Source organism: Monodelphis domestica, chromosome X (assembly GCF_027887165.1).
Source record: "Monodelphis domestica isolate mMonDom1 chromosome X, mMonDom1.pri, whole genome shotgun sequence".
Classification (NCBI taxonomy): Eukaryota; Metazoa; Chordata; class Mammalia; order Didelphimorphia; family Didelphidae; genus Monodelphis; species Monodelphis domestica.
This window is the reverse complement of record NC_077235.1, coordinates 27865694-27937782: the sequence shown is the minus strand read 5'-3', so window position 1 is coordinate 27937782 and position 72089 is coordinate 27865694. Positions and strand designations below refer to the sequence as shown.

General features: G+C 42.5%; 1 protein-coding gene across 4 annotated transcripts; it reads right to left on the bottom strand.

Moving 5' to 3' along the window:
- Positions 1-38561: 38561 nt before the first annotated feature.
- HMGN5 (high mobility group nucleosome binding domain 5) lies at positions 38562-48646 on the bottom strand. Of its 4 annotated transcripts, none has more exons than XM_056809262.1 (7): positions 48409-48646; positions 47248-47334; positions 46672-46701; positions 43995-44024; positions 43651-43704; positions 41230-41361; positions 38562-39222 (listed from the first exon to the last, which is right to left on the bottom strand). In XM_056809262.1, the coding sequence occupies exons 1-7, from the start codon at positions 48421-48423 to the stop codon at positions 39175-39177; spliced, it is 396 nt and encodes a 131-aa protein (XP_056665240.1). In that variant the 5' UTR covers positions 48424-48646; the 3' UTR covers positions 38562-39174. The 4 variants fall into 4 exon arrangements, with proteins under 4 accessions (XP_056665240.1, XP_007507560.1, XP_007507561.1 ...); XM_007507498.3 differs by having other exon boundaries at positions 41218-41361; positions 48409-48644; XM_007507499.3 differs by lacking the exon at positions 48409-48646 and adding an exon at positions 47570-47762 and having other exon boundaries at positions 41218-41361.
- Between the last annotated feature and the right edge of the window lie 23443 nt (positions 48647-72089).

Here is a 72089-nt window from a genome sequence, read left to right as displayed (position 1 = left end):
CCAAAGTGAAGACCCCCTCACAGGAAGTGGTCACCAAATTTAAAGGCAGTTTTTTTGCATCACTTCCTTTGCCTTCCTTCCACCTTTACATATACCAATGGTGACTTAAACTTGGTTTTGTACTGCCCAGGGGGTAGTCATTTGTTTCTGATTTGTCACTCACTCGCACACGTGGGTCATAAGCCTTCCCCCCTCCACACTTAATCCTTAAATGGGGTATATACATTCCTGGTGGCTAAAAATCTAAAGAATAAGTAGGGTGGAGTTAATCTCATTTTCACAATCCCGAATCATATCCCCATCAACCCATGTGATCAAGCAGTTGTTTTTCTTCTGCATTTCTGTTCCCACAGTTCTTCCTCTGGATGTGGATAACTTCTTTCTCATAAGTCCCTCCGAATTGTCCTGGATCATTGCATTGCTGCTGGTAGAGAAGTTCATTACATTCTATTGTGCCACAGTGTATCAGTCTCTGTGTACAATGTTCTCGTGGTTCTGCTCTTATCACTCTACATCAATTCCTGGAGGTTGTTCCATTCCCCATGGAATTCCTCCAGTTCATTATTCCTTTTAGCACAATAGTATTCCACCTGGGAAATGGATATTAAGTGACATTTGTTAATAAACTAAATCCAGAACAAACCAACACTGCCCATGGCTTATGCTTTAATATTTTAGGATCCTTAGTTTCATCCGTGTGAAGAATATTCCTTCAACCAACACAAATGACAGCTTCTCCAAGCCTTCCTCTTCATGATTTTCTGTGTCTAGAAACATTTTCTGCCAGTGGCCAGCTTTCTTGGGATTCCCAGAATGACGCTGGTCTTCAGATGTCAACTATATAGTACATTGCCAGATCCACTCTTGAAGCTTTTCCATTTTGGTATGCCATCTTGTTCCTTTGGCATAGTCTTTGGGATCCCATGGTGACCTCCATATTTCTAAAGAGGAAGATATTAATGCAAGACATTACCTAATAATATATCAAAACTAGGGGCAGGTAGGTGGCACAGTGCAGTGTGCCAGACCTGGAGTTGGAAGAACCTGGGTTCATATCTGTCCTTGGACACTTCCTAGCTGTATGACCCTGGGCAAGTCAGTTAACCTCCTTTGTCCAGCCTCACCCTTCTATCTTAGAGTTACTCTAAGTAAGGGTTATATATAGATACTAGAAAGCACCTGTAGTATATACAAATAGAGTGAATGGCATAGTGGAGAGAGAGCCTCAGCCCTGGCATCAGAAAAGGTCTCAATCTACATGTTTCTCTGACACTCACTAGCAAGTCAACAAACTTCCCTGGGCCTCAATTCATTGTGTACAACAGGAACCATAGTATTTGTGGCACCCTCTTGGCAGAGCTGTGGTGTGGACAATGCTTTGCAAACCGCAGGCTTATGTAGATCTGTGTCATTATTGCTCCTGGCCTCCAAGCTGAAGATTGTACTGAGGAACCTGGGAATTTCTTGAGCCTTCAATTAGAAAAGGCTGCTACTTTTCAACTGAATTCACTTTGTTTTATTTCCAGTAAATGCCTCAAACTTGCAGAGGGAGAAAGAATTCCAGTACTGCTCTTCCCTTGAGAATCTCACAGAATTCAATCACAGATCCTCCATTAGAGACCTTGTTTCCCTTTCTGTGCCTCCGGTGATGCATGGCTGTTGACTGGCCACATATGGGGGTTGGGTTGCTCTTTGATTTCATTAGCATACCTGCTGAGGATGGGATGGCCCCATTTATCTGTAACATGGTGATGAGCAGCTGTAGTGGACCTGGGTGGTGGATGGCCTTTGCTCTTACTAGTTGCTAGACCATAGGCAAGTCACTTCACCTGCCTGAGCCTCAGTTTCCCCTAATGCCAGTAGGGTTAATTATCCTCACACCATTATGGGGTAGGATGGACAAAGGGTTTTGTGAATGTTGGAAAAATGGAGAAATAGTTTTCACTGCATTACCTCTCCACTTCACAAAAGCAAACCCCCTGATCACTGCAGGGAAAACAACGGTTTAGTTTTTGCTAACAGTGACACAGCCTTTACCAAGGCTCCCCTAACTCCATATGTTCACATATGGCTCAGGTGTGCCACAGCCAAAAGCCTATGGCAACGTGGGCTGAGTTGAGAAGGGCACAGCTTCCAGGAAGGAGGATCGGCAGCCTGTACTTGGCCCTGTTCTGGACCCACAGCTTAAGAAGGACATTGGTACACTGAAGAGTATAGTAACCAGAGGAGGACAAGCAGGGTGGCGAAAACCTTGTGTCCATCTATTATTATGCCACCTAATTTATGAACTGACATTTATTTAATGTTTTAAAGCATAAAGACAGGTTGCAGGAACCAGGGATGTTTAGCCTCAAGAGGAGAAGACCTGGGAGGGGCCAGAAGAGTTTCCATCAAATATTTATAAAGCTGTCACATGGAAGATTTGCTCTGTTTGGCCCCAGAGGACACTACTTGGACCAATGGGTGGAAGGTGACAAAATGCAAAATTAAAGACAAATTTCCAAAGATTACAGCTGTGCCAAGGTGTAATGGGCTGGCAGGGAGAGGGTGGGCTCCCCATACTGAGGCTCTTGAAAAAGAGACAGGATGGGCTAATTGTCATAAATGTTTTAGATGAAAAACCAGGGGACTCGTCCATGTCTGGGTTGGACTCCATGGTTGCTGAGGTCCCTTCCAGCACCAAGATTCCAGGATTCTCTTTGGATTTCTATGTTTTATCCATTCATTCATTCATTTATTTATTTTTTAAACCCTTACCTTTCATCTTAGAAGCAATACTGTTTTTTGGTTCTAAGGCAGAAGAGTGGTAAGGGCTAGGCAATGGGGGTCAAGTGACTTGTCCAGAGTCACACAGCTGAGAAGTGTCTGAGGGCAGATTTGAACCCAGGACCTCCCATCTCTAGACCTGATTCTCAGTCACTGAGACACTGAGTTGCCTGTTGTTGTTGAAGGCTTTTTACATCTTATTTCAGAGCAAAAAGACTCTCAACTTCTTACTCTGGGTATGGAGAAGACCCAAGATTGGGCCTCACATCTATCAAGAGTTACAAAATCCGCAAAGTAGTGGCGTTATATTTATTTTATTATATATATATATATATTTTTTTTTAACACTTTATAAACCCTTCCCACTCTCCTATAAACCTTTTCCACACGGTCACTGAGTCAATCAGCACCCAGGATACAGAACACAACACTGTGGTTGGTCGCCTTTCATTCCATCAGCCAAAAGTGTAACTCCACAATACTGAATTATATATATATATATATATATATATTTAAACTCCCAGTACAGGGAAGCCATGATAAGTGAACTGTGATATAGTGAGGGATGACTGTAATTCAAAGAATCTGTCTCTGTCTATCTCTGATTCTGTCTCTGTCTCTGTCTCTTGTCTCTGACTGTGTCTCTGTCTCTCTCTCACACACACATACCCCTCTTTCCCCTTCTCTCTCTTTCTACCATCCCCTTTCTTTCTCATACACACATACATTCTCTCCCTCTCACACTCATGTCCTTTCTCCTTTTCTCTTTCACATACATACATTCTCTTTCTTTCTCTCTGTCATATACATACCTTCTCTTTTCTCTGTCCTCTCTATCTCTCTGTCTATGTCTCTATCTCTCCCTTCCTTCCTTCCCTCCCTCCTCTTCTCTTGCAATGTTTTCAAATCTGTGGGCAAGAGACCCCTAGCGCGCGTGTGGGTGCTACAGGATTTTTTCAAGGGGCCTGTACAATTCTTCTGTGCACCAAGCATGGCCATTGTGTATATTCTAGATAAAGGGATACTGGAATGACAGCTGTTATCATGTGGATGTTTGTGAATTATTTTTTCCATTAAAATATCAGGTTGAGAACCAATGATATTGGAAGAGCGCTGAACTGGGAGTCAGAAGAATTGTCTTTTCAACTTGTTCTGCTACTAATTTGCTGTGTGACTTCACCCCCCCCCCCCAACTTCAGTTTTCTCACCTGTAAGGTCATAAGATCATAAGGATGATCAGTTTAGAGGTGGAAAGACCTCAGAGGCCAATGACTCCAATGTTCCCCCATTTTTACAGATGAAGAAATCGAGGCACAGAAGTTTAGATAACTTGCCCAGGATCATACAACTGGTAAGTGCTTGAGGCAAAATTTATACTGAAGTCTTCCTGACTCCAAGCCCAGAACCCTGGACTAAATGACCTCTGATATCTCAGTTCTGAAGATCCAATGCTAAAACTTAGCCCTAATATACCCCAAGGATAGGTAGCTTTAGGATGGAGCTACAAAGTCTTGGAGGGAAGAGGATCGGAGGCTAGCAGAGAACAGAGTAGACTCTCTGTAGGAGGCCTGATTTGCAGTTTTTGAGGCCACAGAGAATAGCTCAGAGCCCAAAGAGGAAGAGGAGATGGGCATATTTCGAACGAAATCCCAGAATCTTCGAGTTCGAAGGGTCCTCAGAGGTTGGCCATCCCAGGATCCCTTGTCCTCCTTTCCTCCTTTGTACAAGCATTGATATTCTTCTGTTCTTGCACTGCCTGAATGATTCTTTTGTTCAGGGTTTGATGAGTAAGAAAGGACTGAGGAAGGTTCACCTGACATCTCCCTCTCCATCCCATGTGTCGCCTCCCTGTTCACAACCTTGCTTCCCACTGCTAAAATGGAATGAAATAAGGGAACAATAAAATAGCAGGTGTCCAGATGTTTCCCCCCATTCAGAAGTTGCAGCATGACAAGAAAGGCTGGCAAAGATGAGCCAGAGCCCTTCTCCACCTCCCCACCCCCTCTTCCAACTGCTCCACCTATGCCATAAGGCCTTCTCTGGCTGTACCCTTCTGAAGCTCCTTTAGGGGGTATTCAAGCGTTTGGCTGCCAGTGTTCCATGGTGAATGGGCATTTCCTCTGAGAACTCTAATGGCCCAGAATGCAGCTGCACATACCACGGATGAACATGCATTTAAAAAAAAATAAGGGGCTTAAAGGAGGGTTGTTAGAATCAGCATCCTTACTCGGTGAATATTAATATATTACAGATGAAAAAATAGGATGAGTGATTAAGTAAGTTGCCTAAGGTCACATATGGAATTTATTAAAATTATAAGAATTGGATCTGAGTCTGAGCTCTGTGATAAGGTTACTAGGTACCAATCTCTCATCTCTGTCGCATACTGTGACTATAAGGGAGAACATTTAGGGAATGGGGGGAAGGATACTGCTCCTATTTCCTGAGAATGGGGTGGGGGGAGCAGCTGGTCTGTTTTTCATTTCAGAAAACAAGATTATAGCATTTAGAGTTGGACAGGACCTAGAAAATCTCTAGTTCAGCCCACTCATTTTACATAGAGTACCTTCTAAAGTCCCCAGGAGCACTGTGTTCCACTGAGCTCCATTGGAGCTAGAAGCCCCATAAAAGCGAGACTTGGAATAGATAGAGATTTCATTAGGCAACATGCCATCTTCTTCCACATCACCTCCACAGCTGATGCGGAGATGGCCCTCCATTTACTTTCTCATATATTTTTAAAACATTCAAGTTTTTATTGATATCTTCTTGTGCTATTATATCAGTTTCATTTCTGAATGGATCCCCCCGGCCTCTCCTACCCAGCGAGCTGCCCTTTGTAACAAAGAATAAAGAGGAAAGAGAAAAGAAAGCAATTCAGCAAAACTAAGCAACATCTTGACTAGGCCTAGTAATATATGTATGCAGTGTTCTACACTTATACGACTCCACCTCTGTAAGGGAGGAAGAGAAGTACATTTTGTCATCTCTTCTTTGAGGTCGAGTTTGATAATTATAATTGCAATGGGGTTCAGTTTTGTCTTGTCATTCTTCCATTTTTGCATCGTCTTAATCATTGTATGTATGTCTCTCCTGGTTCTGCTTATGTTAGTCTGTGTCGTGTTGTCTTCTCATGCCACTCTGAATCCTTCCTAGTCATCCCAACTGGTGGAAAATGGATTTGTTTTCAGGTCTTTGCTACCAAAGAATGGGCAACTATTCCAATTTTAGCGTAGGTGGGAGCTCGCTTTCCCTCTTTGACCTCCTTGAGGCATTTGCTTAGAATATGGATCTCTGGGTCAAACAGGATAGATATTTTAGTGACTTTTTGAGAAACCCCATTATGAATTGGGTTTCAGAATGGGTGGACCAATTCATAGCTCTAGCAGTAGAACATCAATGTGCTTATCTTTCCAAAACTCATTGATTACCTGCCATCTTTTGTACTCTTTGCCAATTTGCCGGAGGTCAGGTAAAACCTCAGAGTCGTTTTTATGTTTCCTTATTATTAGTGATTTGGAACAATCTTTCCTATGGTCATAAATAGTTTGTAATTCTTCATTTGATTACTGTTTATGTCCTTGACCATTTATTCAATGGAGAGTGGCTCTTGGTCTCCTATGTTTGTGTTAGTTCCATATATATATATATATATGGGATATCAGACCCTTATCAGAGATGTTCGAGGCACAAACCTCCATTGAATTTTAAAGAGATCAAAGGTCAAACTAGCATTTTAAGGCATGGGAGAAATGCATTTAAAGGGTTTGAAAAATATTAGAATAGACCACCATAAAATTTTATAAATGACAGTACAAGGAAACACTATGACCACAACACTATCTAGGAAAGTGGTCTTTTTTTTTTTTAATTTAAAAATTTTAATTAATTTAGACTATTTTTCTATAGTTACATGATTCATGTTCTTTCCCTCCCCTCCACTCCCCTCCCCTGTAGCCAATGAGCATTCCACTGGGTTTTACATGTGTCATTGATCAAAACCTATTTCCACATTGTTAATATTTGCATTAGGGTGATCGCTTCGAGTCTACATTCCCAGTCTTATCCCCATCGACCTGTGTGATCAAGCAGTTGTTTTTCTTCTGTGTTTCTGCTCCCACGGTTCTTTCTCTGGATGTGGATAGTGTTTCTTCTCCTAAGTTCCTCAGAATTGCCCTGGATCATTGCATTGCTGCTAGTAGGAAAGCAGTCTTGAAAGACATAAGAACTATAATTAATGTCACAATCATGCTGTGTCTGGTGTATTATAGCAAACATGTCTTCCTTGTCTCATGATAGAGGTGAACGAGTAAATTAAAAAAACCTATTTCTATGGCAGTATTGTGCTAATCTTTGAGGATACAAATGCAAAAAGTTAAGACAGTCCTTGACTTCAGAGAGCTTAAACTTGTAATGAGTCTGGCACTGGCACATGCCCAGAGAAGCTCTAATGCCATCTTCCTCCCAACACACTCTGGGGAGTCTCCTTCCTGCTTCCAGGAAAGTTATGATGATGTTGAATGGAAGTGTCTTGGAGAAGAGCATGCATAAACATTCTGTAACTGCTCTGGTTGGTTAACCATGTGGTGAAGATTCAAAAAGCTCTGTTACTTTTAAAAAGTGTTTAAAAGGGGGCAGCTGGGTAGCTCAGTGGATTGAGAGCCAGGCCTAGAGATGGGAGGTCTTAGGTTCAGATCTGGCCTCAGACACTTCCCAGCTGTGTGACCCTGGGCAAGTCACTTGACCCCCATTGCCAAGCCCTGACCATTCTTCTGCCTTGGAACCAATACACAGTATTGATTTGAAGACAGAAGGTGAGAGTTTTAAAAATAAAAAAATAAAAATAAAGTGTTTAAAGATAGTTGCTTCAGCCTCTTTCTTTTTGCCTTAACATTCATAAGGGAATTTGCTGATTTCATTGCTTATGACTAATGGTGCGAGGAGTAGAGCCTATGATCTTGTGGGTTCAAAAGGTCTGGAGGGCACCTTAGTATACCAACATTTTAGAGTTTGGGTTTACAGTCAATATAGCACTGATGCCCTCAGGATCGTGATGTTTAAGAGAGGGACCACTTTGGGACACTGGCCCAGTAGTACCTGAGACAAAGTCTCACCCAGTAGTGACACTGCTTTTAGATGTGATTTTGTTGCGATGATGCTATGTAGGAATAGAGCTAAGCGAGCTTACTATCCCCCAGAGACCAAGGCATTAGGGGAAATGTATATACTTTGTGTTTTCTATATCTTCATAGTAAATATCCCTCTGAAAAATCCACTTGGTGTGAAGAGGTTAAATGGAACTGGGGTGCAATTGGTGGCAAATAACAGAGAAGAATGCAATTAGTGGCTGCTCAAACTGATGGCAGTGGGGAAATGAGACCCTCCAACTCTTCATGTTATCCTAGAGTCCTGAGATTCAGATGTAGTCAGCCTGGTTGAGAGAGAGAGAGAGAGAGAGAGAGAGAGAGAGAGAGAGAGAGAGAGAGAGAGAGAGAGCATACTTGATACTCAATCTTTTTTTAAAACCTTTTCTTCCATCTTAGAATCAATGCTATGTATTGGTTCCAAAGCAGAAGAGTGGTAAAGGCTAGGTAAAGGGGGTCAAATGACTTGCCCAGAGTCACACATTTGAACCCAGCACCTCCTGTATCTAAGCCTAGCTCTCAATCTACTCACCCTTGATACCCATTCTAATAAGAGGGGACAACACATGGGGAAGGGAGTTAGAGTTTGGGGAGTCACAAGACTGTGGGAATCTGGGGAGTCAGGATAGTTAGTTGATCCATAGAGAAGGTCACTGACATCCTTTCCAGATGCAGTGGGCTAAGCAGATGGTTGAATGGATGTGAAAGTGAAGGCCAATCCAAGATAGTGAGGCTGGGTAAGTTTGTATTTTCTCAGTCCCCACTCGAGTTGGCTGGGCCCATGGTGGATTCTGGGTGTGGAATGAAGCTCTCTCTTTGCTTTGCTTAGCTTATGCTTCTTTATTTTAGGGAAGAGTGTTTTTTTTTGGGGGGGGGGATATCATTTGAAAATGAGAGCAAAGTAAAAGGAAAGAAGTTTCCAGAAAAAAGTGAAGGCGAATGATGGAAAAAGAGGCTTGATGGAGACATAAGTGGGGTGCTTAGAAAGCGATGATATTTTATGCATGAAAATGAATTGATTTAAATATAAATAGTTACTGAGGAGGTAGGTTTAATTAGTTGTATTGAAGTCCAATATTAAGTTTTTAATAAATCATTTCAATTTTAAAAATCATTGAGCAGAGTAAGAGGAAATAACACCTTTTAATTAGCAAGTCCAACAAACTCTTTTAATTAGTGATGTGGATTTTTCTAATTGCCAGAGCCCTGTGGTAGGACATCAAGTGGCGAGGAGTTAATTTGGTCTGCATCACTTTCAGAAACCGATAGAGGGCGCCTCTTTCTTGGCTGAGTAGAATCCCTAAGGAGCTGTCAGTGGATGCTGCTTGGTGAAGAGGGATGGACAGTTGGATGGTACCAAGTTCATCAGCACAACTGCATCAGAAATGGTTTTGACTGGGTACAAGCAAGTCTTGGGGAAGTGAGGTGTTGGATCCGAGTGGATTTAATCAAAGGCATACTAGAGAGGTGCCAGGAGCAGCCAGGGGGCTCACCTTTCCTCCCAGCCCCGCTGCCCATCACTGACTTAGGAGGTGCTTTTGCTAATTCCCCAGGCATTTTTTGCTAACCTTGCATAGGTGGCTCCACAGAAACTGATCATCCCAGTATAAGGCTGCTGCTGAAAGAGGATGTCCATGTCCACAGAAGGGAAGAACAAATGGCAAGTTCATTAATTGTGTATTTTGTCTGACCTTCTATTCTCAGGCCTACTTCTTTAGTTTGTTCTGCCTTGCTCCTAGGGGCAGCCACAGAAAGTGATCGATGAACTTAGCTTGCAGGTGTTAGCCTGAAACATATTTGTGAAAATATGAACAGCTTTCATTTACCAAAGAACTTTAATTTTGGCAGAACCTATGCCTTAAGCAATTAGCTCTGGGACTTGAAGTGTAAATAGAAATAATTCATGAATTCGCTATTTCTCTGCTGTAATCTGGCACTAGGGGTGATATACACAGAACCGCACTGAATCACAGAAGCTGAAGTCCCTACCGAAGAGTCAATGCAGCTATTTAATAGAAACCCAAACGGATTTATTTGTTTGTGACTTATAGCACGAAGAAATAAGAAGAGCTGAAATTCATAGAGTGCTTTATGATTTACGAAGCTAATTAATACATGGTCTCATTTTATCCTCACAACTGTCCCATGGAGGCAGTATATTTTATAATAATAATAATTACTAGCCCTTGTAGAGAACATTAAGGCTTGTAAAGTGGTTTATAGATATCATCTCCTTTAATCTTCCCCATACCCCTAGGAGGTAGCTGTTATTATTGTCCCCATATTACAGTTGAGAAAATGGATGTAGACAAAGGTTAAATGACTGACCCAAGGTCACACAGCAATTATCTGAAGTCATATTTGAACTTGGGTCTTCTCGCCTCTATATTGTCTAGCTACATATTAGTATTATTATATATATATTTTATAGATGAGGAAACACTAGGGTATGGTAAGATTAAGTGACTTGCCAAGAGTCACACAGCTATTACATGGCAGACCTCGGATTCAAGCCCAGGTCTTTTGAATCCTTTTACTATACCAAAAACCATAATGGAAATGACTATGCCGATGTAACATCACCCACTCAGATAGCTCCATAGGCATATTAAATTCACAAAGGCTTTTGCCTAAAATTCACCCCACTTTTGAACTTTAACCTTTCTGTCATGGGAAACAGCATCCAGTCACTCAGGTTCACAAGTTTGGAGACATCTTTGATTCACTGTCCTTCTCCTGCTTTTCTGTCTCCCCCTGCCCCCACCCCATTCTAATCAATTGCCAAGTACTGTTGATTCTGCCCCATCACTATTATTATTATCATCACCTTCATAATGGGAGCAGATTATATAATCTATATTACATACATATATACATATATGTACACTTTTAAGACTTGATCTTCTTATTAAAAGACTATGCAGGGGCAGCTGGGTGGCTCAGTGGATTGAGAGACAGGTCTAGAGATGGGAGGTCCTGGGTTCCAATCTGGCCTAAGACACTTCCCAGCTGTGTGACCCTGGGCAAGTCACTTCACCCCCATTGCCTAGCCCTTACCATTCTTCTGCCTTGGCACCAATACACAGTATTGACTCCAAGATGGAAGGTGAGGAGTTAAAAAAAAGACTATGCCCTCCTAGGCTGAAAGTGCAGCAGCCACCCACCGGACTGATCCCAATACTGACTCACACGGAAGGTTTAATCTGCCTCATTTTTCTGACATGGACTGATTTGTCCCTCCTTACATGTTCTGGTGGGTCTCCTCCTCTCCCAGAGGCTCACCGTTTTGGTACCAGACTTAGTTCAGACATCTAATTGATTTTTGCTCTACTGCAGCTCAGAACTCCTGAGCTAAAGCCATCCATCAGCTTCAGCTTTCCCAGCAGCAAGACTACAAGAGTGTCCAACCACTCCCACCTTATGCAGTACTTGAAAGTTTGCAAATATCCCATTTTATTCCCCAACAGGCTCATGAGGTAAAGATCAGCAAAGTGAGCCTGAAAGAGGTTTGCCTGTTGACTCACATCTTTCACATCCATCCATTTGTCTCCATTTGGCCATCACTCTAGTTTGGACCCTCATCCCCTCTTGTCTGGATTATTGCAGTAGTCTAACCACTATCCCTTTCTCTATCTTCCCTGTTTCTCCCTCTCTAATCTATTCTCCTTACAGCTACCAATCTTCCTAAAGCACAACTCTAACCATACTATTCTCCCTATTATTCAGTGGCTCCCTATTGCCTCTAGGAAAATTCAGACTCTTTAGTTTGGCATTTAAAGTTCCTTTGATACATGTGTTCTCTAAGCTTGAACCTATTTTTGCCTTATATCTGTATGAATGGGATAAGAGAGTGTCTAGTCCCAATCTAGCTTTCTAAACTGATTCATATTACTCCTCATGAGCTCTATATTCTAACCAAACTGGCTGATCTGCTATTTCCCATATCAGCATTCTATCTATGATCTCCATATTTTTGCACAAGCTGTCCCCTTTCCTTAGAATGCTCTTCTTCCTCACCTTGGAATCCCTAGTTCCTTTAAAGGATCAGTTTGGGTGCCACTCTTTGTACACGACTTTTTCCAGATCCCTTCAGTTATTAGTACTATCTTCCCTCCCTCATGTATTTACTTTCTCTCTCTCTCTCTCTCTCTCTCTCTCTCTCTCTCTCTCTCTCTCTCTCTGTCTCTGTCTCTCTCTCTGTGTGTGTGTGTGTCTGTCTGTCTGTCTCTGTCTCTCTCTTTCTGTCTCTCTCTCTCTCTTTCTGTCTCTCTGTCTCTGTCTCTGTCTCTGTCTCTCTCTGTCTCTTTCTTGCTCTATGTCTCTCTTTGGGTATCCCTGTCTTTCTCTCTCTATCTCTGTCTCTCTTTTTCTGTGTCTCTGTCTCTGTCTTTCTCTGTCTCTCTCTGTGTCTCTGTCTCTCTTTCTCTCTCTCTCTCTGTGTCTGTGTCTCTGTCTCTGTGTCTGTCCACCTGTCTTTCTTTCTCCTATATTCCCTCCTCCCAGAAGAATGTAAACTTATTTGGGGCAGCACTTCCTAATATTTTAGTAATTCATGTTGTGACATTTTTATGTTCCGTGAACTACCTTCTTTTTCCTTCTTCCCCACTTCAATCCTCCTTGATGATAAGTTAGCATTATCATGGAGGGTAAGTATACTTAGGAAGGGTCTATGTGGTGCAAGTGTTCCTGGAATATCCTTAATGCCAAAGTTGGAGTCAAAGGGAGAGCTCTAGCTCAGATGCTCAATTAGGAATGAGTTATGGAGTCCTTGGCTAGAAAAGGTTTATATAGATGGTTGCTCGCAGAATGGAGACAACTTTAAATCCAATGGCTTTTTTTTAAATCACTATGGAAGGAATTCCACAGCTGGAGTTCATCTCCTTATATAAATATAAATCTTCTCAAGTTTAAAAAATGCAAAAAAGAAAATTTTGCTAATATCCATGAGAGCCTCCCTGCCTGCCAAATTTGAAATTCCGGACTCTCGTGCTTATTGAGTTAAGAGAATGCACAGACACGCACTTAAAGTGTTTTGTTCAAAAAAGATAGGGACTGTGTGATTTTTCTCATAAGCTAACAAAAGAAGAAACTATTTGTCTAAAATTTCCTGAAAAGCCATTTTAAACTTTGGGCTCATTTTGAAAGTAGGAAAAATAAAGTTGTGGGGGGCCAAATGAATGAATGTTACAGTTTCCTCAAGTTCTGGTGACTTTTATAGATTTCCTTTCCTTTCTTTTTTTAAAATGTTTTTATTGATGTCTTTTTCTTTTTTATATAACTTTCACTTCCTAATGACATTTCCATTTCCCCCAGAACTTTCCCTTGTAGCCAGTAAGTATAGTGAAGGGAAACAAGTCAACACATTGAGCATATCTAAAAATGCATGTATATATCCAGCTCTTCACATTGGCAGTCTGGATCACCAGAGATTAGCTACTATGTCCCCTCAAGGCTTTAGGGTCAGCCTTGAGTATTGAGGGAATGTTTTCTAATGCCATCTAGCTCATGAGCCCCCATTAGCATGCTTCCCATTGTGATTATCCATTGATATCAATTGACCAGATGTAAATAGTTTTATTTTTAAACCCTTACCTTCTGTCTTGGAGTCAATACTGTGTATTAGTTCCAAGGCAGAAGAGTGGTAAGGGCTAGGCAATGGGGATTAAGTGACTTGTCCAGGGTCACACAGCTGGGACGTGTCTAAGGCCAGATTTGAACCTAGGACCTCCCGTCTCTAGGCCTGACTCTCAATCCACTTAGCTCCCCAGCTGCCCCCCAGATGTAAATAGTTTTAAGAAAAGGGTGTTTAATGTAGTGTTCTAGTTAGTACAAAGCATCCCCCACAAGTCTCTGTGACATATTCCCCTACAAGTATCTACAGTCTAAGGGGAAGTTCACTGAAGCTTAGAGAGCAAATATGGCAAAGGGGTAACAGCTCCTGATTCCTGGAAGTCTTTTTATCTCCTTCACAGAGTACTCATGAAATTTCCCAGAGCCACACTGCAGCTTTCTTGGAGCTGCTTTCCTCATCTTTTCCACTCTGTCCTTGGCTTCCATTGCAGATACTGTAGTCAGTGCTATTCTCCAAAGGACAATGTTAGGAAGCTGATGGAAAGATGAGAAGCCCCGAATCTTCCTGAGCCTTTGAAGCTTGCAAGGTCCTCCTCTGACCAAGCTGGTGGGGGAGACCTAATAATCCAGGGCGGAAGTACTCCTCTCTCTCCTCAGGATCTCCTCTCTCTTTACTCTGTTGCTAGGCGCTTGAATCTGCAATGACAAATAGTTTGGTGCTTCTATACAACCCCAGAGGGTGTGACCAGGTGCCTAAGCCAATATGAACTAACTTCCTGTCACATCTGAAGAGGTGTTCGGGCCTTGTTCACACCTGATGTCCAACTGAGATTTGTTTTCGCCAGACAGATGTTTGAAGGCGTAGCTCTTATCACTTACTTTAGGTGGGGGTGTAGTGATCTGATTTATTTATTTATTCAGCCTGACCATCACCCTTACACTCTTCCCCCAGTTTAATATTTGCTATCCTCAGCAAATGTCCTGGAGTCTGTTTAGCAAAGTCCATAGTTCCATATCCTGGCTAGCTCTTTAATCGCTTGGGGAGGATCAGAACTCTCCTTTCTGAACGCCCTCCCCATGCCTTGTTCTAATGAGTCTTGAGAAAAGTCTGTGTGGTACAGTTCATAATAAAATTTGGTAATTAACATTTTCCGATACTTCCAAATACAAAGTGATATAATTGAACAAATATTATTTTACAAAGTTGGAATAGATTAATGCCTGTCTCGTTACTAGCCCAAAGCAATAAAGGAAAAGACAATCAAGCCTCCCTTCTCAGAGGGAAAACCCAACAGCACCTTAAAGCTCTCTCAGCAAGTAGGGTTCTCTCTACAGGAGCCTAGCACTCTGGGACTCTTCAGGTGAGCGACCACCACGATCTGGCTAGATGTTTGCAGAGCCACCCAGTCCCACTGACTAGCTGGTGTCCTCAACCTCTCCCGTTCCCACAGAGGGGCCCCTCTACTCATGGCTTGTTGGGCACCAAGTGTTGTAACAAAACTGGCACTGGGTCCAGGGGGACTGGGGCACTTTGCCCTCTCCCCTTCCCACTAAAGGGGCCCCTCTCCTCTGGACCCAAACACACAGACTATGTTTAATCATTGACCAACTTCAAAAAGAAGAGAAAACCAAGCTACTTCTCTGGAAGGGGAAGCTTAGTCCCTGCAAAGATCCGATAGCACACAGGACTTTTCCCAAAAAGGATTAGGGACCTGAGGTCAGTTGGAAGCTACCCCATCACTCTTCAGGTCAAAGTGCTCTGGGTGAAAACTCCTCTCCAATTCTCTCAGGGTATGGGGCCATCCAACTGGGACCTGGACAGCTTCTAGGGGTTCTACATAGGCCATGGCCCAATTTCTCTGGAGGTCCTTGAACCATAGCTGCTTCCTTCAGAAGTCCAGGCAAATTTATCCAGAGGCCATCTATGATTTTGCCCAGTGTGGTCCTGTCACTGAATTTCCAACTCCCCCCTCACCAGGATCAGTACACTGTCTTCTAGAAAAACAGGCTCAGAAAAGCCCTCAAGGAGGAGGAAGGTTCCCCCCAAAGTCTTAAACAACTAGAGGATTATTCAGAGTTTCAAGGCAAGCAAGAGAACTTTATCCTAAGGACATACAGTCCTTAAGGAGTTCACAATAAGGTGAGAGGTCTAGTTCTGTTTAAAAACCAGAAAAAGAGGAACATTTGTTTTCTGAATGCACTAGCATTTGAGGGATGAAAAATCGATACTTCTCTTCATAGCTGCAATACTCACACTGGCTATAGGAATCAAGAGCTATCAGTCCATAAACAGACAAACAAGCAGAAGTTAGGACAGCCATATGGGTCTGCCTTTCAAAGAAACACACTCGAAAATAGACTATTGGATATCTGAAGTCTAAAACAAAAGAGGGGGGAATCTTGAAAACTAGGCTACCTAGTGACAGAAGTCTTGGATGTAGCATCGCTCTAGGAGCTTCCGGAAAATGGGAAAGACTTAATATTTATCTTGACCAACCCCACAGATTGTACATATTCCACTCCAACTGAACATCATTCCCCTGATGAAATCTGATCAGGGCAGAGTACAGTGGGTTTGTTCGGTCATTTCAGTCATATCTGACTCTTCATGACCCCATTTGGTGTTTTCATGGCAAAGATATTAGAGTGGTTTGCCATTTCCTTCTGCAGATCATCTTATAGATGAGTAAACTGAGGCAAGCAGATTTAAGTGACTTTCCCAAGGGCATGCAGCTAGTAAATGTCTGAGGCTGGATTTGAATTGCTGGCCTGGCACTCTATCTACTGGGTTACCTAGCTGGTGGAATTATCATACTCTATTTCTTCTGGAAGATCTGCTCCTCAATGCAACACAAGATCAGCGTTACTTTTTTGGCTGCCACATTCCATTGCTGATTCATTTTGAGCTTGTGATCCACTGAAACCACCAGCTCTTTTTCAGAATGTGCCAAGGTCAATCCCTCTACCTGTGGATTGAATCCTGTTTACTCCCTTATCCTCTAGGAGCTTTACATACATACTCTTGATAATTCTCCATCCCACCATATCCCATCATTAATCTTTTTGTTGTTATTCAGTCCTGTTAGGTTCTTCCTGATATTATGTGGTCCGTGGGATTTTGTTGGTAAAGATAATGGAGTAGTTTGCAATTTCCTTCTTTGATGGATTAAGGCATGCAGAGGTTAAGTGACTTGCTGGAGTCAACTGACTTGCCCAGGGTCACACAGCTGGGAAGTGTCTGAGGCCATATTTGAATCTAGGACCTCCCATCTCTAGGCCTGACTCTCAATCCACTGAGCTACCCAGCTGCCCCCTGAACTCAGATCTTTCTGATTCAAGACCTGATGTACTTTTCACTAGATGCCTCTCTTTGCCCAACATCTTTAAACATGGTCAGGTCCATGTCTATCCTTAAAATCCCTTTCTTGATCCTGTCACTCCTTCATGATATCCCCTAGCTCTCTTCCATTTCCCAGCCAAACTCCCAGAAAGAGTCTTCTCCCCTTGAGGATCCCTTCTCATCCCGTTGCAGTCTAGCTTCAGACCTCAAACTGAAATTGCCAGCAATACCCAAGTAAATAATCTTTTCTCAGCCTTTGACTTCCTTGCCCTCTCTATGGTTTTTGACACCGTTGGCTAGTCTTTCTTCCTGGATGCTTTCTTCTTCTCTTTTGATTTTTCTCCCTGGCACCTTCCACTCAGTGTCCTCTATTAGACGATCATCAATCTCTTGTCCGCTTTGTGTGTCACCCAGTTCTATATCCTGAATCCCCTCCTCTCTTCCCCTCTCTTATTGCTATATAGAGTCATGTCTCTGTGTGATTACCGGAGTTGAACTCTGGCCAGGCAATGGGGATTTCCTTGAACTATTTTTAAAGTCTTGGGCTGTTGCTCAACCCTTCACGTGTTTCTGTCTTATGTCCCTCTCAGGTAGACCATAAGTGTCCCAGGGGACAGAAAGTAACTTGTCTTGCACTTCTTTGAATCTTACGCTGAACCTGAAATATCTCAAGAAACTTATTTTGGGGAAAACCTCATTAGTCCCTAAGATCCCATCAGCCCTGCTTCTCCACCTTATCACCACCTCTTCTTCCTCTGATACTCCCAAACTTCCATTTAACGAGGGAGCTCAGTTCGGAGAATCTTCTCATTTTTCACCTGACACTTCTATTTTAAGGTCTCACTGACTTCTCTACACCACTCCTGCCCCCACCATGGCTATCTTTTGCCAACTGGGCCCCACACTCTTTCAGCTTCCTTTTCTGTGTTGTCTTCCTGGTTTGATGATGAGCTGCTTGAGAGCACGGGCTGTTTTTTGTTTTTTTTTTCCCATATATATCCCCAGTGCTTAGTGCACTACCTGGCACATAGTTGGCACTCAATATTTAATTCAAATTTTTAAGGTGTTTTTTAAAAAACTGACTTTATTTTTAATGCATTTACAACCTGTTCCTCCCCCACACTGAATGACAATAACAAACCAAGAAAGATAAAATAATCATCACAAATATCCTAAGCAAGCCGCACAAATTCCCACATTGGCCATGGCTGACAGTTTGTTTCTCGGCAATTCAAGTTCTTCACTTCCCCTTCTAAACTCTCTCTAGATGACTTCATCTGCTCTGAAGGCTTCAGGTATCATCTCTGGGTAGATTATTCTCAGATCTACATATCCAACCTAAATATGTCTCCTGAATCCTCATCCTATACTGCCAACTCTTTCCTAGATGGCATCTCCTTGATGTCCCATAAACATGCCAAAGTAAACATCTCAATATGCAATTCACTGGCAGCAGTTTTGCCCAGTGAATAAAGCATTGGGCTTGGGATCATGAAGACCTGAGTTTGAATCCTACCTCTGACCTTTATGATGTGACCCTGGGCAAGTCATTTCATCTCTCACCTGCACAGTTTCTTCATCTGAAAAATGGCGATAATAATAGCACCTACCTCCCAGGGCTGTTGTGAGGATCAAATGAGAGGGTACATGAAAAACAGGGACTCTTAAGCTTGAACATTCGTCAGCGTGGTGCAACCTAATTCTGTTGTGTTTTGTTGTCTACATTTATAATTTAAAGAAATGCTCCATTTCAGTTAGAGCTTAGTGAAAATAAATATATCATTTTTCCCATCCAAACTCATGGTCCCCTGAAAAATCTAAGAAGCCCTGACATAAAACCTTTTACAAACCTTAAAGGGCTATAGAAATGTGAACCTCCAAACTTGCCCTTTGGGGTTGAGGAAAGCAGCAGCATCTCAGTCTTTCAGCTTCCTCGCCTCTGATTCTACCTCTAGAGCATCCTCTGTAACTTCTCCCCATTCCACCCCCCTTACCCTCATTCGTCGTCAGCCTCAGGTTCACAATCTCAGCATGATATTACTTTGGACTCCTCCCTTGCTCTCACTGTACACGTCTAGTCAGCTGCCAAATCTTGCTGTTGCTTCCCTTCACAATATCTGCTTCATTGAACCCCTTTTCTCCACTTTCAAAACTACCACCTTTGTTCAGGTCCTCCTTGTTGCTCCCCTAGATAATTGAATTAGTGCCTAAAGAGAACAAAGGAAGCTGGATGATATAAAACAGTCATAGCAAACTCAGAAATGGGTCCACTAAACGGCTCACATCACTGGTATTCAGTCATTTTTCAGTCATGTCCAACTCTTTGCAGCCCCATTTGGGATTTTCTTGGCAAAGGTATTAAGAGTGACTTGCCATTTCCTTATCCAGGTCATTTAACAGATGAGAAAACTGAGAACTAAATGACTTTCCCAAGGTCACACAGCTATTAAGTGTCTGAGGCCAGATTTGAACTCAGAAAGAGAAATCTTCCTGACTCTAGGCTCAGGACTCTTTCCCAGGTATCCAACTTAGCTGTCCCTAGGCCAGCAATGGCAACCCTTTTAGAGATGGAGTGCTGGGCCCTGTCCCCACCCCCAGACCGAGTGCCATGCCTATCCCTCCCAGAGACTATGAACCATGCCCCGCCACTGAGTGTGAGCACACTCCCCCCCTTACCCCACACAGGGAAGGAAGAAAGCACTCCCATTGGATTGATGGGCAGAGGGGCCAGTGAAGTGAGGAATGTCCTCAGGGAATGTAGAGAGGGGGAGGGGACTGTCAGAACTCTCTGCTCCCCTCCAATTCTGCTGCTTGTGAGCCTCCCACCTTACACCCAATACACTCCCATTGGGCTGCTGGGCAGAAGAATGGGTGATGTGATAAAATGTCCTCAGGCACAGTGGAGAGGGGGAACAGAGCAGCTCCTCCTGAGTCCCTCTGCCTTTCTAGTAATGAACTGGGAGGGCAGGGAGGATGGTATGTGTGCCTACAGAAAGCACTCTGCATGCCATCTTTGGCACCCATGCTATAGATTCACCATCACTGCCAAATTGTACAAAAGGTTCTCTAAACTTATGGTTGGTTGGAAAACCACACATTAGCATTATCTATGTTCTATTATATTTTTATTTATTTTGTAAATTTTCCTAATAATTTTGTAATCTTGTGGGTAGTGATGCTACCTGGCTGTGCCATTTGACACCTTCGGTGTAACTGTAAAGGGATATTGTCATCAAGATATGGTAGTCCTGATCTTCACAAGTTAGATGATGGTGTCATAATTCAACTCCTCATCAACTCTTACTTGGGTTCCATTGATAACCTCTAAATTGGTTTCTTTGCTTCCCCTTTCTTCCCTCTCCAAAATGATCCTTCACAGAACTGCATATATAATCTTCTTAAGGCTCAGATATAAGCATCTCACTATCTTCCTGAAAAACCCTCTGTGTTTCCCCACAGCAGACAAAGTAAAACAAACAAAAAAAACTCCTTATTTTTTTAAAAAACTTTTTGATTTAAAAAATATTTTCCCATTGTTACATGATTCATTTTCTCTCCCTCCCCTCTTCCCTCCTCATTTCCGGAGCTGACAAGTAATTGCACTGGGTTATACATGTGTTATCACTTGATACCTATTTCTATATTATTCATTTTTATAATAGAGTCATCTTTTAAAACCCAAACTCCAAATCATTTACCCACATAAACAAGTGATAAATCATAAGTTTTTCTTCTGTGTTTCTGCTCCCACAGTTCTTTCTCTGGATGTGGATACAATCTTTCTCACAAGTCCCTCAGAATTGTCTTGGATCATTGCATTGCTGCTAGTAGCAGTCAATCACATTTGATCATGCCACAATGTTTCAGTTAGTGTGTACAATGTTCTCCTGGTTCTGCTCATTTCCCTCTGCATCAGTTCATGGAGGTCATTCCAGTTCATATAGAAATCAAGCAAAAAAAAAACTCTTTAGTTTGATATTTAAGGCCCTCCACAACTCTGCTCCCAACTAACATTCCAGAGTTATATTATTCCCTTGACTGTGTTCCAACCAAATGGATGTACTACCTGTTCCCTGCACTTAATACTCTATGTCTCATCTCTGAACATTTTCATAATCTGTGCTGCCTACCTGGAATATTCCTTTCATTTCTTTTTTTCACATCCTTGTCTTCCTTCAATGTTCAACCAAAGTGCTACACTACTCTCAGTTATTCATATAATTTCTTATGGTGCAGAAATATACAATTACATGAAGGTATTCCAATTTGTTTAGTTGTTCCCCAATCAATAGATACCTACTTCATTTCTAGTACTTTGTTGCCTCAAAAGGGGCTTCCATCAATATTTTGAGGGTCTATGGAACCTTTCTTTAAATTTTTGGCCTCCATCCGGTATATGCCTAGTAGTGAGATCTCTAGGTCAAGTGGTATAAATATTTCAGTACTTTTTAAAGCAGAGTTCCAAATTATTTTCCAGATTTTTGGAACTATTCACTGGTCCATAGTGGTTCATGTTATTTAAATACTTATCCATTGGGGACTTGCTTTTAGACTTATATATTTGTGATAGTTCCCTCTGTAGCTTGAATATCTGATCCTTATCAGAAATATTCAATGTGAAGTTTTTCCCTCATTTGATAGCTTCTCTTCTCATTTTAAATGTATTCATTCACTTTTTATAGAAGCATTTTGATTTCAGGTAACCAAAATGAATAATTTTTTTTGTGATCACCTCTATTCCTTATTAGGTAAAGAGTTTTTCTCTTAGCTATGTCCATGAAGGGTACCTCATCGCTTCTAATATTTTTATGGTGTGAACATTCATATTCAGATTGAAAATCCATTTTGAGCTTATTGTGGTATATCGCTCCCATCATTTTACAGAGAAGGACACTGAGACCTAGAGAAATTCTGACTTGTCCATGGTTATACAGTAACAGAAAAGAATGCTGAGCTTCAGATCAAGCAGAATTTAGTCCACCAATGTATGACTTTCTCACTTGATCAAATAGGCAAGGTTCAGAATACTACCATGTTTGGGAGCTTGGCTAGAGTTTGTATTTACCTGCAGGTCTTGGCACCTTCTTTCCTGGGTTGGTGTGGCCAAAAAATTCATCACCTAATGGCCAACATTCTAGTGATGGAGCCTCTCTCTGTACTTGACTATGTTGTTTCTCAGCTATCAGATGTGGTGTGCTACTGGGACTGTGCTGGAAAACTTGTCCATCTACTAGATCCTGCTAGAGTTGAGATTCTTCTAGCGTGCTATTCTAGAACCTTGACAAAATTCTAGAGAAGATATAACAGAAAGAGCACTGCATTTGGAATCAGAGGCCTTGGTTTTGAATCATGGCACATTTACTACCTATGGGATTTGGGGCAAATTGACTCAGACTTAGTTTTCTTATCTATAAAATGAGAGGACTGGGAGAAACTGAGGTTATTTGATATGAACTCTTCTCTCATTCTCTTCATTTCAAAATGCCTTGATATCATCTCCTACTCTCTCCTCCTGTAAGTCCAGTCTCTGACAAAGAAGTGGCCCTTTTCCTTGTTATTTGTCCCATCTCCCAGTCCAGAAAGTTACATCCTCAGTTGTCCTCCACTCCCACAAGTCTTCTTCCTCTCCCTTGATAAACTGGTTTCCTCCCTACTGCCTTCAAACATGTCCAGACCTTTCCAATTCTTTTTTATAAACCCTTACCTTCTATCTTGGAGCTAATAGTAGTTCCAAGGCAGAAGAGTGTTAAGGGCTAGGCAACGGGGGTCAAGTGACTTGCCCAGGGTCACACAGCCAGGAAGTGTCTGAGAACACATTTGAACCTAGGACCTCCCGTCTCTAGGACTGTCTCTCAATCCATTGAGCTACCCAGCTGCCCTCCAACCCTTTCTAGTTCTTAAAAAAGAAACCTTCAATCGATCCTTCCATTTCCTCAAAATTGCTATATCTTTCCTCCCTTTCTCAGCCAAACTCCTAAGAAAATTGTCCACATTGATGCAGAGTGATAAATCGATTGACTAAAATGACATCTGCAGGCCCTTCTGGGTCTAAGTCCTTTTGACTTAACTTTTATGCCCTTCACCCTAGGGGAAAAAAGCACCACCTGAAAAAAATTTCTAGTTAAAAGAAATCTACTTTTCCTTCCCCTCTGAATGAAGAAGTATTTGAATTGCAGTTCTTGAGGTTTCCTGGCCTGATCTGTACAGTTATTTAAAAAGTTCTATTTGTGGGTTTATATATTTTAAGCACAGAGTATACCCTATAATTGTTTGTCTTAGCCCTCCATCTACAAAATGGTCTGAGGTGTAGCTATTAATACACTAAGCTATGTTCTAGTGTCATATAAATAAGTTTCCTCAAACTTTTCTTTTTCCACTCTACAGCAACTAAGCTAAAGTGATAATTAAAGTTGTGAAGATGTGGAAATAGCCAGCATGACCACTACCTGGAGGCAACATGGTCAACTATTAAGTTCCCTACTCAAGAGGGAGGGAGTACATGATTTGAGAAGTTTTAGTAGGCCTATAGGCTCAAGGGTGTCTAAGAAAGTCCAAGAAGCAGCTGAAAAACATTTAGTGGGTTTTAATAAATTGCTTCTGTTCTGTTATACAAGCTTGTCTTTATGGCTTTTGGCAAGTTACTTGCTACTTCAGTTTTTCCATCTGTAAAATGGGAGGAAAATTTCTCATTGTCTTTAAAACTGGTGAGGATCTTTGAGAGCAGTTGGTCCAGTCCTGTCATCTTACAGATGAAGAAACTGAAATCCTTACTTAAGGTTACCCAGCTAATTAGTAACAAAGCCAAGACTAGAATCCAGGCCTTTTGCTTGTTGGTCCAGGCCTTATTGCATTCTACCACCATTGCCCTTGGTTCGTGACCTTGTGTCTCTAGACTGGAATAATTTTTCACTTTTCCCAAAGAATTCATCAGCAGAAAGCTTTATTATCCTTTGTGAACTGCACAACTGCACCTCAAGGGTAACTAATTAATTTAGATTTGACCCTCATTTCCCAACTGCCTCCCAAGAATGTCTTGGTGCACTGGGGCCAGGGTAAGCGAGGTTAGAGAAATGCTTAAGAAAATGGTATAAGGCATCCGGAGGAAGAACTGTGGGAGTAGAAACACAGAAGAAAAACAACTGCTCAATCACAAGGGTCAATGGGGATATGATTGGGGATGTAGACTCCAAATGATCATCCTAGTGCAAATAGCAATAATATGGAAATAGGTCTTGATCAATGACACATGTACAACCCAGTAAAATTGTGCATTGGCTACAGGGATGGTGGGAGGAGAGGAGGGAAAGAGCATGAATCATGTGACCATGGAAAAATGTTCTAAATGAATTAATTAAATAAATAAACTTAAAAATAATTAAAAATAATAAATAAATGTCAGGGAAAACTCCCTCACAATGAAAAAATGGTGTAAGGAAGCAAAATCTGGACCTAGCAGCTGGCCAGCTGTAGCCAGGGCTGAACAAATTCTCAGCATTGCTGGGACATTCAGATGAAGGGACTACCAGCTGCATGCTTAAAAACAGATGGCCTTACTGCTCTGAGTGGGTGGGAGTCTGATGACATTACAGGTTTGCTCTTCTTTATGCAAGCCCTGGCTGACCTTGGTGATTATCCATCAGGGAGAAGGAATAAGCCGTTTTAAAATAGCCATAGATTGAAACCTACTTACTTTTGAAAACACTGAAGCAAATATTTGGCTCACCGAAGGCAGCTGTTGCTAGTTAGCATGGGTTCTCTTTTGCCCAGTGTAGCATAGCTGCTTTTCTGTTGTCCTTGTTTACAAAGATGCCAGCAGACATGTTATGAATTAGACTCCCAGAATCAGAGTTACATAATTTCGGAGTTGGGAGGGACCTCAGCAACCAACTAATGGACCCCATACTTGCAAAAGAATCCCAGTGCGGCATACCCCGCAAGTGGTCATCCAACTTCTTCTTGAGCGCCTCCAGTGAGAAAGAGGCCACTATTTCTTGAGGTGGCCTGTTCTTCTTTTTGTTGGGAAGGTTTTCCCCAACTCTTGTCTAAAGTGGCTTCTTTGGAACATCTAGCTCTTGCCCCTGCCCCTGGTTCTTCCTTCTTGGACCCTTCTGTGAACAAATGGAATCCCTTTCCCCCATGGCAACACTTCAGAGCCTTGAAGACAGGTAAACTCTGTATTTTGACTCCCCAAGTCTTTTCATCACCAGGTTAAATAGCTCTTCAACGTGTCCTCATATGACCTAGACTCATGACTCTTGTTTACCTTCCTGATTGTCCTCTTCTAGACTCTTTCCAGTTGGTTAATGTCTTTCTTAAATTGTCTACAACTGAACACGGTCTTTGATATTTGACCTGACTAAATCAAGGGGCAGTGAGACCATTATCTCCTTCCTGGAGATTCCAGAAATCTTTGCCTTCCTTCCCCAAGATCATATTAGCTTTGGGAGCTTTATTTCCCACTTGTGGCTCATACTGAGTTTGTAGTCTAGAACTAAAATTTCAAGATCTTTTTCAGATAGACTTATCTTGTACATGGGAAAGTGATTTTTTAACCCAAGTATATAATGCTTTACATTTATTCGTATCAAAATCTTTCATTTCCTTAAATCCAATGCAGTATTTGAGCCTATCATTATATTTTTGGATCCTGTTGTCTAGCATGTTAGCTATCCTTCCCAGCACTGCCATCTGTAAATATGACAAGCATCCCATTTATTCCTTTAACCAAGTCATTGAGAACAATGCTAAATAGCAAAGGGCCGAGCACAGATCCCTGGGGTATGCCATTAGACACAAAATCCATTGATGAGGTAGGGGATGTCTACCCCAAGTATGTGACGACTTCCTCACCCCCCTGTGCAATGGACAGATGAGAACAATTTGTCTCAATGGCCATGAGTGGTGGAATGCCTAAAGTTTGATCAGACACCAAAGATACCAAAGTTGTCCACTGAATCCCAGTCTTGGTTTTTGTCTTGCCACTGAACTTCAGTGACTCCAGAAGAAATACTAAGGTCTTTAACTTTGGGCAACTCTGCCTCACTTAGATCCATTTCATGCCAGAGTCAAAGAATCACTCCATGATTTAATTGATCCATTTTGAAAACAAAGGACGGACAACAACAACAAAGACAAGTTGATCTTTGGACCAGTTTCAGATCTATCTAACTAAACCGTCCCCTAGCCCAGCATTGGCAAAGTATTGGCACACATGACACCCCTGGCATGGGGAGCTGCTCTTGATCCCCCTCTTCCCAGTGCCCAAGGACATTTTTTGCATGTCCTCTCCTCTGTCTAGCCACCTAAAGCCAGCACTTCCTTCCTCTGCTCTCTCCAGTAATGGGGTTGAGGAAGTTATAGACAGCTTGAATTTGTCCTCTGGGCACTTGAACTCAAAAACCTTTGCCAATGCTGCCCTAGCTCGTATATGTCAATCTTTTGCAGAAAAATAGCAAAAGAGACTTTTCCTATCATATTCAGTCCAGAAATCTAGAGTTACTCATTTAGAGACAAATTTCAATGGCTGCTTCCTTCTTTCCACCCCCTTTGCCAACTTTGCAAAAAGGTCCTTCTTCAGAAATGTTATTCCTGGGTTAGATTGGGGGTGGAGTTGAGTGGATCCTACCTTTCTACCTTACAGAGAGCTCAAATGGACCTGGGAGAGTCTCAGATCTGACCTTTGCATTCTACAGATAAAAAACTGCAGAGCAGAGAAGGGAAGCAAGTTTCTTATGTGGCTCATTGCTCCCCCAGAATTTCAGGGTCTGCTTGGAGAAGAGCTAAGTAAGCACTTTGAGGACAGGATCTGGTTCATTTTTCTTTCTACATCCCCAGTGCAAAGAGTCAAGGTTCACTGAGTTCCACCGAGTGCTATTTTTGGCTTTGACTTGAATGTGATATGAGTTTGAGCTTGAGTTTGACAGAGTTTTACTTCTGTTTGAACATGGTCTCAGTAAAGTGGATATCTTTGGAAGTAGAAAAAAAATCCCTAAAATGTTATCAGGATATATTTACTGATGTTTCTGTAAACCTAGACTAGAATCATGCCAAGGCTCTGAGAGCTATCCAACTCTGGCTATCCAACTATGAATGACTCATTGAAACCTGCACCAGAGCCTCAAGTTTTATGCAAGCTGGCTTTATGACTTGAAGCTGGTGTGGCCACTCTGAATGGGATGGGGATCCTGCCTTCCTTCTGCCTCTCCCCCTCCTTCTGTCTTCACTCCCTCTGGTACAGTGATGGCAAACCTATGGCACTGGTGCCAAAGATGGTATGCAGAGCCCTCTCTGTGGGCTTGCAGCTGTCCTCCTCCACCCCCAATTCATTACTAGAAAGACAGAAGGCCTGGGGGTGGGGTGGGGAGCTGTTCCTCTTCCCCTCTCCACCCTTTCTGAGACCATTTTTTCACATCCCCCACCCCTCGGCCTAGCAGCTCAGTGGGAGTACACAGGGGATATGGTGGGCAGCTCACAGGCACAGGCGGCAGAACTGGAAGGGAGTGGAACTATTGGGCCACTCCCCTCCCCTTCTCTAAACTTGCTAAGAACATTCCCCAATTCACCCACCCCTCAGCCTAGCAGTGCAATGGGAGTGCCTTCTCCCCCTCCCATGTGGGGTTAAGGGGGGGATGGGGTGCACCCAGCACTTGTTGGGGGGAGGTGCATGGCACCTGGTCTCTGAAGAGGGTGGGCACAGAACTTGGTCTGGGGGGGGTGAGGCGGAGTGAGGGGGGGGAGCCGGCACTCTGTCTCTAAAAGGTTTGCCATCACTGCCCTAGTCTCTCCTGTTCATGGTTTGAGAGTTATTGGGACTGTTACCTCACAGCCAGTGACTAGCCAAGTCCACAGTATCTCTACAATCTATACCCTTCTCTCCATCTTCGTGGCTTTCACTTTGCTACAGGACCCAAATGAACCATTGCAGTCATTTCCAACAGGTTTGCCTGCTTCCATTCTTCTAAATCCTCCACTTCAACTTTCCTCGAATTCATTTATTTGCTGACCACGTTGTCATTTAAGTTCAATTTCCTGGACAATTCACTGAGATCTTATAGGACATAAAAATGGAGATGGCAGATACCTAATGTTGAACCCTTCATTTTTCAAATGAGACAATTGAAGCAGAGGGATATTAAGGGTCTGAATTTGAACTCAGGGCTTCTTGACTCCAGACTCAGTACCCTATTCTACTTATTTATTATTCTACTTTGATTTCTTTTTCTAAGATTGGCTAAGATCTTTATTTCTTTTGTTAATTGAGGCATTTTATTCTATTCCTTCCTTCAAACAGCTGCCAGAATTATCTTTTAAATGAGATAATATATGTAAAGAACTTTGTAAACCTTAAAGCACTATATAATGCCAGTTCTCATTATTATTTTTCATGCCTAGATTTAATCATGTCTTTTACAATTATCCAAATCTTCAGTGGCTCCTTACTACTAAATTGTAGTAGAGGAGTTATCCTCTGGCCAGTATTCAAGGAAGGGAAGGAACAAACAGTTATTAAATGCCTATTATGTACCAAACGCTTTAAAATATTATCTCATTTGACCCTCACAATAACTCTGGTAGATAGTTGCTAGAATTATTCCCATTTTTCAATTAAGGAAACAGAATTTACCCAAGGCCACACTGCTAGAGAGTATCTCAGGCTGGATTTAAACTCAAGTCTTCTTGATTCTAGGTTCCATGCTCTAGCCACTGAGCTATCCTCAGGTGAAGCCTTATCTTTCCGGCATGATCTACTGTTATTTTCTTCCATATACATGATGGCTTTAGCTTTAGCTCACCTTGACTCCTCTCTTCTGAGTATATTCTGTGCTCTCTTGCCTCTATTCCTTTTACTTTGTCTCTTCCCTACTTGAGGATAAGTCAGAAGGAGGAAGAAGGACAGAAGGAAGGCAGGATCCCCATTCTTTTCACAGTGCCTTGGAGGGTGGCCACACCAGCTTCAAGAATGTCCTCTCTCTTCATTATTACCTTTTGAAGATCTTGAGATTTGCGCTACAAAGGATTGTAGAGATCATCTAATCTACTCTCCCCCACTTTTTCCCCAGATGAAGAAGTTAAAACCTAGACAGGTAAAGTGATTTGATCAATATCACTATGGTAGATGCATCAGAGACAAGATTTGAACCCAGATCTTCCGATTCCAGAGACAGTGCATTCTCATTGTTCTATGCTATCTTTAGGAAAATAACTTCTCTTCATTTTCATATTTAAATCTATTTCAAAGACTTGAGATTGCTAAATTACAAATAATAGTGTGGAGACTTTGGGGATTGGGATTAGGAGAAGCAGTCCAATTCCCATGAGGGAGACCAAGGCTTGGCCAAGGTAGTCTCTTCTGAAAAATAAATATGCTGGGCCCATTTAGTCTGTCACCTTTTACTGAGCATTTATGTGCCAGGCATTGTGTTAAGACCTGAGGATACAAAGAAAGATGAAAGAGAGTTTCTAAGCAAATGGCGGAGGTCATGGCAAATGGCTATCTGAGTATCCATAGTGAATCTTGAATCTTACCATCACAGACTCATTGAATTTGAAGCTGGGAGTGATCTCAGGGTCCATCTAGTCCAGCGGTCCATCTGCTGGTCCATCCAACTCCAGCTTTGTTCTATATCCAAGGCATAACAAATGGCACATAGTAGTAATACTATGCAGTAATAATACATAATAATAAGTAGTAATGGGCAATAGAGTGCGGAGCCTGGAGTCAGGAAGACTCATCTTCCTGAATTCCAATCAGATCTCAGACAATTCCTAGATGTGCAGCCTGAACAAATCACTTAAGCCTGTTTGCCTCAGTTTCCTGAGCTGAAAAATGAAATGGTAAACCATTCCAGTATCTTCCAAGAAAACCCCAAATGGAGTTACAGAGAGTCAGACATGACTGACCAACAACAGTAACAAGAAGTGATACTTTACACACACTATTTCATTTCATTTTTACAACAGTCCTATGAGGTGGACGCTATAGGTATGATTTTCTCCATTTTACAGATAAGGAAACTGAGGCTTGGAAATGTTAAGTAACATGTCTGGGGTCATAGAGCTAGGTAAGCGCAAGAGGAGGAATTCAAAGTCAGGGCTCTTCCAGGCTCCAAGTCCAGAATCTAAGCCCGTTATCCTGAGTTGCTTCTCTTTACCTTGTTTGATATGAATGTTGGCTGATGCCCAAAGTAAAGAACAAATAACAAATTAATGAACTGTACTTATGTTTACAGTCATCAAGGCCAAATGTTTAACCATGGAATCATGGACTGTCAGAGTAAGGCCTTGGCCACACGGCTTGCTCTCCCTTGCTGCATTTTCTACAGTTTTCTACCTTCCTTTTTAGGACCAAGTTTTCAGATATAATATCATGACTTTATAGAGTTGGAAGGGACCTTTCAGATTACTGGCTTCTGAGGTTTCAGTTTGTGGCCATTTAGCCTTTGACCAGGGCCCCCCACTTCAATCTAAAACGTTTGCCTCCTTTTTGGGGAGACGCCATGATTTAATGGAGAAGAGCCCTCATCTTAGAATCAGAACCCTGGGTTTCAAAGCCCCCAGTTTTCCCATTTACTATCTTTCTGACCTCCTCTAAAGTAGCCGCAAGCTGTCGGAACCTTAGTTTTCTCATATGTAAAAGGGGACACAAATACTAGCACTTCCTCCCTATGACTGCTATATGAAACGTGTCCCCCAAACCAGCAGTGCTCTATTAACGTGAGCTATTGGACAACATGCTGCTCTAACGTTTTGCCCTTTATTTTCTCTCTAAAAGAAAAGCCTTTTATATAGCTTGTGATTGAAATGCAATCTCTCCCAAATCCTTGCACTTAGCCTATGTTACTGTAGAAAGTCTATAGAGACAAATGTGCTCCCTCTTTGAGAGTCAAGCTAACTGCTAGGGATTCAAGCCAGATTCTGTCAAGCAACATATAGTACTAATAACTATTTAATATTTCTGGATTTAGAGTTTAGTCAATGTTATGTTAGGATGCACTTTGGTTTCGTGAATAATCCAGGATCTCTAGGATGGACTCTGTACCCCAAGAAGGATCATGACTTACCTATTTCTTGTCTAGTCATTCCAGGAGACTCCTGGCCATGTTTAAACAGAGAGCATCTGCCCAATGGCTGGAGCCCTTCTTTCCCTGGCATTTTTTAACTCTACCCTCACCCATAAATATCCATCTCATCCCACCGCTGCTACATACATACATACATAGGGGGTCAGCTTAGGTGGCACAGAGGATAGACCATTGGGTCGGAAGTCAGGAAGACTCATCTTCCTAAGTTCAAATCAAGCCTCAGACATCTACTAGCTGTGTGACCCTGGGCAAGTCACTTCAGCCTGTTTGCCTCAGCTTCCTAATCTGTCAAATGAGCTGGAGAAGGAAATGGCAAACCACGCCAGTATCTTTGCTAAGAAAACCCTACATAGAGTTATGAGGAGTTGGACACAATAGAAAATGACTGAACAACAAATATATGTATGTGTGTGTGCATATATATACATCTATAGAGAGAAAGACAGAGAATATCTATCTATCCATTCATCTATCATCCATCCATCTATCTATCTATCTATCTATCTATCTATCTATCTATCTATCTATCTGTTTTTGTGGGTGTGTGTTCAGACCTATGATTTCCTTGGCATGGGGAACTCCTTTCATGAAAATCCTCTCTTACTGATGTTATAAGTTCTCTGTAACTAAGAGTCTTAGAGAGTTGCCTAGGGGACTGAGAAAGAAAGTGACTTGGTCAGGGTCACAATATACATAAAAGTCAGAACTTGAACCCAGATCTCCCTGACTCCATGGCTGACTATACTATCCTTCTCCTGATATATGTTATATATTTGGTATATATTTATAGATATATAATATCTTATGAGATAGCCATAGATATGGACATCTATGTATCGATATAGCTATCAATAGATGCTTCTGTCTGTCTGGTTCAGACTTGGGATTTCATTGATTTGGGAACTTCTGTTCCTGATACAAAATAATGACTTTTTTCTGACTAATTTTATAATCATTTAATCACAGAATCACAGACTCTTGGAGTATGCGGAAGTCTTGATACACACACACACACACACACACACACACACACACACACAATGTCCTAAATGTCTCATTACAATTTTCAGTTATTAAAACTTCAAAATTAAGACCTTTAGGGTACTATGGCTAGGGCTCAGGAGGCAGGTAGGGAGTCGTAGCTAAATGGCAGGGCATCTGAACAACCTCCAGGGGAATCAATGACTCAGCAGTGCCAGTCACCCCAGAAAGCTAATTAAATTTTCGGCTTCATTGAGAGGCATCCTTCTTCGTGCCTAGCGTTGTGCCTGGCATATAATAGGTACTTAATGAATGCCTGTTGAATCAGCTTGAAATCTAATTGAATTTAGTCTCCTTGACTAGGGCAATACTAGTCCTGCAGTTCTTTGACCTTAGGAGAGCCCATCTGGAGCACTGTGTTCACTTCAGAGAGCCACATTTTAGGAAAAAACAGTGATAAGCTAGAGATGGTCCAGGATAGGGCGACCAGGATGGTGGATCGTGAATTCTTGCTGTATGAAGATCAGTTGAAGAAACTGGGAATGGTTAGCCCAAAGGAGAAGTTTTCTGAGAGTGTGGACCGTGTGGAGGGGATAGTTGACTAGATATTTCAGAAGTCTAATCTCCTTCTGATTGGCACTCCCCTGCCCAGGGCAGAACTGGGAGCATTGGGCAGGAGTTACGGAGAGAGAAATTTTGGCTTGATATCATAAAAGTCTTTCTAATGATAAGAGTTACTCCAAAGTGGAATGGGTTATCTCAAGAGGTAGTAGATTTCCCCTCACTGGAGGCGGTTCAGCAAAAGCTTAACGACTCCTTCTTGAGTGTCTTATGACGTACATTCTTGGAGTAGATTAGATGGCCTCCAAGGTCCCTTCCAAACTGGTGACAGTGGAGAGGAAAACCAGATGTGCTCATGGATCCCTCCATTGATGCAAGACGCAGCTCCTTCGCAAGTCAGTACCACTTTGGGAGTTGGCGTGGCCAAAAAATTCATTTGCACGTGGCCAACGTGATAATAAGACTCTCTGAGCTGAGCTTGGCTCGTTCTCCTATGACATTACCTTCCCACTTGGGAAGCCTTGCCAGCTAGGAAGGACCTGCCAGAGCTTGTGCACTCTTGGCATGGCTGTAAAGTACCTCAGGTCACCCCCTCACCACAATGAGGCATGGGAGAAGTTTAGAGTAGGCTGGTCAATGAAGCATATAATTTATTACTTGACATTTGATCAATCAATGTTAATGCTCACACAGAACATAAAATGTGGGAAGAGATGGCAAAATCCGTAATATGCAATCACAGTAAGTTACTGAAACCACAGACCAAAAATGCATTAGCAATTATTATTCTAGATGAAGGTTGCCGGTGTGCCTTCGCCAGGCTTATTTTCCAAATGAGTGAGGCCAGTGCTAATGTGTCGATCGATGTCTTCATCCGTGAATGTGGTACAGTGGCAAGAACATGGCATTTGGAGTCCAAGGACTCTGGTGTGAATCCCAGCTCTGTTAATCACCACTCATGTGACCTTGGACAAGTCCCTTCATCTCCTTGGACCCTGCTTTCTTCCCTTGTCAAGTGAGGGGGTTGAATTAGATTATCTCTGAGCTCTCTCCCATATCTAGAATCCAATATATGCACCTACTATTAATCATTAAGAGATGACAGAATTCTCCCTTTTTTATGGTATGCAACAAAACCAGTGAGAGTTCACATGTGCCAGCCACTGTGCTAAGTACTTTACAATTATTATCTCATTCGATCCTCAAAATGACCCTAGGAGGTAGGTGTTATTATCATCCTGATTTTACAGATGAGGAAACCGAGGCAGACTCTAGCGGTCAATCGACTTTCCCAGGGTCAGAAAGCTAGTAAGTGTCTGAGGTCACATTTGAACTCAGGTCTTAGGTCTTCCTGACTCCAGTCTCAGGGCTTTTTCCACTGAGCCACCTAACTGCCCCAATAATATACCAAGTAGGTAAATAGCACAGCTAAAGCGCTTCTACTTCCTCAACTGTCACTTTCATCGAAGTCATTTATTTACTGCCCACATTTTAATCGTTGGCAATTTATTTCGGTATTGCTTGATTTTTTTCTTGCAGGGTTGTATTGTTTAAGGTCTCAATTTCTTATTTTGCTAATTTGGGTTATTTCATGTTTTGGTGGATTTTCTTGGAATTTTCCATTCTGCTGGTATATAATTGCCTATGATCGTTTCTTTTTTAAATGATTTTTAAACCCTAACATTCCATCTTAGAATCAATATTGTGTATTGGCTCCGAGGCAGAAGAGTGGTAAGGGCCAGGCAATGGGGGTCAAGTGACTTGCTCAGGGTCACACAGCTGGGAAGTGTCTAAGGTCAGATTTGAACCTAGGAACTCCCATCTCTAGGCCTGGGTCTCCATCCACTGAGCTACCCAACTGCCCCCAACAATACACATTTTATTTTATTTTTTTAAACCCTCACCTTCCATCTTGGAATTGATATTGTGTATGGGTTCCAAGGCAGAAGAATGGTCAGGGCTAGGCAATGGGGGTCAAGTGACTTGTCCAGGGTCACACAGCTGGGAAGTGTCTGAGGCCAGATTTGAACCCAGGAACCTCCCATCTCTGGGTCTGACTCTCAATCCACTGAGCCACCCAGCTTCCCCCTGTGATCGTTTCTGATAATTCTTTTATTTCTGCAATCTGTTTAATTTTCCTTGTACATTTTGTATTTTGATGATTTGATTTTCTTCTTTCCCTTTGATCAGTTAGTTAATGGCTTGCTACTTTTGTTAGCATTTTTTAAAAAAGCAACGCTTAGTTTTGTGTATAAATACCAGACTAGTTCTGCTTATAAGGTTTGCCCCGTCTCTCATTTCAAGACTTCTTTTCCCCGTGTTTTAGGATTGTTTTTTAGCCTTCTTTCGTTCATCGATCTTTTTCTGTTTGGTAAATATACATATTCAGAGCTTACATTTTGATCTGAGGACCTTTTTAGCTGTGTATAATAAGCTGCGGTGGCTGGCTCATTTGCCATCATTTTCTTTAACGCGATGACCACTGCTCCGATTTGTTCTTCAGCTCCTTCGTTATTCAGGATCTCTTTTGGGCTCCTTTTTCTTTTACTCATTACTAATGTTGTTGGTCTTCTATATGGTTAATTGCAGCCTGAGAGTTTTCAGATGGCTCTACCTCCCTTGGCCCAGGCTTCTCATATGCCATCTTTCATGGATGGACCAAGTTCCTGGACCAGTTTTGTTTTTTCCATTTTGTAGCTTTGAATTGCAATATTATCTTCAAGAGACCTGTTCTTTCTGAACACCAACATTACTGTTTGACCTAAGGATTATTAAAATCTAATTTAAAAAGCCATGTCAGGACGTATCTGTTTCATCTCTCTGGCTCTGCAGTAGCCTGGAAACTAGCAGCTCGTGAGCTTGAGGTCAGGCTCCACTGCTCGCTTGATGGATGCCACCTGCCTTTCTCCATACCAAGCTAAATCCGGGGGCCATTGGGAAGAGCAGTGATTATCAGCCCCCAACACTGGGCATGTATAGAAGGCTGAAACAATGCAGCAGCTAGTAGGGGATGCATTACAGGTGTGCCCCTTCCGAGCCACAGAGTTCTCCTCCAGAAATGCGCACCGTTGTTGGTATAGTGGATATTCTACTATTTCTAGTGTCATTTCAAAGATATGCTCCTACAGGGGGGAAAAGGTTCTAAGGCATTTTAAGTTTATTTTAGTTTATTTTTTAAAACTCTCACCTTCTCTGATACTGTGTATTAGCTCCAAGGCAGAAGAGTGGTTAGAGCTAGGCAATGGGGGTTAAGTGACTTGCCCAGGGTCACACAGCTGGGAAGTATATGAGGTCACATTTGAACCTAGGAACTCCCATCTCTAGGCCTGACTCTCCATCCACTGAACTACCCAGCTGCCCCAAGGGTAAATCTTTTAAAAGCATGTTATCAACGGAAAAAAAAGAATTCTAATTCTAAAAAGAAATGATCAAGTCAATTATCCTACTGCAAATATGTAGACTTATAGAATGCTTTGAGCTGGAGAGAACCTTAGGGATCATCCAAATCCCTCATTTTGCAAATAAGGAAACTGAGGCCCAGGAGAAAGGGGAAGCAATTTGTCTATGGTAAACCCTGCCCCCTTCCCCACTCCCCCCATAAGGGACAGAGCTGTGAATTCATCATAGGTTTCTGGACTCCAAATAGAATATCTATCTACAGCAGCATGCTACCTAGTTCTACAGTAAACTCTCATTTACTTATAACAGGAAGGGCAACATCTCCTTAGAGCTTCAAAAGACAACATTTTGGGGTGTTTTTTTTTAATTAAAGTGAACTTTTTTGGTAACCAAGTACTAAAAGTAGCCTTGAACAAGTCTTCCTCTGCTCTCCTACCCTTTCCAGTCCATCCTCTGCACAATTACTAATGGATCTGACTAACACATCCAACTGGATCATTTCCCCAAGGAAACAATCTTGAGGGGCTCCCCATTCATTGCCCAAAGGATCGAAGAGGAGCTCCTTGGGCTAGGATTTTAAATCTTCCACAGTGTGGCTTCCAGCTTTATTTTTCTTCTTTACTGAGCTCTGCCTTCAGCTCAAATGAAGGAGTATTTCCAAACTTGTGGCACAGTCCCCCCTCCCACTTCAAGTATTTGCACAAGCTGTGCCCCCAGGCCTGAAAGTCCCTCCCCTCCCCTTCTTCCTTCTAGGATTATTTATTTGTATTTTCACCTTCCTTTCTCAATTTAATTTGTATCTGACTAATCTTTATCCCTATTGTATTTCCTTACTATAATGCAAATGCCTCAGTAGGAGCAAGAAATGTTTCCTTTGTCTGTGTATCCTCCTCCTGGGGTACATAGTAACCATTTAAGGAGGGACAAATAAATGAGAGTAAAGGGGAATCAGGTTCTCCACCACTTTATTCACTGCTCCCCTCACTGAGGGGCTCTTAACCTGGGACTTGGCCACTTGGAATAGCCATAGCTTTTGTTTCATTTCTAATAGTACATCTTTTATTTCAGGCATTTAAAAACATAATTCTGAGGAGCCAGAATCACTGCCCAAGGGCTCCTTCCCAGCCTCCTGGGATTTGGGGTTTTCCTTCTTCTTTGGATCTCAGAGCTCTTCGTCCTCTGAATTTGGCTTAACCAAAGGCCATCTTAGTACTAATTTCGCCTGGCCCAGACCTTTCCCATCAGATGTGAAAATGCACTTAAGAGCCTCCTACATTTCTTAGATAAGAAGCCAGAGGAAGAATCTGGGCTGCCCAGGACTCCTTGGCGACATGAAGACAAGATGTCCTTCCCGATGGGCTTCTTTGTGAACCCTCTAAATGCAGTTGAATCTGGAACCTGACTTGCTTTAAGTAGTTTGTGTGATAAGGTTTATTTCCTTAGGAGATGGGTGAGATTATGACTCTGTTGAAGTTTGTCCAACTTTTACGCTATTGAAGGAAGGATGAGGTCATGGATCTAGCGTCTCTTTAACTTTCATGGCCCAAGAGAAACGGACCAGATTGCGACAGGTAAAAGGAGGATTCTTCCTTCTGGCACAGGGATGTGATTTTGCCTAGCAGAAGACTTGTAAGAGTCCTCATTGGGATCTGGCATTTCTCTGTTTGACTATAATAATCAAACCTAGGTTTTTGCTCCCATAATTTCTGCATCCTGGTCAGTATATCTTTGTAGCAGTTAACCATCGCATGAACTCAGAAAGGCGATCGATATCTTTCCCCATAACAGAGGATGCCAAAAAAGGGAAGAACACACAGGTAAGCTAAAACTCTACTTTCTTCTCTCTCTCATGGTGGCTGGGAGGTGATCCCTGCTCCCTGCTTCTATAAGGCAATGCTAGCATGTTATATGCTCAGCTGGCTTCCTCCAAGTTGGAAAGGCCTTGAGTGTGGACCCACCCAGGAACTACATGTCTGTTACATGGGGACCAGGTTGGCCATGGTTAGCTACGGATTCTTCAGCTCCTGTAACTCTCAAAGACCATCTACTAATCAGGGGGCAGTTGGGTGGCTCACTGGATTGAGAGCCAGGTTTAGAGATGGGAGGTTCCAGGTTCAAATGTGACCTCAGATACTTCCCAGCTGGGTGACCCTGGGCAAGTCACTTCACCCTCATTGCCTAGCTTTTGCCTTGGAGCCAATACATAGTATTGACTCCAAGACAGAAGGTAAAGGTTTAAAAAAAGACCATCCACTAATTTAGAGGAGAGTCGCAACCTGTGTCACTATAGGGAGGGCTGTGACCGACAAAATGACAGATCTTTGAAGTATGCAATGTGAACTAAACCAGCCGACTAGCTATAATTGTTTAAATGACACTTAAAAATCTGTTTTAAGGGTAAATCCTCATGGATCCCTAAGGCTGTACATAACTGGAGAGAAAAGTCAAGCCATAGATGAAGAATCCAACTATTGCGATGCTATCCACGACACAGTGAAGCATCTAAAAGAAGAGGACATCTAGTGTACCTGGGCAGGACCTCCCTTGGACAAGATGTAGATAAGAGCCAAGCCCGGAGAGAAGGCACAGGTAGGTTACAATCCTCACTAGTAAAGGGGGTAACCACAGGAATGAGATTTTGGACACGCCGATTTAAGATTTATAATATTCTGTCAATCCTACTTTTGGAATAAAGAAATACAACGAATGCCAAACACATTTTGAGGAGTCTTTTTATTTTATCAAGATAAATCCAGCAAAATTTCTAATAGTGGCTACACATACAATCAACCTGCCCTTCTGAAATAAACATTTGTACTTTGTTTAGAAACATGATTACATTTTACTTTCTTTCAAAAACTAATATTAAAGTTATATTTGGGAAAGATATTTCCAACTCTTAGAATTTCATGAAAATAGCACACCTTCTTTATAAAATCAACCCAGACACCCTGGACTAGCTGGAAGCAAGAGCTTTCCAGTCGGGACCTCCCCACTTCGCTGAATTAAATGGGTACCAGGGCCAAAGAAAAACTCAAAGACGGAAAGGATAACTTACACGAAGAAGGGACACAGTGACAAAAGTCAGAAGCTACCACCACTTATTCTTCCCATAGATCAAACTATTACAATCACAAAATGCAGAGACATTGATATCTTGTTGGTGACACCATACCCAAGCAACCAAGATGGAGACATTCCAGAATTAACTTCATGCTAAAAAAAAAAAGCTGCATTTAGAAAATAGTTGATAAAAATATTCCTCTATGTTAACAATACAGGATGGAAGTACAGATACCAAACTGATGGAGATATAGGGCAGTGTTAACTTTTACTCAGACTTGGTTGCTTTCTCCTCAGGTTCTTCCACCACTGGCACCTAATTGTAATGGAACAAAGACAAAAATATCGTACTTGTGAGCGTCCGAAAACTTCTCGCAAATCTTTACAGTCAATCTGATCTCTTATGTCTTCTTTACAAGATTCCTTTCTCTATAGCAAGGCAAACTTCTCTCTGTTCCCCATAGAGGCAAACTACCTCTTTTAATATGGGCTAAGAAGGCTAGTTAAAAGAATGGCTACATCATCATCATTCTTAGCTCACAGATGGGTGCGTTTGACCCCCACTAGTTGGCGGGACCCCTGCTCTCTAAGAAAGATCACCCACCCCTCGCCAACAAAAGGCAAGCCAACTTGAAACTTGGAATTTGAATGAGAATAACACCACAGATTAGATTCAGACCCTGGTCCTGGGCTTCCTCTTGGAACTTGAGCTTCCTACCCAGTGGGAGAGGCTCTTGGCATGTACCCAGACCACAAGTACCATGCTGTTCCCAGTAGAGAACTATTCTTGAAGTCAGGAAGACCTCATTTGCATCCTCAGTCAGTTACTTATTAGCTATGTAACCTCAGGCAAATCACTTAACCTTTAAGAGGGTTAGGTGACTGATCTGTAAAATGGGACAATAGTAGCACCCACTTCCCAGGGTTCTTCTCCATGTAAAGTGTTTTTCACACCCTAAAACTGTGTGAATACGAGCTATTACTCTATTAAGACAATGGTGGTTCAGATCTGTCTTGATGGAGGGAAGACCCACCAAAATGAAATCACCAATCCTCTAGAAGAGAGTGTGTGTAAACACTCACATATACAAAATGATGTGGTAGATAGAGGGCTGGCTTTGGAGTCAGGAGGACCCGAGTCCAAGTCTAGCCTCTGACCCATACAATTAGTGCCCCGTTCAGCTCTTTAAGACTGTAAGTTGGGGGCAGCTGGGTGGCTCAGTGGATTGAGAGCCAGACCTAGAGACGGGAGGTCCTGGGTTCCAATTTGACCCTGGGCAAGTCTCCTAACTCCCATTGCCTGCCATGGATTGATTCCAAGACAGAAGGTAAGGGTTTTAAAAAAAGACTGTAAGCTATAGAGCAGCTGCAATCTGAACTGACAGAGGGAGTTTTCCTACACGGCAATTCCCCACCCCAGTGAAATCACAAGTCTAGATGAAAAAAAGGACAAGAGAATTCATGTTCATGGCCCTTCGAAGGAATACACGGGAAATCTAACTGGGAAGCCAAAGGCTCATTTACAAATCCCAGCATCGTATTAAAATGCTAGTGGACATATTTAAAAAACGAGTTCTGCATTCAGCTCTGTAGTGATCCGCATAGAAAATTGACAAGCACATTGGGAGGAGTCCAGCAATGCAGGAAACATTAGCAATAGCCAGTGTTCACTGTGGGGTGGGAGGTTTCTTAAGGCTGAACCCCTAGCTGGTGGATTGGGTGGTTTCGGTGGGGTAAGGCAAGCGCAAAAAATGACTGCATATTCTTAGAAAGAAGTTGCTGAAAGTTCCACTAACGGAGCTCAGGTTATCATAGAGTCTGCTAAATGGTGATGATTTAGGTCAATCACGCCCATTTATAGATAGACTATAGTCCAAGCTGGGCAAGGAAGGGCACAAAGTAGCAGGATAAATGCCCCATGAGCCACTTGCTTCAGCATTTCCAGCATCTTCTACTGATCTCCATCTAAATTCTCCTTTTCATCTCAAACGTCCCCCACCCAAGAAGATTAGACAATAGAATTCAAAAATAGTTTGGACCCTCTGAGACAAAACTACAAAAGACATCCCAAGAATAGTAGACAGAACTGTAGACTTGGGAGGCAAGAGACCCAGATTCTACTCTTGGTTCTCTCACAAACTAGCAGTGTGACTTGGGGCTCACCACTCCCTTTCTCTGGGCCTCAGTTTCCTCTTTTTTTTTAATTAGAAGAGATGATCCCCAAGAGCCCTTCAACTCAGATTTTGCAATTTGTTTTTTTAGGTACAATCATCATGAAACTTTGTATATTACACATTTATTCAAAACTTACATCGAAAGGTACCTCATTGGTTTGGGTTTCTCCATTTTCAGAGTGGTTTTCTTCTTTAACTTCCTCCTGCTTGGTCTCAACTTTGACTTTGGCTGCCCCCTTCTTGCCTTTGATTTCCTTTTTATCATTTGCTACGTTCATTTTCTGTCCAGTAACACACAGGAGCAAACATTTAATACACAATTTTAACTGTTAAATGCACATTCTAACCACAAACAGTTGTGTATGTTGGCTCTTCCTTATCCTCTTGCTTCTAAAATATAGATGTTATCTCAGAGTCAATTCTAGGTCCTCTTATTCTTAATTTTTAAAAAATTAATAAGTATTTTCTAATTTAAAAGTTTTTACATGTGATAACAAATTTCCATAGTTTTTCTGAAGTTATATGATCAACTTGACTTATTATTTTTAACAAGCATTTATTTTCTCTCCCTCCCATTTCCCTTCCCTCTCCACTTAACAATGACAAAAAAGAAAAACTATAGCCCTCCTAACAAATAGGCCTAGTCAAGAAGAGGAAATTCTGACCCGACATTGGCTTTGCCAAAATGTTTTTATTTTCTCTTCACTCTCTTCCTGAGATATCATCCATAGGCTTGATTTCTCCTTCTCATTGCCTCTTGCCTACACAACAGCCTAATTATATATGTCCTTTATTCATGCTCTTGCCCGATAAATTTTCCTAAAGTCTATCTGTGATTATGTTACTCTTCTGCTCAAAAGCCTTCAGTTGATTCCCATTGCTTAGTGAAAGTCCAGATCATCAGCCTGGCATTAAAGGTTTAGCTCGAAATGACCCAAGTACCTCTCTAGCTTGCCGATCCTTGCAAAGTACTTAAATGTTCCAGCCAAGAGGTGCTACCCTATTATCTAAACATGTCCCATACTTTCCTATCTCTGTGCATGTTATTCCCTTCACCTGAAATGCTCTTCCTCTAAGAATCATGGCAAGTTCTTTCTCCTATGAATATCACCACCCAATGCTTTGTACTTGGCTTAAGACACTTACCGGATCATGCCGCGTTCGGCTATTATTGCATGCTAGCTTATTCCCCCTACTAGATCATAACCTCCTTCAGGGCAAGGACTGTATGTCACTAATCTCTGTATTTCAATGCCCAACACATAGTAGGGGCTTGATACAAAGGCTGAATCGAAGTTGTAGTGATCAGTTTTTAACAAAGTTACAACAGTGTTCAGGTCTCTTTGGAATCTTACAGAAAAATGAACCATGAGCCTCTGATGTTCTAAGTCCCAGAAGGCTTTTAAGCTTGGGCAGCACAGGTGGGCAGTACTAAAAAGAAATGAGCTAAGATAGTAGTCTCGGGAGCAGGGACAAATCAAACTCTGTGCCATCCCTGGCAAAAAAAGCAGGCACTAAGGGATGCTATGCTTGGGGAAAAGCTCTTTGTGGGCATGTGAGTAATATTGAAAACCAAGAGGTGACCAAAAGCCGCATTTTTCTAGCTAACCTCGTCATCTAAAACAGAAGACCTTAGAATTGTGCTGAAAGCATCTTCTCTCCTGAGGCCAGTATGCTGTTTTTAATGATGCCAAAACAAATGGTTCAAAAGGGAAAATGTCAACCAAGAAAACCAGCTGTTTCTGTCTCCACAACATCAAATAACCAGTTGGTTTGATTTTTTTCTTCCATTGAATGAATCGGTTGCTCTAATTAATTGATCAAACCACTTGGTGCTTTGGTCTTGTGTAGAGGCAATGCCTGTGACCATGAAACTCTGTCCTTTGACATGAGACTGTAACTCAGCTAGTTAGTGGGTGACAGTGACACTTTTGCGTGTGATGTTTTCAGATATTTGTACTTATAAAAGGTCAACTGGTCAAATAGTGGTTTCCCAGACTTGTTCTTAGGAAGTAGTCTAACATGCCAAATATCTTAGCTTTGTTACCTCTTGGAAATTAAAAGCAATTAAAAGCAGAGTACCTTCTAGGTATAAACCTACTACTAATGCCTAAAATATTCCCGGGAGTAAGGCAAGTGTTCAGCCTGACACTGTAGCTATTTCTACACTGGCATTAGCCACATCACCCAAGTGCCCGTGTAGAAAGCGTTCCTTATGTCCACTGGCGATTTTTGCTCTTCCCCTTCTTTTTCCTCCTCGGTATGGCCTCAGTGTTCCGGTACACTGCCAAAGGCACGAACATGATCACTTAATGGGTCTTTTCCAGCTTCCATTTGTATCTGTCTCCTCGAAAAGGTCAACGCGTTATTTTTAAGTGCCAAAACACAGTGAACACAAAAGGAAACACAGAGGAAGGAATCGCTCTTGTCCAAGGGGCTTATACTTGAACATGGGGTGGAAGAAGAAAGTACATTTTTAAGAAAGAAAGCCAAATTGCTGGTGCTTTACTGATAATGCATTTTGAGAGAGAAACATCTTGCTCTTTTGAGATTCAGAGTTCAGTGCTTACCTTTGGGGCTGCTGCCTTTTTGGTTTTGGGCTCAGATTTGGGAGGAACAGGCTTCTGCATAGGCACACACACACACACATATACACATATACATATATACATACACACACAAAAAAACCAGAGGTCAGAGAAATGTAGAAACAAATCTGTCACTGCAAAAGGATGACTCACAAACAAGGGAATCCAACTGTTCCACCAACTGGAATGTATATACTTAAAACACAAGTGAAATGATAGATTTCCCTAGCAGTGGTGTTTTCTCGGAATCTCCCATGTAAGCCCAACACTAAACGTGATAGTCTCATTGGCTGTTATCATCACCAGAGAAAACAGGCAATACTTACAGCAGATAGTCTGGGTGACCGTCTCTTTGGCTATAAAACAAAAAATATTTCCATTAAAGGGAAACCTACACCAAGCAAAGGTTATTCATGTTTACACGAAATACGGCAAATTGGAGCTAGCTACCAGGGGAGTGTGTTGCTTCGGGAGAAAATGGGTTGGACAAGATCCCTTTTCAGATCCATTCTCATACTGAGATTCTGTGGTATCCTGAATGAACTGTGAATTTAGGGTTCAAAAATGTGAGGGCAATAACAATTTAGATCTCACCACCACTCCCTGTGACCTGAGGATCAAGCAGTCTCCCAGCTGGAAGATACCTGAATCTGGCTGGGACAACTCATATCTTGATAAAGACCCCTTCCATGATATGCCACCAACAAGTGGATGTTTAAGTTTCCCTTGGTCACGGCAAGTGAATGGGAACTCTCTCTCTCTCTCTCTCTCTCTCTCTCTCTCTCTCTCTCTCTCTCTCTCTCTCTCTCTCTCTCTCTCTCTGTATCACAACGGTCCATTCTACTTCTGACCAGCTCTAATTATTAGAGTTGTTCTTCATATCAAAGCTAAATTTGCCTGTCAGCCATTTCACCCACTACTTGTAGGGCTACTCTTTGGGGCCAATGAGAACAAAGTGAACCTATCTGCCATGCTAGCCTGTCAAATACTTAAATATAGCTATTTTAATGTCCATTCATCTAAGCTAAACACCCCCGGTTCCTTTAATCTGTCTTTATATGCTATTTTCTTGAGGCCCTTCATCATCTTGACCGACAGCTTCTGGAGGCTCTCCAGGGTATCAGTGCCCTTTGTGAAATGTGGCCCTTCTAAGTGAGCACCACACTTCAGATGTGGTCTTGCCAGGGCTGAGGACAGTGAAGCTGTAACCTGCCTCTCTATACTACTGTTCTGTCAACACAGCCCAGGCTGGCATCCAATTTCCTGGCTATTATAACTGATGACTTACATTTGAGCTTCAGATCTATGAGATCCCTCAAATCTTTTCCACCCAAGTGGTGGCCAGCCATGCCTTCCTCAGTTTGTACTTGCAAAGGGGATTTTTTTTCATCCCAGGGATAAATCTTAATCTCTGTTCAGGTGCATCAGATCAGATTCAGCCCCGAATTCTGCCCTGTCAAGATCTTTGTGAATCCTGACTGTCATCCAGTGGGTGAGCTATTCTTAAAGCTTTATGCCATTTGCCAACTTGACAACATGCCCTTTTTTGACTTCATTCAAGTCACTGATTAAAATGGTAACTAAGCCAAGGCCAAGTGAAGGCTTTTTGGATACTTCTTGAACCCTCCTTCTAAGCTGACACTGACCCACTAATGGCTACTCTTTGGGTCTGGTCCTTCATTGAGTTCCGAATCCGTCTAACTCCATCTCCTCACTGCAATATCACCATCTTGTTCTCACGGATAGCATGAGGGACTTTTTCAAATGCTTTGCTGCAATCTACACTGTATCTACAGCATTCAGTCGGAAATGAGTTCAATTTGGCATGACACTTCAATAATTTGGAAATGATACTAATTACCTCCTAATTGCTGGTTTAAATTAGCACCATGATTAGTAGCAAACAGCCCCCCTTGACGTAAAGAACATGTTCTTTTCAAATCTTAATAGGGCAGCTCGATAAAGTTGCGAGTGCCTTGCAATTGGAAGGCTTTAATGCCAGGTATATTTTCTAAGAAATCTTAGTGCTACGCTGTTAGTTGGCTTGTAGTATAATAGTTCTCTAATTCTGGAGATGTGGGTTCTCCCACCGACAGTGAGGATGCTGATCCACCCTTTTCTGATCCTGTGTGACTTGTCCATATTATCTCCCAAATTCACATTCTTGAGTGGGTGGGTGTGGGGGGGACTTTGCTCCCGTACTTCTATCATCCTGTGGCTATAAGTGGAAACTGCTGGCCATTCAGTGGCTATTCTTCAACTGTCCGAGGGATAACCGATGGCCAGTTAGCTCATATTAGTTACGCTATATTAAGAACAACTGGTGGCCCATGTCAGTCGTTATGCTGACAGTCGGTTAAGTACCTCTGGCTAGAATTCAAGGCTCTCTCCACTCTGTTTCTACCCCACCTTTACAGCCTTATGGCTTATTAATCCCTTCTTCACAATCTACGCTGTAGCCAAACTGGACAATTTTCTGCCTGGCTTCCCCTGCCCTCCCAAACATTCCTAGAACTCTGAGGCCTCTTTGCCTTTGCTAGTCGTGTAAAGCCTTGGCATGCCCATCTTCCTCCCCATTCTTTAAAGCCCAACTCAAGTGCCACCATTTGTAAATTGTCAACAGGACTGCCTGCCTGTGAAGTGTGACCCATCTGCCTCCCCTCTGAGATGGTCCATTTGCCCCTTCAGACTTCGCTTTTGTTTCTGCCTCTCTACTTTGCCCCTTCTCTCCCTTACATTTACCAGAATGCCAAGTTGATGTGCAAAGGCAATTCTGGTGCTTTGACAACCTAGATGATGATATCTCTCCTGAACATGTGTCCTGTCTGGCTTTTCTACTTCTGTGGGCAACATCTCCCCCTCCTAGTGCCCATGGGCAGAGCTCCTCTCTCAGCTAGGCTTTGCAGCTAGTGCCAGGGGCACATTGTGCATGTGTGTTGCTGTGGCCACCTTAGGTGTAAGAATTGAGCTTTTTCTTAAAGTGTAAAGACAAAGCAAACTCACCTCCTCCTTTACCTGCCCTTCAACGGCTGCCTGTAAAGAAAAAAGAGAAAGGCAACTTGAGAAGATGGCCCCTGGCCAGTCTTATGGGAGGACAAGGAAAGCCCCATAGCACTTGGTACTTGGTGGGGTCCAGCCCAAAGACTAGACTGCCTTATTTGTAACAATGCAGGACGCAGCCCAGGCGGCTGATGTGCCCACCTGAGACTGGACTCCACGGCCATCTCTAGAACTTTGTCTGGACTCCCCAGTCTTTGCTCCCCAGCTGAAAGCAGCCATTCCTTTAAACCCTTCCTTACCACTCCTCTTGCACTTACCTGAAGTTCGGCAGCATTGGAGCCAACAAAAAGGAGGGGGCGACTGGGCAGTGTTAATGCGCTTTTTTTTCTACAGGAAGCCCCAGGCGCACCGGCAACTGAGGCTAAGGGGGCCGGTCCCCCCAGCCCTACCTTCACCTCCAAATCCTGTGCCAAAGAACTACAAGTCCCACAAAGCCTCGGGAAAAAAGCCCCTTGGTCCCAGCGTTAGTGCGTCACCAAGCCAGACGTCGGGCAATTTAAAAACTTCCCGCCAGATTACCTGCAACAACCAGGTTGTTGTCAGCTTCGGCTCAAGGATGACTCCCATGAAGTGAACCCCATAGGACTCTGCAGCAGGCGGCTGGGGCTGGCGGGGTTAGAAATGCAGGATTTACCCCCACGCCACCCCGTCTACACCCACAGCCGAGGGATCCCCGAGGGATCAAGGCTCTGGCTCAGGGGGTAAAGGGGTTTGGGAGGGGCGACAATTAGGCAGTATTCTATGCCCTCGTTCCTGAGGCACCCAGATCCCATCCTGGGGCGCGCCGGGCGCGCCTGGCACAGGTCTCGGGTCTCCTCTTGGAGTCGAGCCGGGGAGTTACCTTTGCAAGAGTTTAGGAGAGAGAGTTGGCAAGAAGCTAAGTGATCTTGCCGAACGGGCTTCCCCAAACCATTGCACTAGCCGTTTCCAGGCTTCCCCTGCTCTCTGTTCCCTCGGCTCCTTTAGGTGGCCTCTAAGAGCACCTGAACTTCCTAGGAGACCCGGAGATGGCTCGGCTCCCTCCGAAGTTCTTAATTATGGCTGTGAATCTCTCCCTGCTCAAGGACAGTTGCAAAATCTGCGCCGCCTAATGGCCCAAAATTACCACTGCACAGCCATCTGGCACGACCAGAAGTGGAGGAGGGAGGGGAAAAAAAGGGAGAACAAAGGCAAATACTAGAGAAAGACGCTGGGATCGCTCCCCAAATCTCCCTTCAGGAGGATCCGGCTGGCTGCCCAAGAAATGCCCGAGGCAGAGGGAGGTGGCTGGTGCCTGGCAGGGCGGCCGGCGGGAGCCCCGGCTCGCCAATAGGGGTGCGCAGGGGAGGAGGCAGCGGCGCTAGGGCTGTAAGGGAGCCAGCATGGAGACCCCGCGCCCGTTGCTCCGAGCCTGGCAAAGCCAGCCGTCCGAAGTGAAACGAGAGGCTCACCCAGCACCGGCGCCCGCTCCCCGAGCCCGGCTCTAGCTCTAGCCCCAGCCCCAGCCCCAACCCCAGCCTCAGACTCGATCCCGAGCCCCGATCCTCGTGCCTTCCTCGCCTTCCCTTCCTTTGCCTATTCCAATTCGGCACATGAATCAGAGCGCTCTGGCAGCCTCCAGCCCAGAAACAGCGCGAGCTGCCCGGGATCAAATTGACAGGCGAGCGGCTCCTGACCCTTCCCACTCTTGCCTGCACTTACCTTTCTTTTGGGCATAGTTGCACCTCGGAATGAGTGGCTCGCAATTGCAAGGGAGAAAGCGAGAGCTAAAGCTCGCCGCGATCGGCTGTTTACAGGGCAGGAGACTTTGCCGAGAACTAATTGCAGCCGGACTTGCACCTCCAAAAATTAAAAGCCCTTTTTATTGCAAACACTCAAATACACCAGGACGCAACCAAACTGCATGAATGGGAGCCACGGTGGGAATGACAAGCGGGCTGGCCAATGCTGTAAGTAGGCCGGCCAGGGGGCGGGGCCTGGATACGTGCGGGCTGCTCTCCTACGCGGGGCGCTCTGGCCGCTTGCTAGCTCGCTCGCTCCGAGCCTAGGGACTGAGTCGGCGTAAAGTGCTGGAGGGATACGCTTGGCGGGAGGGAGTGGGAGAGGGATAAACGTGCTGCCCTGAGGCCATTCTAAGCAACTGGGCACCGCCCGTGCCGCTCCCCTGCTGGCCCTGGCACCCGGGCAAAGGTGGCAGCACCCACCAGGTGGACAGAGAATGAATGGACGCAGGGCCTCGCCCCTTCCCTCCCTCCACCCAGCCTCTACTCCCTCATGAAGATTTGGGGTCCCTAGATATGACCAATATGGGAAGGGGGCAGCAGGGCTCGGTCAAGGGGGCACCTGTGATCGCCTGTTATCCCGGCGGGGGTGCTCGTGGAGCTAACAGGCCTGGCTCCCAAGGGAGGGGCCCCGTCTACACGCTCAGCAGCAGCGGGGCCAACGGCTTCATGCCCTCCAAAGTCCTGGTCTAGAATGGACAGCTGGAGGGCTGCAGCTAAGGGGGACTTATGTAACTCTACCTGGGTGACCTTGGACAGGCTCTCCTGCACCTTCCACCTCTCTCCCTGGCTCTCTTTTCTCGACTCTCAAATGGGGAGTTTCAACTAGACAGCATCTCACGTCCCTTCCAGCCTGGCCCTTGCCATTTTAGGCTCTAACGTCCATCCTCTGCCTTCCCTTCCCCTCCTCGATCCCCCTGCCCCGACGATCTGGGTTTTAAGGTCCCAGTACACATTCCACCTTCCTAACCCCACCCAGCACGGCCAGCTCGGTTCTCAGAAGCCTTCCAGCTCTGACATTTTGTGTTTTAAGGTCCCCCTCTGGGCTGTCATTCTTTGTTCTCAGGACCCTCCAGCCATGACATTAGCCGTTTTCAGATCCCTTTGGGCATTAGCCTGCTTTGGCCTTAGGTCCCAAGATCCCTTCTACCTTACAGATTCTACCTTCCAAAGTCCTACCCAGCTGGTGGGCTCTATTCTCTGGACCCTTCTAGCTATGCCATTCCTTGTTCTCAGGTCTTTTCCTTAAACTGTTCTAAGGGTCTTTCCAGGTCTGACATTCTGTCTTCGGAAGCCTCTTCCAGCTTCAATATTTTGTCTTCTTTGAGTTCTGACATCCTACATTCCACAGCCCTTTCCAGCACAGCCCTTCTGTATTCTCAGCCCTCTTCCATTCATTTCTGCCTTTCTTTGGTCTTAAGTCCCTTCTGCCTGCAGCAGTCTTTATTTTAGGTCCCTTCCAGCTCTGACATTCTTTGTATTCAGTTCCCTCCCTGGTCGTGATATTCCCTTTTCTCACATCCCTTCTGAGCTCGAACATTCTGTTTTAAACCTTCTTCCAGCTCCAACATTTCAGGGTTCCGTTAGTTCTTACATCCTGTCTTTTCAGATCCCTCCCAGGTACGATAGTCTTTTTTCCCCCCCAAGGTTCCATCCAGCTCTTTTAGTTGTTATCATGCTTTTTTCCAGCTCTGACATTCTCTTTTCTCAGATCCCTTCCAGCTCTAACATGCTATCTTCAAAAGACTCTTCCAGCTCAGATATTCTATGATCAAAGGACTCTTCTAGTTAGCTCTAACGTTTTATGTTCTAAGTTCCCTTCCAGAGCTGACATTCCATGTTTTAAGATCCCTTCCTGCTCAGACATTCTACCTTCTAGCTTTGGCATTCTCTGTCCCTTCTAATTATACACTTTTCTCTTCTAGCTCTGACCCCCAATATCTTCCAGCTTTGACTATTCTCTCTTCTGGGATCCTCTGTTGTAAATCTTTTCTAGCTTTCACTTTTTTCCCCACCAGGTTCCTTTTAGCTTTAGGAGTTGGTGGTCAAAGAACTGTCTAGTTCTGACATTCAGTGTTCAAAGTTCTCTTCCTGACCTCGAATTGTGTTCTTAGCTCTGATATTCTTTGTCCTTATGCTCCTTCCATCACTAATATTCTCTGTTTTGGGAGCTTCCCATTTCTGAGATCCTTTCTAACTATTCTAGAATCCTTTTCAGCTATGTTATTCTTTGTTCTTAAGTCCCTTATAGCCCTGACAATCTTGGGTTTTCCCCACCTCTGACATTCTTTATTCAAAGGTCCCTTTCCAGCCTGAATAATTTCTGTTTTCAGGACCCTTTCAGTTTTAACATACTATTTAATTTTTTTTTCCTTTATAAACCCTTACCTTCCATCTTGGAGTTAGCACTGTGTATTGGCTCCAAGGCAGAAGAATGGTAAGGGCCAGGCAATGGGGGTCAAGTGACTTGCCCAGGGTCACACAGTCTAACATCTTATTTTTAATGGACCTTCCATCCCTGACATCTTTGTTCTCAGGTCCCATCTAGTCCTGAGATTCAGGTTTTCAGATCCCTACCAGCTATATAATTCTGTGTTCTAAGTTGCCTTCCAGTCTTGACATTCTCTACTCTAAGGTCCCTTCCAACTCTTCCATCCATTTTCGAAAGACCCTTCCAACCCTGACACCGGGCCTCTTGGAGCTCAGACTTTCCACCATTAGAGGCTCTGTACATGTCAGGCATTCTCTGTCTTCAAGTCCCTCTCAACTATGGCATTCTTTGTTCTAAATTCTCTCCCAACTCTAATTTTCTCTGTTCTCTGTTCTTTGCTATTCCATGAGTTTACAAGGCTAGTTTCTGTATTGCCCTTAAGTGATTGTGTAACGTGGGGCAAAGATATCACCTGTTTCTTCATCCATAAAAGGAAGAGCTTGAACGAAATTAAACTAACAAATATTTCTATTCAATCATATGCTATGTGCAAAGGCACTCTGCTGGGTTCTGGGATACAGAGAAGAAAATGAAGCCGACCCTGCCTTCAAGAAGCCTAATTAACTAGCTTCTAAAGCCCCTTTCCCCTCTGCAATTCTCCAAAGAAGTTCAGGACAATCCTCACACTGGAATGGGTTCTGATAGACCACAGTAGCCAGCTATTTGAAGTCTGCCCTGGAGAACCAACTAATTCTCCTTTATGAGTATTGAAGGGGCAGCTCCTGACCTTCACTGAAGAAGAAACAAGCTTCTCCTTTGAATCAAACCTGTCTTGCTTGGGACTCGGCTGCCTTAGGAGTCTGCTTCCTGGGTATCATGGGAGTGGAAATCAAAGAGGAATCAGGTAGGATGCTGAACTTTGAGCATGAAAAACCTGAATTTCAATCTTTCTTTGGACATTTGCGAGTGGTGAAACCCTGGGCAAGCCACTTGATCATTGCCTGCCTCAGTTTCTTCATCTATACAATGTGTGTGTGTCTGTGTGTGAATATATGGTGTGGAATAACAATGTAGAGCAATACACATTGAAAAAATTAAACAAGGCTGGAAAGTGACATAATCAATCCTACATTTTTGGAATATTTATTTGACAGCTGCATGAAAGATAGATTGGAAAGGGACAGGCTGAGTGCATGGAGAACAATAGGGAAGTTATTGCACTATTTGAAATGAGAGGTGATGAGGAGCAGGTTGGTTGTAGTATGAGTAGAGAGAAAGGGACAGGCAACAAGAGATACTGGCTATGGGGAGGTGGTAAATAAGAGGGATGAGTCAAATCAGACTCAGGTGGTGACAAAGGTGACTATTCAAATGGTAGTAACCTCAAGAGAAGAAGGGAACTATGGAGGGAGGGATGGTTGGAGGGAAAGAATTCTGCTTTCAGAATATTGAGTCAGAGATACCTATGGGACACCCAGGTGGAGATGCCCGGTAGGCAGTTGGAGTTGTGGGGCTGGTACTCAGGAGAGAGATGGGCATTCACAGTCTATCATCCTACATGCTTTGCATCAGCTGCTAGAAAAGCTAATTGTGTTGAAAAGACTTCCAGTTTCACTCCAGCAGTTTAGAAATAGGATTCCTTATCAGTTCAGAGAAGTGCCTGTGACCATTCCAAAAGAGCAGACTTTTTGCTATATTCATTACTATCCCATCCAACAAAAATAGGACCTAATCAAACCCTCTGGATATGTGACTGTTCTTCCCCAGCCCAGTGATTTCCTGTGGATCTACATTATGGGGGGATAAAATAGATTAGGTTAAAACCTGCTTATTGCAACCCAAACCTTTTCACTACTTCACTTTCATCTCCCACTTCCCATCAGCTCCCTCTTCCCTATCTCCCAAGAATGGCAAACTCCATTGCTCTGAATTTTAAGTTGAGAGCATCTATTTCATTAGTGCACACACACACACACACACACACACGCTCGCACGCGCGCGCACACAAAAACCAATTCCAAGAGATAAATCTATCCATGGGTATTGAAACCAGGAGAGTGTCCCTTTTTGAGTCTTTATGGTAAACAAATTGCATAGAACTAGTTATGTATAATTCAATATGTGGAGTTAATTTTTTGAGGTGGTAGGAGTAGATCTGGGCAAAATATGGACTCAGATTTGGGATTAGCTAAAATGAGTGAAGAATAGGAGAAGCCTTGGAACATCTCATCCATCCATCCATCCATCCATCCATCCATCCATCCATCCATCAAATCCATCTATCCATCCATCCATCCATCCATCCATCCATCCATCCATCCATCCCATCCATCCATCCATCCATCCATCCATCCATCCAATCCATCTATCCATCCATCCATCCATCCATCCATCCATCCATTCATCAATACTTGAAAGTCAGTGTATGAAACAGGGAAGAACACCTCCAAGTCTGGCTATTTACTAGCTTTATGTCTTAGCCTTTCTCAGCTTCAGACTCCTTAACCAGTAACCATAGTTGGACCAAATACTTTATAAAACTTTTAGTAAAGAAAGTATTCTGTAAACCCCAGAATGCTATAGAGATGTGAAATGTTGCTATTAGTAGCAGTTTTTTTTTTAAAAATCAGAATTCCCTTCACCCCATTCTTCATGGCAACTAGATATTCATTTAGTTCACATCAAGTCTTCTAAAAACAGTATCCAGTGGACTGTAATACACAGAGGATGCAGTCTTTCTCAGTGATATTTTCTTTGATGTAGCAAAGACTTCTCAACAAACAACCCAGCTTCTGCTCACCAAAGTAAATTCTCCCAAAACACTATGCAGAACCACTTTCTAGAATAATTGCTTACACACGACTCTCTCCCACCCCAACCGTATGATTTTCTTTCTTTTTCTTTTTTTTTAACCCTCACCTTAAATCGTAGAATGAATACTGTGTATTGGCTCCAAGGCAGAAGAGTGGTAAGGGCTAGGCAATGGGGGTCAAGTGACATGCCCAGGATCACACAGCTGGGAAGTGTCTGAGGCTAGATTTGAACCCAGGGCCTCCTGTCTCTAGATCTGGCTCTCAATCCACTGAGCTACACAGCTGCCCTCTATATGATTTTCCATTGGTGTATGAATGGTTTTTAAGGTGAACAATTTGGGGCCAACATTGTCCAGTATGCATGACTTGAGTTCTCTGGCCCGTTGGAGTTTCCTTCTTTTACGTCACTGTAGTTACTGTGGAGATCATTCTTTTGGCTCTGACTTCTTCACTTTACATGTCCCTTCATAGAAGTCTTCCCATGAAAAATACGTGGTGGTCTGGCACCTAATTGTGGTCAATGCCATGAGGGATGTGGGGTTGCCTTTGGCATACTTTATCTTCAACTTTAAGTGCCAAAGCATTTTACTTATGTTATTGTCTCATTTCATCCTTGCAACATGCTTGTGAGTAGTCTTTAGGTACTCTAGGAGCGCAGAAGAGGGAGGGTAATTAGGAATGTCCATCTTCACTAGCAAAATTCAAGAGATTGAGCAAGGAGCAAGAAGAGCTTGGATTAGTTCCTGAGGTTTCCCACCCAGCAGCCCTGTGAAGGAAGATTCCCTCCTGTTATTATTCGGTCATTTTTCAGTTGTGTCTGACGTTTTGTGATTTCCTTGGCATAGACATGAGTGGTTTGCCTTTTCCTTCTCCAGCTCATTTTACAAATGATAAACCTGAGACAAACAGGGTGAAGTGACTTGCTCAGCATTGCACAGCTAATACGTATCTCAGGCTAGATTTGAACTCGGGAAGCCTCATCTTCCTGTTATCAGATCCAACACTCTATCCACGGCACCACCTAGCTGCCCTAGATTCCCTGGAGGGAACCTGATTTTCCCAGTCACTAAAGCTTTCTTCCTCACTCAGTGTGCCTCTCACTCCCCAAAGTACTTTGCTTTACACTGTCCTAATGGCCTTGTCCTGTATTCTAGTTTTCTGACTTTCAGTAATATCCTACTTTGAGGCCTCAAAGACTATACCAGTGAAGGTCAAGCTCTTGAAGGGCTTTCTAAGATGGCAAAGCTTTGAGTTGGGCGGACCAATCAGTCAGTGAGTGAGTTAACAAGTATTCTTTGAGTGCCTACTTTGTGGTAGACACTGTGGTGGGCATTGGGGATAGAAGAACAAAGATGGATCAATCTCCACTATCGTTCTTATGGAAAATACAAAAAAGACATATGAAATCTATACAGCATAAAGTTAATCAATAATATGTGTCTGTATGTCTAGCTACACTTAGAAAGTAGTTAAATACAAGCCAGTCCGGGAAGAAGAGCATTTACAGTTAAGGGGGATCAGGAAAGGCAGAAAATGGTGCCCAAGATGCCTTTTTAAGATGTAATTGTTAAATTGCATGTAAAAATGTAAAGGATGGGGGGCAGCTGTGTAGCTCAGTGGATGGAGAGCCAGGCCTAGATATGGGAGGTCCTAGGTTCAAATCTGACCTCAGTCACTTCCCAGCTGTGTCACCCTGGGCAAGTCACTTGACCCCCATTGCCTAGCCCTTACCACTTTTCTGCCTTGGAATCAATATTGATTCCAAGATGGAGGGCGAGGGGTTTAAGAAAAATGTAAAGGATGATAGGGATTCTCTGATCCTGGGGCAAGAAAGGAATGCATAGAGGCATCTAGGTGGTCCATTGAAGAGAGGGCTAGACCTAGAGACACAGACACTTCGTAGCTGTGTGACCTTGGACAAGTCCCTTAACCCCAGTTGCCTAGCCCTTACTGCTCTTCTGCTTTATAACCAATGACTAGTACTAATCCTAAGATGGAAAGGAAGGGTTTTAAAAACAAAAATAAAGGAGTAAAAAGGAGCTAGGCACAGAAGATGGCCAGTGAAAGGGTTTAGGAGCAGAAGATGGAATGTCATGTATGGGGAACAGCAAATCAGTCAGTTTAGCCGAGTATAGGAGTGTTTGAAGCACAGTCAGCCTTAAAAGGTAGACGAGAGCTGGATTGTGAAGAGCTTTAAAAGCTCCAAGGAGAAATTTCTATTTTATTCCAGAGGCAAGTGGAAACCACTAGAGTTGGTTGAGGAGGGGAGTCACATGGTCAGATCTGAGCTTAAGGAAAATGACTTTTGGTAGCGTGTGGGATGAGCTGGAGGAAGGAGAGACGGGAGGCAGGGAGACCAAGTGGGATACTGTTTAAATAATGTAGGGGAGAGCCAATGAAGGTTTAAACTAAGGTGCTAGCTGTGGGAGCGGAGGGAAGGAGCCACACTGGAAACATGTTGGGAAAGATGGAACGGCGACATTTGGCAACTGACCAGATATGGGAGAGGGCAAGGCGGGCCCCCAGAATGATGTTCAGAATAGCGGCTCGGGGTGATTGTGACTCTGAGACCCTGGAAGGATGGGGACGCCTTCAGTGGAAATGAGGAAGCTTGGAAGAAGGGTGGGTTGGGGGGAAAGATAATGAGATTGGTTTTGAGCGTGTTCACGAGTTGAAGATGTTTCTAGGATATGCACTTCGAAATGTTTCATAGGTAATTGAGGATACAGGATTGAAGCCCAGGGGGGAGAAGGAAGTTAGATATGTAGATATATGGGAGTCATCTGCATAGAGATGATAGTTAATCTCATGGGGACTGATGAGGTTACCGAGAGAGGGGGAGAGAGCAGGGGTTCTTAGCATTTTCCTTGCTATGGACCCCTTTGGCAATCTAATAAAGCCTATGTTCTCCTCACAATAAATTAAAAAATTATTTTAATTATTTATTTAATTTTAATGTTATTTTCTTTTTAAATTGAGTTTCAAATGCTCTCCCTCACTCTCCCCTCTTCCCCACCCACTAAAAAGACAGACAAAATGATATAAATTAATTATACATGTGAAATCATGCAAAACGTATTTCTGTATTAGCCATATTGCAAAAATAAATAAAGAACACAAGACAATTACACTTCAGGAGGCAGCTGGGTGGTTCAATGGATTGAGAGCCAAGCTTAGAGACTAGAGTTCCTGGGTTCAAATGTGATCTCAGACACTTCCTAGCTGGGTGACCCTGGGCAAGTCACTTAACCCCCATTGCCTAGCCCTTGCCACTCTTCTGCCTTGGAACCATTACACAATATTGATTCCAAGACTGAAGGTAAGGGTTTAAAAAGATAAAAAAGAAAATCATACTTCAATTTAGACATAGAGTTCATCATCTAGAGGTGGAGAGCCCTTTTTTCATCATGAGTCATTTGGAATTGTCTTTATTAGAGTAGCCATAATATTGCAGTTATTATACACAATGATCTCCCACTCCTTCTCATGTCATTTTGTACTCATTCCTCTAGGTCTTGCCATTTTTTCTTAAACTCTCCTCCTATTTCATATAGCACAATACTATTCCATCTCAACCATTCCTCAATTAAAGAGCATTTCCTCAATTTCTGATTTATTCCTACCACAAAAGAGCTACTTATCAGTATTTTTATATTTTCCTTTTTCTTTGATCTCTTTGGGGTATCGACCTGGTAGTAGTATTGCAGGGTCAAAGGGTATTCACAGTTTTATAGCCCTTTGGGCATTGTTCTAAATTATTTTTCAGAATGGTTGGTCCAGATCATAACTCTACCAATATTTTAATCAATTTTCCTTTTTTTGTTATAAAAACTCTTACTTTCCATCTTAGAATCAATAGAATTAATATCAATTCTAAGGCAGCAGAGTGGTAAAGGATAGGCAATGGGGGTTAAGTGACTTGCCCAGGGTCACACAGCTAGGAAGTGTCTGAGGTCAAATTTGAATCCAGGACCTCCCACCTCTCTACCTGTCTCTCAATCCACTGAGCCAGCTAGCTGCCCCTAGTGCACCTATTTTCCCTCAACTCCTCTAGTATTTGCTATTTTTGAAAGGTGTGAGGTGGTACCCAGAGTTGTTTTAATTTTTATTTCTTTGATCAAGAGTGATTCTGAGCATTTAATTCCTATGACTAGAGATAGATTTGATTTCTTCTTCAGAAAAGTTCCTGTTTGTTTCAATTGGGGAATAGCTCTTATTTTTATAAATTTGTCTCAGTTCCCAGGATATTTGAGAAAAGACATCTTTATCAGAGAAATTTTTTATAAACTTTTTCAATATTAATTCATTGTCTATGGTACCTTGTAGCAAAATATAATTTCCCTGATTTATCTCTTTTAATTAGGTCTCTTTTTGCTTTTGCTTTGTCTGGGATCATGATTGAAATTCCTCTGACTTTTTGACTTGAGCCAAAGCATAATAGATTCTGTTCCAGCCCTTTATTTTAGCTTTATGTGTATCTTTCTGTTTCAAGTGTGTGTCTTGTAAACAACATATTGTTGGATTCTGGTTTCTAATCCATTCTGCTATCTGATTCCTTTTTACGGATGAGTTCATCCCATTCACATTAAGTTATGCTTATTAATTGTATATTTGCCTCCATTCTGTTTTCCTGTTTATTCTTCTCTCTTTGTACCAGTTCCTATGAGTGAGGTTCAAGCAGTTTCTGCCATCTCGCCCTCATTCCCATCCACTATAGCAGTGATGGCAAACCTATGACACATGTACTAAAGATGACATGCAGAGCACTCTCTGTGGGTATGTGCCCTCCCCTCTCCCCCCAGTTCATTACTAGAAAGGCAGAGAGACTCAGAGGGAGCTATGCCTCTTCCCCTCTCAACCACACCTGATGACATTTTTTTGCTTCACCCGCCCCTCTGTCCAGCAGCCCAATGGGAACACACAGGGGGTAAAGTGAGCAACTCACAGGCAGCTGAGCTGGAGGGGAGCAGAGCCCTTGGGCCACTCCCCTCCCCCTCTCTACACTCACTGAGGACATTCCTCACTTCACCTGCCCCTCTGCCAAGCAGCCCAATGGGAGTGCTTTCTCCCTTCCCTATGTGAGGTAAGAGGAGGGCAGAGTAAGCCTGGCACTCTGCATGGGGAAGGATCATGGCACTCTGTTTCTAAAAGGTTTGCCATCACTGCACTATAGAAACACTTCCTTGTGATCTTCTTTTATGTGAGAAAAATTTTCCCACTTAACTCCCCCTTCCCCCTTCTCCTAGTGAATTTCTCTCTCACGCCTTTGTTTTTTGGAGATCATCCCAACATAACTGACTCATAGTCCTGCCCTCTGTCTATATAGATTCCTTATAACTGCTCTAATTGTGATATAGTTCTTTGGAGTTATATGTATCATCTTCCCATATAGGAATATAAACAGCTTAAATTTTATTGAGTTTTGTAGATTACTCTTTCCTAGAGGGAAGAGAATTTTAGGAGACAAGTTGGTCAACCACATCAGATGTAGCAAATCTATACTGAAAGGTGAAGGCTTAGAAGAGATCGTGATTGTCAACTTTGGAGAGAACAATTTCAGTTGAAGGATGAAGTTCAAATACAGATTGCAGAGGGTTTAGAGACTGAGAAGAAAGGAAGTGGAGGTAGCAAGTGTAAACCACTTTTCCAAGGAGTTTAGCTGAGAATGGCAGGAGATGTATAGGACAAAGGCTGAGAATATGGTAGGGTCTAGTGGAGGATATTTTTTTTTAAAAATGGTGAAGACGGCAATATTTAAAAGTAGCAGAGAAGGAACTAGTTAAAAAGGAGAAGCTGAAGATTTTATAGGGTGGTGTGTGACTGAGCATATAATCTGTTAAAATCAGCTGGGGTGAGGGGGAAGCTAGGTGGCTCGGTAGATTGAGAGCCAGGCTTAGAGAATGGGAGGTCCTGGGTTCAAATATGACTTCACATACTTCCTTGTTGTGTGACCCTGGGTAAGTCACTTAACTCCCATTGCCTAGCCCTTTCCAGTCTTCTGCCTTGGCACCAATGTACAATATTGATTCTAAGATGGGAGGTAAAGTTTAAAAAAAACTGAAGGGATCAAATCAAGGGCTTTTATAAAGGGATTGACTTTACGAGGAAGAGCTACCTCTGTTTGAGAGTGAGAGAAAGACAAATAGAATAAGAGATGATGTTAAGGCATTGTGAGATTATGAGAATGTGAGAGAAGAGGGAGCTTATGTCAAATGGCCTCAATTTTTTTAGTAAAGTAAGAGGAAAGATCCTCATCAGAGAGAGGAAAGGAGGAGGAGTTAGGAGAAGATTTGGAATAGTTTCTGAGGGGAGTGAGATAGGAAAATAATTAGGGAAGAATGAAAAGACAGCTTTGCTGCAGTGAGAGTCCAGTTGAGCTGAAGAACATGTCAGTAATGTGTCTAGTCAGCACACTTGTGGCTCTTGTTCCAACTTGACTTGGCTTCTTGTGAGTAAGAGTGGTGGACTTTGGTGGGAATAATCTAGGGCTAAAATTTGGCAAGAGAAAAATGGTGACAGGACAAAGGGGTAAGGGATGTGAGAGAAGATATTGTAGAATTGAAATGGGTGGCTATTGGCTTGCGGTTGGAGAACGAGGGAAGTGAAATCAAGCAGAGGTAATGACTTGAGAAATGGCTGAGTGGAGGGATCCAGGATCTCGGTGTAGGTGAAGAATAGATTTAGGAGGAGTGAAGTATAGGGCCACGTGAAATGATAGGAGACGAGGATCAGAGAGGAACATGTAAGAGTGTCTAATTAGGGAAGTGGAGCCCTTAGAGGAAATGGCAAAATCTAGCGAGTGACCTTCCATCCCTTTGTGTGGTTGAGTTGGAGTTAAGAATCCATCATGGAATCTAAGGAGATTGAGGAAATGGGAGGTTAGGGCATTTGAGCAAGCATGGAAGGGAATGCTAAAATCTTCTGGTATAAGGGTAGGAGTTGGAGAGCTGAGGAACATAGCAAATCAGCTGCTGAACTCCTTGGGAAAAGACGGAAAATGTCTTGAGGTTGGCTTTCTACAGCCAACAGGCATACGACTAGCATAGTACAGGAAAATTTTAATGGTGTGGATTCTTAAGAGAAAAAAAGAACGTTTCTAGGAGGCAAAGGGAGACTCTAGACATGATAATAGGAAACAAGGAGCACTATGACTTTCGTTAAGACCAGTGTGCTGGGGGCATGAGAGAAAGTACAGTAGCTGGGGCCACAAAAGAGAACCAGGCCACTGTGTGGCTTAATAGATAGAAAGAGTGTAAGAAAAAGAGGTCCAGAATGGAGGAGGGGTTTCTTTGCTTTGAAGCACAGTAATTCCAGAAGGCACAGTGGAAGAAGTGAGCATTTCGATATAAGTGAGGTCTCGTTGATGTGGATACAGGGATGAGAGAATGTGATGAGGAGGCAAGGAACCATTTTCTCTTAAATGGAAAAAGAAGCCACGGGGGCAATACAGTGGGTACACTGGAGAGAGAGAGACAGAGAGAGAGAGAGAGAGAGAGAGAGAGAGAGAGAGAGAGAGAGAGAGAGAGAGAGACAGAGAGACAGAGAGACAGAGAGAGACAGAGAGACAGAGAGAGACAGAGAGAGACACAGAGAGAGAGAGACAGAGAGAGACAGAGAGAGACAGAGAGAGAGAGATTCACCTGAGGGGTATTGCTGGGAGAACTAGGTCAAGTCTGGGTCTATAACTTTACCCGGGAGGGTGGTCAAGTGAGGCAAGGCTATGGGGGTGAGTTGTGATGGTCCCTAGCTGGCATGGGGTGTTGCTTGGTGGCTAGGCTGGGTCTGAGTTCAGTACAAGGTTTGCTGGATGCAGGTAGACGTGTTCTCCTTCTCCCAATGGTGGACTAGGGTCTGTTGCCCAAAGAGCAACCTAGCTAAGTTCCAGAGACTTATTACCAGGTTGACTGAAGGCTGTTGATTTTTTTTCTGATATAGGGACTCATAAAGTTTGACTGCCAATACCAGTGTCAGAGGAGGAGTAAATGCTTGTGCCTGTAAAGCCACAAATACTGAAAGTATTGAAGGATACTTATCCATGTATGTGTCATATTCTCCTACTAGACTGTAAGCCCTGTGAGGGCCAGAATAATTTCTCATCTAGGTGGTGCAGTGGAAAGAGCACTGGTCTCAGGAAAACTGAGTTTAAATCCTATCTCACTAGCAGTATGACCCTGGGCAAGTCACTTAACCCTGTTTGCCTCAGGTTCCTTATCTGTAAGATGAGCTGAAGAAGGAAATGGTAAACCATTTCACCAGTGTCTTTAGCAAGAAAAACCCAAATGAATAGATTAGGGGTAAATGACCTCAGCAGTCTAGTGTTTGATGAACCCAAAGATCCCAGCTTTGGGGACAAAAATCCACTATTTGACACAAACTGCTGGGAAAACTGGAAAACAGTATTGGAGAGATTAGGTTTAGAACAATATCTCACACCCTATACCAAGATATGGTCAAAATGGGCATATAATTTAAACACCCCAAGAGTGATATTAAAAGTAAATTAGGGGAACATAGAATAGTTTACCTGTCAGATCTATGGAGAAGAGAATTTGTGACCAAACAAGAGACAGAGAACATTAAAAGATGTAAAATAAATAATTTTCATTATTTTAAATTAAAAAGGTTTTGTACAAACGAAACCAATGCAACCAAGATTAGAAGGGAAACAATAAACTGGGGGAAAGATTTATAACAAATTTCTCTGATAAAGGTTCCATTTCTCAAATATACAAAAAACCAAATCAAATTTATAAGAATCCAAGTTATTCCCCAACTGATAAATGATCATAGGACATATGAACAGGCAGTTTTCAGATGAAAAAAATAAAAATTATCAGTAATCATATGAAAAAATGTTCTAAATCAATCTTGATTAGAGAAATGCAAATTAAAACAACTCTGAGGTACCACTTCATACTTATCAGATGGTCAGTATGACAGTAAAGGAAATAATAAATATTAGAGGGGATATGGCAAAATTGGGACACTAATGCATTGTTGGTGGAGTTGTGAACTAATCCAACTGTTCTGGAGGGCAATTTGGAATTATGCCCAAAGGGCTATAAAAGTATGCATACCCTGTGATCCAGTAATACCACTATTGGGTCTATATCCCAAAGAGACAAAAAATGGGAAAGGACCTGTTTATACAAAAATATTTATAGCTGCTCTTTTTTGTGGTGGCAAAGAATTGGAAACTAAAGGAATGCCCATCAGTTGGGAAATGGCTGAACAAAACATGGTATATGATGGTGATGCAATATTATTGTGCTGTAAGGAATGATGAACAGGATGATTTCATAAAGAGCTGGAAAGACAGACATGAACTGATGCAGAGTGAAATGAGTAGAACCAGGGAAACGTACCCAGTGACTGAAATATTGTGGAATGATTAAATATGATAGACTTTGCTACTATCAACAATACAATGATCCAGGACAAATCTGAAGGACTTGTGAAAAAAAATGCTATCCACTTCCAAAGAAAGAACTGTTGGAGAAGGAATGCAGATGAAAGCATACAATTTTTCATTTGCTTATTTGGGTATATGATTTGGGCTTTTTGGTTTTATAAGATTATTCACCTACAAAAATGAATAATATGAAAACACGTTTTGTGCAATAATACATGTATAACCCAGAAAAAAAAACAAAATGTTTTTAAAAATCCAAATTAAAAAAAGAAAACCCCAAATGGGATCATGGGCATGACTGAAAAATGACTGAACAACAAAATTCTGAGCAAGTCCTTTAAGCTCTCTCAGTTTTCATTTCTTCATCTGTAAAAAGGGGTTTATAATAGCTCTATCTCCCAGGGTTTTTGTGAGAATAAAATGAGATAATGTTTTCAAAGAGCTTTGTAAACCTTGAAGTGCTTTATGAATGTTAGCTATCATTATTATTATGTACAATTCATACTTTGTCTGGTCTGTATACAGTTGGTGTTTAATAAATGCTAATTGAATTTAATAATAATGCTTTTCGTTTGAATTACATTTTGCTGTCTCATGTACAGTATCTCACTGGATCATAGAATCTGATTTTGAGCTAAGAAGGAATCTTAAAGAACATCTAGTCCAACTTCCTTATTTTAGAGAGAAGGAAACTAAAACTTGGAGAGATTCTCATACAAAACCTAGAAGATCAATTACATCAGTGGCATTATCTGTAGTAAAGAGATGGAATCTTAGGAGCCTCGGGTTATAAAGAATCTCAAAGGTCATCTAGTGTGATGCACTTTTGTAATATTTCTGACCTCAGGTCGTCCAAATCTGGATGAGCACTTTCAGTGATAGGCACTCTGTGCATTTACTTAAAATTTGCTTTTTGGTTGATAAACATGTTTTCTCTCCCTCCCTCCTCCTTTCCCCATTGGAGAAAAAAAGGAAAATCAAAACCCTTATGACAAATATGTGTAGTCAACCAAAAACAAATTCCCGTGTTGACCATGTCCAAAAATGCGTGTCTCATTATGCATCTTGATGTCTATCATCTCTCTTTCAGGAGTTTAATAGCATGCATCAGTCCCCTGGAACTGTGGTTGGTTGTTGTGTTGATCATAATCCTTGAGTATTTCAAAATGATTTGTTTTTACAATGTTGTTATTGTATAAACAAGGCTCCTGTTTTTGCTCGCTTCTTTCCATATTAGTTCATAAAAGCTTTCTCAGGTCCCTCAGAAGCTGTCCCTTTTGTAATTTCATATACCACAATAATATTCCATTACATTCACATACGTTAGTTTGTTGAGTCATTCCCCAACTAAAGGACAGCCCTTTGGTTTCCACTTCTTTGCCACTATAAAAAAAGCTGCTGCCATTCTTTATGTACACTTGGGTCTTTCTTTGATTTGGGAGGGGTATAGGCCTACTAGTGGTCTGCTTTGGTCATAGCTTGGTCACTTTGAGGGAGTAGTTCCAAATTATTTACTAAAATGACTAGATCAACTCCCAACCCCACCAACAGTTTATTGGACACCCTTTTTTGTACACCATGAATTATTGGGAAAATTTTTTTTATCAAATACAGTACTAGATAGCAACCTGTCTCTCTCCATCTTCAACCCATTGGTCCTAAATTCTATCTCTTGGTTTCGAATCCCAGCTAAAATCCCACCTTTTCCAATTCCTCTGTTGACGATTTTTCATTTACCTCATATATAGCTTGTTTGCATGTTCTCTCTCCCATTAGACTATGAACTCTTAGAGGGCAAGGACCACATTTTACCTCTCTTTGTATTCCCTAGGGCTTAGCTTGGCACATAACAGATGCTTAATAAATGTTTATTGACTTCCTGTTTGCCCTCTAGAGTCACACCAATAAATCTAACCTGTTTTTCAGATGACAGCCTCTCAAACATTTGAAGACAACGATCATGCTTATCATACCTTCTCCACATTTTCTTTTCTTTTTTCTAAGATCAACATCCCTGATTCCTCCAGCCATTCTTTAGGTACCTTTTAAAAAGTATACTTTATTGGAGCCTTTTATCTTTCTATCAAATTCATTTCCCAACCCCATTCCCTGGACTGAAGTAACTCTTGCCACAAAGAAAAGCAATTAAGCCAAAATGTCTGATGTAAAGATTGTTTCAGACAACGCATGAGTATTCTGTTTAGTAGTCCACCACTTATCTGCAATGAGGAGAATGGTATATTTGGTTATTTGTTCTCTAGGACCTTTACAGGATTTTCACACTCAGAGTTCAATATCCTTTTGGGCATCTTGTCGTTTACATTGTTATAGTGTCTGTGTGCTTTAGTCTCTTGTATTTTCACTTTGAATCAGTTAATATGAGACATCTTCCTACTTTTCTCTAAATTCCTCATAGTTATTACATATAACAATACTGTGTTACATTCTTATTTTTCAGCCAGTCTTCAGTCAGTGGGTTTTTCACTTTGTTTCCAATTATTTGCTACCACAAAGAGTGCTCTTACAAATATTTTGGCATATTTTGGACCTTTGTTTCTATCTTTGACTTCCTTGTGGAAGGAACTGCCTAGTTGTGGGGTTTCAAGGTCAAAGGGAATGTACTGGTTTTGGATCATCCTAAATTGAACTCTACAAAGGTTAGATGTTTTCATAGCTCCACCAACAATGCATCAGTCTCATGGCATGGTTTGGAGTCTCCTCGCCACCTCTAAATTCATTCTCATTTGTTAGTGTCTCGAAAAGAAAGTCCTTCTATTTTCATTCTCCTCTATTCAATATGAAACCTTCTCTCTTGTGGTTCTGGCCAAACTGCATACCCACAATCCCAATAAATGTAGGCACGTTTCTACTACATGAAAATTAAAGGAGGGGAGAATGTTCATATGAGTGACCCACTTTTTGTCTAGGTGGAAAAGTGACGATTAGGCCTGGAAGCACCCCAATGATGGTGTCCATTCTCTTCTTTCTTTTGCTACAGCATAATCTTCAAGAGGAACTTCTGGTTAATGACCTCATCCGGCTACACGTCGTTTGGAGATTTCTAACTGTGCCAGTAGGTGTCACCATTTACTAGTGAAGATTTTCCAAGGTTCCAAACCTGCTAAGTAGAACTCTATTTAATATAAATGACTAGATCATAGCTATTCATTGTGTATTGCATTATAAGTCCTATTTATAGCTGAAAATCTAGCAGGAAATTTTCTCTGCCTGACTTTTCTCCTCATTTTTAATGGGAACTTTATCTCATACAAACATAGGCTCCCTCCCCCAGATGTCAACAGCAGCAGAGCTAGGCAGTTTCATGAGGAAAATATTGAATTGTATGATGCACTGAGATGACATCTTTTTAGTCTAAATGGACCACTTCTCAGGTTTATGCTTTTTAATTTGACCTGCACGCCAGGTATTCGTTGTCGCAAATTTGTATTCTGTAGATATAGTGAAGGATGGTGATGATCATGTCACTACAATCATTGGTTATTTCAACTAAAGAATCCTCCAGCTGATGTGTACAACTAGACCAGAAGCTTCTTGAGGGTGGGTGCTTGTTTCATCTTTAAATCTCTAGCATCCGGTACAGGGCTTTGCACATAATACACACTCAGTAATTTTTTCCTAGTAGATGTTTGCTTCCTAATGGAGTAGAAAAGAACTGAATATATTTTTGTGCTTCTGGAAAATCACATCTATACTAATTCTAGAAGCACTGGCCTTAGAATGGGGATGGGGGGAAAGAGGTTTAAATCTCATCTAAGACAGCCTGGTTGTGCAACCCTGGCCAAATCCCTTCCTTCTATGCTTGAGTTTCCTCATTTGTAAAATGAAGAGCCTCCAAGGTCCCTTCCAGTTTTAAATCTATGATCCTTTTATCTTATGAGAAGGGAAGCAAGCAATGATACAATCAATCAGTATTTATTAAGCATTTACTTAATGCCAAGTAATGTGTTAAGTGCTGGGGATAAAAGAAGAGCTAAAAGACAGTACCTGCCCTCAAGGAACTCCCAGTCTAATATTGGAAACAGCAAGCAAACAAATACACTCTATACAGGATACATAGAAAAAATTAACAAAGGAAAGGTTCTAGAATTAGGAGGGCCTGGGAAAGGCTCCCTTTAAAAGATAGAATTTTAGTTGGAACTTAAAAATAAGGCAAGAAGACCCTGAGATGAGGAGATGAAGCATTCTTGGCATGGAGAACAGACCGAGAAAGTGCCTGGATGCCAGAGATGGTATGTCTGGTTCGTGGACCAGCAGAGGCCAGTGTCACTGGATGGAAAGTTACAGGTCGAGGAGTGAGGTGTAAGAAGACTGGAAAGGTAGGAAGTGCTAGGTGAGAAAGACTTTGAACGTCAAGGAGAGGATATATTTGATCTTAGAGTCAATAAGGAGCCACCGGAGTTTAGTGTGTGTGTATATATTTGTGAGTATGAGAGTGTGTGTGTGTGTGTGTGTGTGTGTGTGTGTGATGACACTATTAGACTTGTACTTTAGGAATGCCACTGGAAGATAGTTAGAGTGTGGAAAGACTTGATTAAGATGGGTAGATCCCCCATCAGGCTACTGCAACAGTCCCAGCATGAGGTAATAAAAGCCTGTACCAGGGTGTCAGCCATATCAATGGAAAGGAGACTTAGAAAACATAAGGAGGGAGGAGAGAGATAGTGAGGAGTCCAGGTGACTCCTAGGTTTCATTCCTGAGGGCCTAGAAGGACGGCGGTGTCCTTCACAGTCATTGGGATGGTAGGAAGAGTTTAGGGGGAGAGACTATGAGTTCTGCTTTGGCCAACTTGAGTGTAAGATGTGTACTGGGCATCCAGTTGGAGATGTCTGAGGGAAGTAGGAAATGTGAGATGGAAGGTCAGAACAGAGGCAGAGCTAAAAGAGATGGATTCGAGAATCAATAGGCACTTGGCAGAACTATTTCAATAGCCTCCTAACATGACGTTGAATGAAAGATTTAGAGCAGAAAGGGCTCTGGTAGATCATCTGATCGGGTCACCTCAATTTGTAGTTGAGGAAACTGAGGCGGCCTAGAGAGATAAAGGGATATATTCAAGGTCACATGAACAGCAGATCTGAGACTCAAACCCAGATCCTCTGAATGAATTCAGTCCTCTTTTCCCTTGTACTAGGCCTTCTAACATTCACTGCCTCTGCCCTCCAATTCATCTTTCATACTACCCAACAAATTAATATTCCTTATGAATGGGACTGGTTCTATTACGATTGCTTAAACCCCTTCATTGGCTCCTTTTTGCCCCCTGACTAAAGGCCAAGCTGTTTTGACCACTGTTCAGGGTCCCTCACAGTCTATCAACTTTCTCATTTCAGTTCTGTGTCAGACAAAACCTTATGATAATTAGAGCTGTCCCAAATCATAGTGTGCTGCCTTGGGAGGGAGGTGGCTTCTCCATCACTGGAGGTCTTCAAGCAAAGGCTGGATGAGCATTTGTCAGGCATATGGTCAGGAACAGGTTGGAGCAGATGGCCCCTGAGGGTGGGGCCATCCTAATTCTGAGATCTCATATTTGTCTCTTCCATACACTCTGTATTACTTCCTGTTCTTGCATTTTACCCACCTCCAGACCTTTGCTCAAAGTGCCAAAGGTGCTCCTTGTGTCTAGAAGGCTTGCCTTTCCTTGCTCTTCTTTACCTGTTGAATTTCTATAGTTCCTTTCAAACTCAACCCAAAGGCTCCATCCTCCATGATGCCTTCCCTCATGCTCCTTGTTGGCAATAATGCCTGCCCTTCAGGCCTCACAGTACTTTGTTTGGAAACTAACATTTTTTTAGGTAACAATATATGTTTTTTAATTTAAAAAATTTATTTTCACTTCCAATTTTCCTCCCTCCCTTCAATCCTTTCCCTACCCACTGAGAAGGCAAGAAATACAATACCCATTAGACGCATGAAGTCATACAAAACTTATTTCTATATTAACCATCTTGTGGGGGAAAAAACAAGAAAAAGTGAAAAATAGGCTTCGATTTGTACTCAGAGTTCACCAGTTCTCCTTCTGGAAGTGAAGTAGGGAGCATTTGTCATCAGAAGTCCTTTGGAATGGCCCTGGATCATTATATTAATCATCATATTAAGTAGAGTAGCCAAGTCTTTGACAGCTGATTATCATTATGATATTGATGTCAAGCTCAGTTCTAATGTAATATCGTGTATTTTCTCAATCCATTGGCCCCTTCCCCTGACATAGGATGCCTTCCAGTATGTGGCTTGAGCACTGCCTTCATAAAATGGGGGGAGGGAATATTAGATCATTTCATCAGAAAGCATTTATTAAGCACCTACTGTTTGCCAGGATCTGTGCTCAGAGGATATAGAGAAAGACAAAAACATAGTCCCTGCCCTCAAGGCACTTACATTCCAATATGGGAGTCAACATACAAAAAGCTAAGTATATATAAGTACACATGCAGGATAAATGAGAGATCATTTCAGAGGGAAGGTACTTGCAGTGGGGAGGATGGGGTTGGGAGTAGAGGAAATAGGGAAAGGCCTTCTGCAGAAGGTAGACATTGAGTTGAGTCTTAAATTTTTTTTTTGTTTAATTAATCAATTTGGAATATTTTTCCATGGTCACATGATTCATGTTCTTTCCCTCCCCTCCTTCACCCCCTTCATCCCCCATATCTGACACACAATTCCACTGGGTTTTACATGTGACACTGATCAAGACCTGTTTCCATATTATTAATATTTGCACTAGGGTGATCGTTTAGAGTCTACATACCCAGTCCTATCCCCATTGAACCATGTGATCAGGCAGTTATTTTTCTTCTGGGTTTCTTCTCCCACAGTTCTTTCTCTGAATATGGATAGTGTTCTTTCTCATAAGTCCCTCAGAATAGTTCTGGATCACTGCATTGACACTAATGGAGAAGTCCATTACATTTGATTGTGCCACAGTGTATCAGTCTCTGTGTACAATGTTCTCCTGGTTCTCCTTTTGCTCTGCATTTGAGTTGAGTCTTGAATGAATTCAGAAAAAACTAAACAGTGGAGGTGATGAGGTAGGGCATTCCAGGCATCAAGGACAGACAGAGATGAGAAATGACATGATTTGGCAACAGATTAGCTTTGGATGATTGAGAGGAAGAAGTTGTGGATCACACTCATTATAATAAGAAAGGGGATGGCTAGGTAGCACAACAGATAGAGGGCCAGGCCTGGAGTCCTGATGTCAGACATTTCCTAGTTGTGTGACCCTGGGAAACTCATTTAACCCTGATTGCCTAGCTCTTGCTGCTCTTCTGTCTTAGAAGTGATAGTAAGACAGAAGATAAGAGTTTTAAAAAATAATAATAGGTAAGTTTGTATTAGATTTGGGCTGGGAGATGGGAAGATAATGAGTTTTGCTTTGGTCATGTTGAGTTTGAGATGCCCAGAGGACTTTGAGTTTGAAGTCAGTAGATCATTGATGATGAGTGACTGTAGCTCAGGAGAGAGATTGGAGATGGATATGTAGATCATCTGCGTAGAGATGAGAATTGAAGCCATGGGAGATGATGAGATCACCAAATAATGAAGTGAAATTGATAAAGAGCAGAGGGTGAAGGACAGGGCCTTGAGGGCATCCATCCTTAGTGGAGGTGTCATGGTTGAAGAACCAGCAAAGGAGACTGAGAAGGCAAAGAAGTCTGGTCTGAAAGAAAGAAGAGGAACCAAGAGAAAGCAGTGTAATGAAACATAGGAAGGAGAGAGTATCCAGGAAGAGAAGATGATCGGTGGTATCAAAGACTGTGGGAAGATCAAGATGGAGGAGGAATGAGCAAAGGTCATTAGATTTGGAAATGAAGGGATCTTGGCTAACTTCAGAGGGAAGAGTTGAGTGATGAGATTCAAAGCCAGACTACGGAGGGCACAGAAGAGAGGAAAGGGAGGCACCTGGTGGAGATGACCTTCTCAGGGAGTTCTGCTATGAAAGGTGGAGGGAGATATACCATAAAAACCTTTCAGGTCTTGCTTAGCTCTCAGTGTATGATGCCATAACCCTTAATCCTACAGGAAGTCAATGTGTCTCTTCAATTATCAAGGCAAGTCGGGGAATGAGCTGAGTGCAATATATTTATTGACCACCAGGTTGCGCTCTTCTTATGTCACCTTGTTACTTCTCTGGCTCATGTACAAGATTGTACTAGATCTCCTTTTCCTAGGAGTCTGGTCACCTGAGGGCACTTAGCTAAAGCCTAAACTGCTTTTCATCTGTGTGCCTCTCTTTCTCCTCCAAAAGAAAGGCATCTGGTTTTAGGATCATAGATTTAGAGATGAAAGAGACCTTATAGGCCAATTAGTCCATCCCTCTCATTTTACAGTTGAAGAAACGGCCCTAGAAAGATGAAGTGACTTTCCCAAGGTCATATAGGTATTACCCATCTGGGCTAGGATTTGAACCCATGTCCACTGAATCAAAATCCAGTGCTCTTTATACTGTACTCTACTGGCTTCAAACAACTTTGATTAACCTCCTTCTGGCCGTGAAATTAATCTAGGAGATGAAATGAGGTGTTGCTCAGATTTTTAAAATGTGAAACCATGAAATTTATTGTCTGCATCTAGTTCCCACCCTGTTTGGTATCTGCTTGGTTGATCTATTGGTGAATATTCAGAGACTTAGCAAGATGTGATCACATAGTTAATTGTGCATAGAATTAAGTGAAATGAAAAGTATGTCAAACATTTGGGCATGGAAACAGAAACCTAGCCCTTTTGTTTCCTTCCTTCCTTCTGGGTACAGCCAAGAGGAGTTCTGAGTGGAGCCAGAGCCAGAGCCAGATTAAAATATAATTGGGAAATATTTACCAAAAGAAATAAAAATGCAATACGACACAGAGAATGTCAATTTGCAGTTTTCTAATTCAATTTGTAGCCTTCAAGGATCTGTTTCTATTTGGGTTTGACACCACTGATC

What these genes read in the sequence shown, in the direction of transcription:
- HMGN5 (XM_007507498.3), bottom strand. An exon ending in CAACAACCTGGTTGTTGCAG is followed by an intron (nt 46,702 to 47,247) that starts GTAATCTGGCGG and finishes TTTTCTTTACAG; the next exon opens with GCAGCCGTTGAAGGGCAGGT. An exon ending in AAGGGCAGGTAAAGGAGGAG is followed by an intron (nt 44,025 to 46,671) that starts GTGAGTTTGCTT and finishes TTTGTTTTATAG; the next exon opens with CCAAAGAGACGGTCACCCAG.